Source organism: Gossypium hirsutum, chromosome A10 (assembly GCF_007990345.1).
Source record: "Gossypium hirsutum isolate 1008001.06 chromosome A10, Gossypium_hirsutum_v2.1, whole genome shotgun sequence".
NCBI classification, from domain to species: Eukaryota; Viridiplantae; Streptophyta; class Magnoliopsida; order Malvales; family Malvaceae; genus Gossypium; species Gossypium hirsutum.
The window spans coordinates 13747504-13808451 of record NC_053433.1 but is presented as its reverse complement, the minus strand read 5'-3'; the positions used below and the strand labels follow the sequence as shown (position 1 = coordinate 13808451).

Genomic DNA, 60948 nt, shown 5'->3' with positions numbered 1-60948 from the left:
ATATTTTATTTTTGCTTTGATTTTCGGCAAAACAAGATGAAAATGGTCTTATTTTATGTTTTGTTTTATTTAATTAACATTAATACATCAATTACCATTTTACCCATGGCTTAATAACTTATAAAACATTAATATTAAGGCCATATATGTCCACTTACCATGTAAATGGAGTATTAACAACATAAGGACCTCTCTTTTAAACAGACATAGTAAATTGACACTTTTAACATATGGAACCTCACTTTTGCATTTACGCGATTACGTCCTTTTTGCAAATTAAGCAGACAAATGATAAAATTTTCATACGAAAATTTCATAGACAACAATTCACATATAATAAGCATGGACAATAATATTAAAATATTTTTCTAACTCAAATTTGTGGTCCCAAAACCACTATTCCGGCTAGGGTCTAAATCGTGCTGTTACAGGATTTATCCAATAAGGCACTGGCTGTCAAACTGGTGTGTTGGTTGGATCCGTGTATCTGTCAGAGTCTAAGTCATGTTAATAGAGAAATAAATGGAAAATTCAAGATATATGACATTGAAATGGCAAATCATGAGAAATGGAATATGTTTGGGAATTAAGTTGGAACATTGATAGAAAATGTTAATTAAACTCATGTATTTGGAAAAATGGAAATGGAATGTGCCATTTATGAGTTGAAATATTAAAATGCCATAAGTAATAGAATTCCCCTATTTTATTTCTATTATGATGTGCTATATGTGAATAAGATTATGTGAGTTGGTATAAAATTCCTACTTAATGCAAATTATCATTCATGTTTAAATTATGCATCTAAATTTACCTACATTGTGATTTATAGTTTAGATTATAGAAATATCACTGAGTTATACTCAACGTAGGATTTTATTTTTTCATGCACAGATTAGGTACTATATGATTCGACCGTTGACTCAGCATCCAATAGAAAATCCTCGACTCAACCATCGGTGATATGTTTATTTTGGTCTTGGCATGTACCTAGAAAGTATTTTGGTTATAATGCTTATCTTGTATCCTGATGGCATTTAGTTATTATGCTTATAGGTGTCTGTATATATATATATTTATATATATATATATGAAGATAATAGTCTTGTTGTTGAAGCTTTTTTAGGTTGTTAGGTTATAGACCTAATGTTTTAATGTTTGAAAAATATCTTACTATGTGATGTGTTTGTGGTTGATGCTTGGATATGGAATGATGGATGGTATGCTTAGGTTATGTTTTGGAAATGATTTGGTAAGTTTGATGGTTATACTTGTGCTATGCTTGAAATGAATTGGTTGTTCCAGTACCTAAGTTATAAGACTAATATGAGACCAAATGTGCAATGGTTTGAATGATTGAACTCATACATGTTTGGTATAGTTGAATGATATATCTTGGATGATTTTGAATTGTTGAATTAAGGTGCCCATTGGTGGCATATTGGTTAGACACAAAGGATAATTTTATATGTGATATTTGTGGTATTGCTTTGGTTGATATTGTGATAAATTGAATTATAAGTGATTTGGGCATGCAATGAACAATTTAAAGATGAGATTTTACCATTTATGAACCTAGGTATCGATATTTTTGTATTTGGTATCGATACTTGACCATATGAATAGTTTTAAAATAAATAAATACTAAAATGGTATCGATTTTTATATGAGTATCGATACTTTTAATAAAGTATCGATACAAATAATAAATATCGATACTCTTGTTTTGCATAGTAAACAGAAGCATGGTTTGGTATCGATTTTTATTAAGGTATCAATACAGTATTGATACCCAACAACTAAATATCGATACCAACTTTAAAACTTTAAGATTTTGAATTCTTTACAATTAAACCGTATTTCATGCATGTATTTTATGATTTGGTCTTTATAGATTACCAATTTATTTTATTTCATTGTTTGTGATTTGATGATATTTAATTAAGATTTTGATTAATAAATTACATGTAAATTGTTGGTAGGTCTATAGCATCCTTTTACTTGAGTTCGGTGACTAGACCGGGTAAGGAGTATTACATTTATTGGTATCAGAATTATAAGTTTAGTCAATTCTCGAACTAAATTGAGCTCAGAATTGAGTCTAGATGTACATGCCAAAGTTTAGTCGAGTCTAAGTCGGGATTTGGATGCTGATTATATTGCTTTTATTTTATAGTTGAATAATGTCAGAAGAATCCAGAAATGAAGTAAATCAAAGTATTCGCAATAGTGGTCACTTCGCTGAAAATGAAATTAGGATCGAATTGGTGGCATAAAGCATTGATTCAGCTGGTGCCCAATAATTTAGGGTTGACATAGATAGAAATAAGGGGCAAGGTGATTCAACTATACTTCGAGCTATTGCTGATGCTCTCCAGTGAGTGGGGGAGCTACTTCTGTTGTAGTACCTATGCCTATTGTTCGACGGGCTATGATTAAAGAATTATGGAGATATGATGCTATTGATTTTTGTGGGTTTGAAAGGGGTTGATCCCTCAACTACCGAAGTTTGGTTAGAATCAACTAAACGTATTTTGCAACAACTCGAGTGTACCCTGCGTGAATGTGTAATTAATGCCGTTTCTCTACTACAAGGTGTACCATCGCATGATTGCATGCAAGTGTACACGGTCATACAAGTAATAAGTAGTAAGAAAAATAATTATCGTCTTCACAGGGACTGTGTGATAATTATTTGCAAAGTCAATGTTAATCAATTTAGTTAAACAAGATAAGGAAGAATATTGTTGTTGAAAGGTCACAATTTAAATTAAAGTATGAAATCAGTATTCAAATACCCACAAAACGAAACAACATACATTGTAAAAAAATGATCACAACAGGAAACAATCTTGGTAACTTGAATATGGGAAAAACTTTAATCATAAGGCATATTTAGATACTCTTGGTAACTTGAAAGAGTCGCTTACTTCTAAAAACAAGTGGAGGTGCAAATGAGGATCTTCAGCAGGCATCCCACTGAATTGTACCATTTTTTGCCACATATGGATCATCATTGGTTTTAATTCGAACTGAGGGGCCTCAATCTCGGGTCTTACAATCCCTAGATTGAGTTCACTAAACAAAGGCACAACATACTGCCTAATCGCTTGATCTCTGTCATTAGCAACAAGGATCGGATTTTGATTATTACAGGCTGCATTTTCACTTGGATTTTGATTTATCCCTTTGACTTGTCTTTGGGCTAATCGCTCTCTTCCTCTTTGCATAAAGGTACATTCAATTTTTGGGTCAGTTAGCAATAGATCGATAATTCAGTATATGTTCAGAAACCCTGAGAAATCATGAAAAATAAATAAGTTAAAATAAAAATAGTAGAAATAAAAACAAAAACAAACTAAACTTGTGACAACACATTTTTCAGTGGTGTCAAAAATAGTGGTTTCAGGGCCATCAAATTCGACGAGGAAGTTCATAGATATTATTATTTAAAATTTAAGACTCAAATATGGTTTTTAAAAGGTTTTTGGTTGATAATTTATGTTTTGTAAACGATTTATTAAGTTCAAGTGGTAAGACCTTAAAATTAAGTGGTTTTAGAAAATGAGATATCAGGACCTCATTTCTATAAACTGAGCAGTAAATATTTTTATAGATATTTACGGAGTGTCATTAATGTTGTATTAAATTTTCGTTAAGAAATTTTAACGTTTCAATAGTTAATTAATTAAAAAGAACTAAATAGTAAAAGATGTAAAATTTTATCACTATTTGATTTAAGTGATTAAATAGCTTATTGAATAAAGGAAAAGGGACTTAAATGGTAATTAAACCATTCAAGGAGTTAGTGGAAAATTATGGGCTTGAATTTGATGTTTATTTTAATTATTAACCAAGGTTAAAATGGTAATTTGATAAATTAAATTATATTAAAAACAAAACAATTAGGTTATCATTTTTTTTTCATGAGTTTTGCTGAAACTGAAGAATGAAGAAGCCATGGATGATAGCTTAAGCATTCGGCCAAAGTCTTCTTTTTCATCTAAGCTAAATTTAGGTTTATTTCTTTTAATTTTTATGTTTTAAGATCATTACAACTAGGTCCAGCTAGCCTGTACCTTCAATTTTGAAACTGTTAAAGATATTTAATGTTTCCATTGATGAATATATGTGATTTTAGTTATTAAATGATTAATTTGAAATTTTGGTTGATATTTAAAAGTATTTTGTTAAATAATTTTGATGAATTTTCCTATTAGGGACTAAATTGTTGAAATAATAAAAGTACAAGTAGTTGTTGTCAAATTATTTAAAAATGGGATATTTTTGATGCCATGAATATTTGGGTAGTGGGAAATTTCAATAAAAATGATTAGTTTGCATGTTTTAGGCTCAGGGACTAAATTAAATAAAAGTAAAAATTTTAAGGGCAATTTTGTAAAAATTTAAAAAATGACTAAATTGCATAAAATACATTGTTTTATTGTCTCAATTAATAGATCAAATGAAATTATTAATTTAGATCAAGATCGAGTAGAAAATTGATGAGAATAGAAAATTACCAAATAGCCCTTGTACTTTGACATTTCTGTGATTTGGCTAGGTAAGTTCGTACGGTTTAAAAATTTAATATCTATATGATTTGTTGAATTGTATAACATGATACAGAAAGTATTTATTCAATTGATGATAATGAATGATCATTTGAGAAATATTATTAAAAATTGAAGTTCGGATTGGATTGAAAGTGAGACAGAGTACAATTGTGATTTGGTGTGTTACGGGGGATTGGAGTGGAGATGGATATGGAGTGATGGATATTTATATTACCTGAGAAAATCGAGGTTTAAAATTTTTTTCGAACTTTCGTGTTATACTCTCTGTTTGGTGTGTTGGTTGGATTAGCTCTTATGAGCATTGATGTGTTGGAGGGATTGGCTCGTGTGAGCATCTTGTGTGTTTGGTTGGAACGGCGATGTACTCTTATCTGTAAGTCATTTTTCAAAAGAAAAATCTCACTAAGGTAATCTATATAATGAATTTTAAAGATTATTTATTTATTGAATATTGATCTGAACGTAAATGAATTCAACAGTTGAGACTGTGGATGGTGCTTAGGTTTATATTAAGCTTAAGGATACATTATATCATGTTTAATATTAATTATATACATTGAAATGGTAAATGTAAGAATATGCTTAGGTTCATGAGAAGATGGTATGATTCAAAAGGTGTATTTTTTTATAAAATGGTTTATCATGTGATTGACCTCAAATAAGTTGTATACGTAAATGCACTAACTTGTGTATTGATGATGGTGATTAGGCTTATGTTAAGCTTGAGATTATGATTGATATTTATGCTTATGTCTGGTATTATACAAATGAAACGGGCAAGAAAAGATAATGAAACAGTAAGTTCATTATTGAAATATGATATGAAGAAGGGATGTAGCACCCCAAACCCGACCTAGACGTTATGATCGGATCCGACATGCCACATCGAAACATTCAAAACATTTTATATTGTTGATCCAGAAAAAAAAACTTACTTAGTGTTTTAAAAGATAATTTCATTATAGGTTAAAATGAATGGAAGCTGTGCACCAGGTAGGAAACCGGAAAAGAGGTGGTGAGTTCATCGGACTGCTTAAGTACCAAGCTCCTTTCGGGTCCAATCCTAGACATGCATACCGCCATTGCCACACCTTAACGTCATGGATATTTCTAGGAAACCGATTTTGATTAAGTCATTTTTAGGAAAAGTGATTAATTTTGGAAAATACTTTCATTGCGGAAGCTTTGCTTGTTGTCGTATTATTTTGAAATCAATTGTTATTTTTGAAAACACGCCCTAAAGCTATACAATTTCAACAGTTAAAATAAGTAATACCTATCTTAGTAACACATATTAAAACCATCAAAAATAATTAAGCGGGCTTATTACATTTAAAAACCCAAACCTCAACGTAAATAATAGGATGTCCAGTTCACCAGAAGAAAACCAAACTTTCAGAACGGGTGGCCACTCCGAATTCCCTCACAGCTCCAAGCCCACTATGGTTGGGGATTTCCTGCGTGGATGAAAATAAAATGGGTGAGTTTGGGGAAACTCAGTGTGTAAGGAAAACCCATTCAAAGTCCAAGTCAGCTCAAGCCCATTGGGCCTAAGCCCATTCAGGTAATAGTGATACTGGGCCAGAGCCCTTTTCAGATGACAATAAACTGGGCTTTAGCCCCTTATTCAGATAACAATATGGCCCATAGGCCCATTTGGAAATACATGCAACATCAATAAACATATGCAAGCCCATTTGGGGAGACTACTCAACCCACCAACCACTACACTCCACCCGTACCAGTCATACACTCCATGTGAGGAATAGCTCAACCCACCCAGCCTAACACTCCACAATTGCAGCCTTGCTGCTCAGTTAACAGTAAATTGAGGCAAAGCCTCCAGTACGTGGACAAGCCACTTTCAGTACTTCCTCCGTCAATATCTCAATCCCATGCATCAGATAATAACAATATGGCATGCAGTAAATAACAACAGTCAAACATGCATTTAGGTCAATTTAACCCTAGGGGTTTTTCGGTAATTTATCTACTAGGGGTAAAGCTGTAAATTTTCCACTTTTAAAGGTATTTCAGTAATTTATCTATTTTAGGGTTTTTCATGCATATTCCTACTTTTCACGTACTAACAGAATCACATACCGAGGGTTCTTACCGAATTGGGCCCGTTGGCCCATCATTCCAATTTTGGCCCATCATTCCAATTTTGGCCCATTAAGCCCAAAAATATCGACGGCACAGAAATCATGCACTTTACAGTCCAAATTTTGCAGCTTACCAAAAACATTAATCGATTTACCTCACGAGCATTCACACACTCGCAAATCTACAAAATACTGGTTTTCAGCATTTCGGCTTTTCGACTTTTGCCGATCCAGACTAAGAAAGAGGGTGTTAGTTACACACCTGTTTGCGACGATATGCTGACGAGATCCACACACGAACCGCCTACAATTGGATTACTAACACGTTAATCTAACTATTCAAATACAAACTACGTATTAACCCCTTACAATATTCGGCCAACCAGACCTACAGATCATAGTAAGCTTATAAAAAATCAATAAGCAACTCATTAACAAATTTTTGTCAATGTTTACCACATAATCATAATCTCACTGCAAGTTGTCTTCCTAAACAACAGTCACTAAATCATTTATAACTGGAGCTACGAAATTCCAAATCAAGTGCCGTTAATTTTCCCTGAAAATAGACTCATATATCTTCTATCCATAAAATTTTCAGAATTTTTGGTTTGGCCAATCAATACCAGATTTTTCTTAAAGTTTCACATGTTTCACTGTTTGACTAATCTGACCACTCTTCCTTACGAATCAAATTTCTCATTGTAAAGAATTCAAAATATGTTCTCGTTTATTCCATTTGAAACTAGACTCATTAAGCTTTAATTATATAATTTATGCAGCTTCTAACTCATCTCCCACAATTTATGGTGATTTTCCAAAGTCACGTTACTGCTGCTGTCCCAAGCAGTTTTATTACCAAATCACTCTTTCACACATAACTTGCATGCATGTTTTTTTTAAACATGTATATCACCAATCAATCATCACATATCTATGATTTTACTTAAGTATAATCTCCATTTCATCATTTTAAAGCACAACATATTAGCCGATTTTTCCCCTTAACATCTAAGCACATACATGCTCATTTGTTTGGCTCAACTTCACATATCTTCCATTTTTCATCAAAAGAACATGAAACAACAACCATTTCCTTCATTTTAATTCATGACCAAATGCTCACAACACAACCAAAAACCAAAATATGCTTCAAGAGTTAAGGTAGAATCAAGAAAAACTCATGAACATCAAGATAGAAGCAAACTACCATGAACTTACCTTCAATTTTCTTCCCCAAGTGACCGAACATTCAAGAGCTTTCTCCTCTCCTTTCTCTTCTCTAACTTTAGGCTATAATGAACAAAGATGGACAAAACTTTGTTCTTTTCACCCCTTTTTCTTTTAATAAAATTTCATATTTCATCCATTTAATTCTTTAATACAAAAGACATGAAATTCCCATCATGAAACATTTACTTAAACCATTATCATGAAACATTTACCTAACCCATTATCATGAAATATTTACCTAATCCATTATAATGGAACATTTACCTAACCCATTATCAATTTGTATCAATTTGTACCATAAATTATGGATATCAAGTGCTTATATTGTCTACAACAACATGAAGGCTGGCCACTTCATGTAAAATGGGAGGTTTGTCATGCAAATCCTCCTATTTTGCACTCCTATTTATTTGGCCACCACTACAGTAAAACTGACTTTTAGCGGCGTGTTTTTAGACCTTTAGCGGCGCTTTTAAGTGCCACTAAAACTATTTGCGACGTTTTTCCAAGCGCCGCTAAAAACGCCTCTATTTCCGCCTTCGCTAAAGTTTGCGGCGTTTATTTGAAAAAAAACGTTGCTAAAGATCATGACCTTTAGCGGCGCTTTTTCCATAAATGCCGCTAAAAATCATGACCTTTAGCGGCGCTTTTCCCACAAACGCCGCTAAAGATCATGACCTTTAGCGGCGCTTTTCCTACAAACGCCGCTAAAGGCCATAAAATTCAAAAAAAATTATAAAATGTTATAAAAGTCGTGAAAAATATAAAAAATTTAAAATTCATTATCAAAATATTGAATGATATAAATATAAAAATTTTCTATTAAAATTTTAACTTTAAAACTAAATACAAAAATTAATGAATTTAAATTTAGAATTTAAAATTATAAATTAATAACACAATTAAAATCCAAAAGTTAGAACTCAAGTTATCTTAAATATTAAAATAAAAATAAAAACTTAGAATCAAAACTAAAATAAATAATAAAAACTAGATTAAATATAAAAATATCAATAAAATAAGACATTATAATGAAGTTACTTAAATGAAATAAGGAAATGCATTAGATTTGGCGACCTTTTCTCTCCATCCTTTCTGACGAGCTCTTATTTCCCAAATTACTGTTAATTTCATTTGAGCCGATAGTGCTTCTTCAGCTTTCTCCCTTACTTCTTCGCACGTGTCCATACCCGAATTGCATTTGTCTGCTTCCTTTTGATATTGTGATGCTAACTTCTTAGCCTCGAGTAAAAAAAAAACATTTATGTAAAAAATTATAACAATTAAGCATTAGTGACATACAATTAACGATTAAAATAAAATAAAACATATATGTAACAAATAAATTGTTGGTCAGAAAAAGTTGTAAAAAATGAAAAATGGCATTTGCAATCAATCTTAAAATTAGAGGTGATCTAAAAGGCATAGAAAATCAAATGTAAAATTTCTTTGTATTAAGTTACTTTGTCCCATTTTCCAATAAATACATCCATCCATGACAGAGAAACAGGAAACTGACCTGTAAAGGAAGCATTGCTCAGTCATGCATTAATTAAAGATAGAACCATAAAATTAGCTTAATTCTACTGGGCAAAATTGCCAAAGATCAGATAATTAGCATTTCCAAATACCCGATTGCCATCTTTAATAAAAATGGAAACTTGGAACTTTGCAGGGCAAGTAGCATAGAGAATGCTAATACAAAGCAACAAACATAATAGAAAGAAAGGCTAACAACAGCTTGCCATGCATGTAAGCATTCATAAAACAAGCATGAGTTTCAGCTTTCAATAAATAGCTGCATAACTACCAAGCAAAACCCCATAGCCAAGGAAATGCATAAAAAAACATGACAATTGGGACAAGTGGCTTTGGCAAAAAAAGAAAATGCAAAACAAAGGAACTAATAGCATAACAAGGGACAAAGAATTGATTGACACTACTATCATCTAAAAATTCAAAATGAAAGACATAAATGTAGAAATTCGACATTAAAGGACATAAATGCCAATGTTAAAGAAACTGGACCACAGGTTAAACCAGTTGGTTTGATTGTTTCTTATTTTATTTTTTATGTAAAATAAATAGTTAATATAATTAAGAGTTAACAATAATATGCATTTACCTTAATGGCATGGTCTTTAATTTAAGAAAAAGGGAAAAAAAATAATTGGTTTTTTACCTGTTCAATAAATAATGGCAGGTCTGTTTCATATTTTGTATATACTATATGGTATTACAGTGTTCTAGCCTCTAAAACCCTCCACTATATAAACATAATAAGGAAAAAAAAGAAAACGCAAGAAAAAGATAAAAACCTTTTGTAATGTAATTCCAGCAGCTTCTCTTCTCTTTCCCGTTGCTTTTCAGCTCAACCTCTGCCCATTTTTGCTACTGCTTCAGCAGCTAAGATTTGAGCTTCAATCTTTGCCTTTTCTGTGAAGGTTCAATCATCATCTATAAGATCTCATAGCAGTAGACATATTTAAATTAAACTAATAAAAACGACGAATTAAAACATTATAATTAAATATTATAAATATTTACACTGTGTTTGGTTCGCCGTATTACCCAATCCATTACGCCCCGATTACGTGTGTATTACATTACGCCCCTATTCCGGCGTTTGGTTCGCTGTAATAGGTATTACGCGCGTAATCGGTTACGCCCCTAATCCCCAAATTCCCGTGTTTTCCAATCCCTTCCCTTTTCGCTGTATTAGCTATTACTTCCGGCCTCCCTCCCCATCTCCCTGTTTTACCCTCCCTCCCTACCCGACCCTCTCCTCTTCCGTGCATGAACCTCTTCCCTCACCGTTAAATTCCTTTTATATTTTAGAGCCCCCCACAAAGTAGAGTCGCCGTCCTTTCTGTTCATCTGGATTGAACAGCTACGAAAGATCTACCACTAATTTCCCTTCTTTGATCCTCTCAATCAAGTAATTCTCAAATTATTTTCCTACTATTTTTGGGTTTTTTTAACCCTCTGTTTCATTCAGTCTTTTGTTAATTCCTTAATTTTCCATATATGATTATCAGGTGATGATAAACACTGTGAATTTAAAATTTGGGGAGATGTGAGTGTGTTGAGTGGCTGGAGAAATTATTTTGCATAGCTGCGATCGAATTGCTGAGTCAGGGGCTACCGAGTTACTGAGTTCTTCATGGCTGATTTTCATACATCGACTCATAGAGCTAACTGGATCTTCTCGCCTCAAGAACTGGTAAATAATATGAAAGAAAAAAAAGAGAAATTTCATTGTTTCTTAAATGTGAGGAAAAAACCAATTGTTTTTCTTTGCAATGTTTTTCCGTTTCCACTGTTTATATTGATTACAAGCTGCTGGTGTTAATGTTTTTTGCTTAATTTTCTTCATGGATGCTTTATTGATGTAAGAAGAGATTGAAAAGATAGGAAAGTAGGAATTGCAATTAATTGAGAACTTTCTCAAGTTTAAATTAGGTTCTTTTGTGTTTTGTTTTTTTTTTTTTTTGCTGATATAGGTTGAGAAATACAAGGCTGCAAATCAAAGAGCAATACAAGCACTGGAGAAGGTATGACAGAGTCCTTTCTTTTCAGTTTTGTATGTATGTCTATATGCGCGAGCTTGAGTGTGTGTTTGCATAGTGTACCTTCGGATTATCGTTTTAGTAGATTAGATGAAATTGGTGTTGAACTCCCTTCTTTACTTCCCATTAGAAGCATTTAAATGTTGTCAGTTGGAAACCACCATTATTGAAACCATTCCTAGTGGAAATTTTCTTTCTGGTGTTCATTTTATTGAAGCTGACTTGCTGATTTATTCTGAAGTATGGGACAACACAAATGGAAGTAGACGCTGATGGTTCACTATCATACCCTGAACCTATTGCAAGAGATAATGGTAAATGAAATTTTCTTTTACTTTTTAGTTCTATTGTGAGGTGCTAGGTCATCGAGCGTACCATGTAATATTTTGATTGTTCATGTCAGCTGACAAGCATTCTCGTCCAAAACCTCTTAACATTGAAGAAGAACAGTTCATGCGAGTGTTTTATGAGAACAAACTTCGAGAAGTTTGTAGTGCATTCTACTTTCCTAATAAAATTCAGGTACTTACTACCTTTTTTTTTTTTGGATAATGGTCATACTATAAATAAATATGAGGCCATGATCAATGTGATTCTGTTTGTGGTTCATGTTTTGCAGGCAACTGCTCTAATTTATTTCAAAAGGTTTTACCTGCAATGGTCGGTCATGGAACATCATCCAAAACATATAATGTACGAGTCTTCTACATCTCTTTCAGATACAAGCTCCAATGCCCTTTATCTCTGCATGTAATATGCTGGATGAGTCATTCTGATTTGCGCTTAAGAGTATGTTAGAAAAATGCATCATGTGCTATTTTAAAAATGTATGAAAATATCAGGTAAGCAACATACTGTTTGGAATTTGTATATTGTCCCTGACTTTGTCATTTCGTATGTGGTGGTGGAAGAAATGTTACTTTGACTGATAATCACCATTGAATACTAAACTTTCTTTAGAGAATAATGTAATTGTTAAATTGGAAAAGTTTCTTTATAACTCTAGGTTAACCTGTGTGTATGCGGCCTGTAAGATAGAAGAAAATCATGTGTCAGCAGAGGAGATTGGTAAGGGGATTTCACAGGATCATCAAATGATTCTCAATTACGAGATGATAGTGTCTCAGGTATGGCTACTGTTCTCCTTCCTTTTTCTTTTAGTCTTGCTTTTTTCTTTTGCTTGTGCTTCTCAAAAGTACATAACTGGATTTGCAGAGTCTGGAATTTGATCTCATTGTTTATGCACCCTATCGTTCAGTTGAAGGTTTTGTCAATGACATGGAGGTGGGTTTGGTTACTGATTATCCTTTTGTTCTTCCTTCTATAGTTGTTATTTGGGGTAATCATTTGTTTTCCCTTGTCGTGTTATTATTATTTTTCTATGTCGTATTGCATTTAAGGTGTTATATAGTTTGTAACACGATAAATCCATGATAGATTTTGGCATGTTCGTGCATACATGTTGTGTTCCAGTAGTTGAACTTCAGTCCGTAACATAGGCTGCCTCTTGGTTTATTCTGTTTCTCAAACATTTTGCATTGCATGAATTAATAACTTGTGTGTGAAATTATGATTTACAGAAGCTTCACCTGTAGTACATGAAGAGACAGGTCCATCAGAGGCAAATCTCTTCTCAGGCAAATATATACTAGATCCAAATCAAGCTCCGAGAAAGCAAGTAAAACCGGTCGCTCGACTTCAGAAGATTCTCAAGTTCAGATTGTTACTCGACGAGGATGTTCAAGTCGAAACAAATTCCCAAAATAATTCAATTTTGTAAACTAGCAAACTCAAAATTTGTAGTTAAATGTTGATCCTTAACTTTGAAAGTAATTTAATGAAATTTTGAAAGTAATTTAATGAAATTCAAGCTTAGTTATGCTCTGAGGAAGAGTCCATATTTTTAAGCGGTGGATCTTGTATATAAACTATTTCAGCAGATTGCAAATTATAATGCAGCAAATGTAACTTTTTAGTAATGAAGGTGTGATTGATCCGAATTATTTTAAATTGTATAAATTCATATAAGAAAATTTATTATTAAGAATTTTATGAAATTATATATTATTATTAAATTATATGTAATAATAATTATTTTAAATTATACAAATTCATATAAGATAATTTATTAGTTATAATTATTTTAAATTTTATTAAATCATATATTTTAATTAAAATATATTTAATATTAATTATTTCAAATTATCTTTTATAATATCATATATTATGATTTGAGTAAATTCATATAAGATAATCAATTATTAAGAATTTTATTAAAATATATATTTTAATTAAAATATATTAAATAATAATTATGTTTAAATATGATTAAATTATTTATTTTTGATAATAAATAATCTTATTAAAATTTAAATAACAATAACAATAATCATTTACCAAAACAAATTTATGCTAAGGGTATTCTGGTCATTTTAGTTTTCTCCATTATACTATTACACCTCTATTACATTCAACCAAACACAGTTTTACTATTACGCCTCTATTCCATTACATTCAACCAAACAGTTGCTCTTATACTGAATCAATTTTTATTAAGTAAATATACCATAATTTCTGTAGCCTCACATTCCTATAAACTCTACATCAAGCAAGTATGAATATAATAGAAATTTGTGATAACAAAAAGAAAAAGATAACATTTATATCTCACTTGCAGATGAGGGACCGCCAATTCCAGTATAGATGAGTCCTAATGATCTCCAGTCAGGCAAACTAAAAAGAATGAGAATTAATGACATAATGATAGGCCTAATAATTATCTTAAAAGTATGACAATTAATGGCTACTATGCTATACATCTAACTGAAATTAATAACTTTTCACTCAATCTTTTTGCTTTTAATTCATCGGTAAGCTTAAACCTGGCTTTATTCCACTTTCGTATCTCTTTATCAGCCTGATCAAGTTTGGCTTTTATAGCCGGATCTTCGTAGAAGCGATACCTAATAAAATGAAAAGAGTGGATCTGCTTAGGTGCAGGCCACTCATTGACCACATCCTTCGGAAAGTGGGGATCAAATGCACCATTCTCTTCTTCCTTATCTGGTTCCTCACTATGTGAATCAACTTCAATGGGGTTATTATAAACTGGATCCTTATCCAGTTTCCCATTTTCATGAAGAAATGATTTGTCTACTTCAATCACTTTGTCAATAGACAATTGTGCCAGGTCTGAGTCAACAACCTCAACACCTATTAAACACAAAATTGAGCTACCTGAAAACATCCAAAAGCAAAGATTATGATACCATGTCATATAACAACAAATATAAATATAAAAATTATTTCATTCATAAAATAAAAATTTTAAAACCAGACACCTGATAGACCTGTATAAAACAATATATATTAAAAATAAATAATTTTTAAAGAACAGTGTAGCCAATACAATTTGAAATGGTGCAATCTAAAGCCATTCCTTTAGCTAGTATTCTCATTAATCAGATCAAAAGAGTGAACAAACAGTAGAATTGCAAAAATAGATGTAAATATTCTAAATAAATGATCAACTACAACGGAAAAAACCAATAATCAGATAAAATCCAGATCAAAAACTAAATTACAAGTACATTAGCTCATGCTACAACAAAAGATCAAGCCTTTATCCATCAAGATAATTAACATGAAAAATCATATGAAACTAATAGAAAAGAAAAAAAAACCCAGAAATTTACAAACATGAGATAAAATGAAAAACAAAAAACCCTGAAACAAAAACATGAGAAATGAAAGAAAATCTATATGATTAACCTTTTAGAGAGATTATTAAGAGGTGAAAAACCCTTTTTGTGGAGTAAAAGGGTGTAAAGAAAATATAGAAGAGAGTTTGGAAATAAAGGAGAAATGGGGTCAAATCTCAGTTTTGTTTCTCTCCAATTTCAGTTCTTCTCAAAAGACACTGGAAAATACAGGGAAGATAGACCCCATCTCAAGCCTTAAACAGAATAATCGATAGACTAGCACACCTTTCCACTGCCTGCAAGACCAATAACCAGTTGTGCATATCCCATTACAGCGTTCCACACCAGTCAAATTGCTTTACTGACTCAGAATGAACAGATTGAATTGAAGATGCGCAAAGACGCCACAACCGCGACAGTAATATATGCAGCACACCACACACCGACAGCAAACAACAAATTCAAGAAACTAGAGTGGCCCATATACAATGGCAATAAAGATACTCAAACATCAACTAACCTGATTTGTCAATATCAAAGAACAAAAAAAACAGAATTAAATGTTATTTACATTATGCATAAAACAGGGAAAAATGCCATCCTCAGCTTTCAGTATCGATAGCAATGTTGATAAAACAACTTAAACATAAACTCAATAGAGGAAATAAGCAGATGAGAATGCTGTAGTGAGTACTTAAACACTGATCGATACAAATGAAACCAGCTTTATCCAGTTTTATTGTATGAATACTAAGCCAACAAATAATTATTTTAAAAAACCCAAAAAAATGAAGTGTAAATTAACTTCATATTTGACAACCCATTATTAAGAAAGAAAAACAGAAACAAATTTGGACTAAATTTCTTCAGATAGGAATTTTGATCATCCAAAGAATAGTAACATAATCGAAAGAAGCAAACATGCAAATAGTTTCTCATAAAAAGAACCCCAAATTAAAAAAAAAACGAAAAGGAGCTATTATTAGGATCAAAATCATTAGATTACATGACTATTCCAAATTCTCAATGCAACCAGAAAGAAGTTAACCAAGCAGCAAAGGAGACCCACCTATTCTGGCTGCCTTTCTACTACTACCTTCGACCTTTTTAGTCCCTTCATCTTCACTCTCTTCTTCTTCCTCCTCCCCCGTCTTCTCTTCCTCTTCTTCTTCTTCTTCTTCCTCGTTCTCCTTCTCTTCAATATCTATTTGTTTCTCCAAAACCCTAACAGATCGACAGAAAAGGAGTAGCTATGGTGGGTGAATTCAAATTTTGAGAGTAAAAGGAGTATTTGGGGATTTGGTTAATGAGCGGGTAAACAAATTGGATGAGCGGGATTTTGCTTTTTTTTTATAAAAAATAATGGCCTTTTGTGGCGTTTCTTAAAAAAAACGCCAGTAATTCTTTAATTTTTACTATTGTTCAATTTTAATTTTTTTATTTTTAACATATTGTTTTCTATTTTTTTCTTTCAAAATTTTTTTGTTGAGATTATCATTTTTTAGATTTTTTTAAATTTTTGAATATTAAACTTTTTAACTGAAATATGGACTAAAATTTTAAATTTTAAATATTAAATTTTTAAGTTTTTTATTCTTGATTTAATCATAGAGATTTTAAAAAATAAATACATTAATATATTTTTATATTGAATAAATATAAATATTTATGTATGCAATATATAAATATAAAATGATGTTATATCAATAATTGTGTTAATAATTTATAAGAACTAGATTAAATTAAAGTTCATATATACAATTGCACCATGATCCCCATATTTATCCCTAAACACTAAAAACTAAACCCTAAATCATAAGTCTTAAACCATAAACTCTAAACTATAAATATAATTAACTCAATATTTTAAAATTAATACTCTTTTTTACAATTATATAATAAAATATTTATCATATAAATTAAAAAATACTAATTAATTTAAACCTTAAATTCCTAATCCCTAAACCGTAAATCCTAAAACATAAACCCTGAATCATGAACACTTAACCCTTAACCTCTAACCTCTAACCCCTAACTCCTAACCCCTAACCCCTAACACCTAAACCTTAAACCCCAACCCTTAAACCATAATCCCTAAACCTTAAAATAGTAACTCAAAAACATTAAATCATTAACCATATACCGTAAACCCTAAACTATAATGCTAATCAATTCAATATTTTAAAATTAATACAATCTCTTTTACAATTATATAAGAAAATATTTAACATATAAATTAAAAAATAATTTGTCATATACCAAAAATAATTACGGGGTATTAACTGGAAGGCCGGTGGGAGGGGTGAATCTTGGGGATTTCAAATCGGGGAAAAATCGTTAGGGATTTGGGATGTCGAATTCAGGAATGGGTGATAATACTTTAGGGATTTAGGATGAGGAAAAAGGGGGAAATAGAAATGGGAAAAAATGGGGAAAATGATAGATGGGATTACAGGATATTGACAGGAAGGCTGGTGAGAGGGGTGAATCTTGGCGGTGGGAGGGTTTAGGGTTTTAGGGGATATAATTTAGTGTTTAGGGTTTTTAAGGTTTAAGGGTTTACTCTTTTAAGGGTTATAGATTAGTGTTTATGATATTTTTTGGGGTTTAAGATTTTAGAGGTTATATGACTTTTAGTGGCGTTTTACAAATAGCGCCGCTAATACTCTGGTTTATAGCGGCGTTTTACCAAAAGCGCCGCTAATGCTCTGGTTTTTAGCGGCGTTATATCAAAAACGTCGCTAATGCTCTGGTTTTTAGCGGCGTTTTACCAAAAGTGCCGCTAATACTCTGGTTTTTAGCGGCGTTTTACCAAAAGCGCCGCTATTTCTCTGTTTTTAGCGGCGTTTTAACAAAAAATGCCGGTATTGCTCCGTTTTTAGCGGCGTTTTACTATTGCTCTGTGTTTTACAATTTTTGTGGCGTTTTTTGATTAAACGCCGCTAAAAATGCCGCTAAAACCCTATTTTCCTGTAGTGCACTTCAATTTAGCCTATAGCATTTTCAAACATTTTCACATAGGTCCTATTTCATAATTTCACCCCCTTTTTCTTATGGAACAAAAATTAACTAAAATTTCCAGGTTCTATCTTAAGCTTGGGCCTTCTAGAGGCCCACTAACATAATTAAACATGTGCCAACATTCACAGAATTCCCGAAAATTGGGGCGTTACAACTCTACCCTCCTTAAAGAAATTTCATCCTCGAAATTTACCTGTTCCAACTAGTTGAGGGTATTGTTGACGTATAGTCTCTTCTGATTCCCAAGTAGCTTCTTCTCTTCCATGATTACACCAAAGTACTTTCACTAACGGGACAGATTTCCTTCTAAGAACCTTAACATCTCGAGCCAATATTTGCAAAGGCTCCTCCTCAAAGGTCAAATCAGTCTGAACTTCAATTTCTGCAACTGGCAGGACATGAGCAGGGTCAGAACGATAACGCCTTAACATGGAGACGTGAAAAACATCGTGAATCCTGTCTAACTCTAGAGGCAATTCCAACTGATAAGCCACTGGGCCTACTCGCTTCAAAACCCGATAAGGCCCAATGAACCGCGGACTCAACTTGCCCTTCTTACCGAACCTTAATATCTTCTCCCAAGGAGAAACCTTTAAGAAAACCATATCACCTACTGAGTACTCAATCTCCTTACGCTTCAAATCTGCATACGACTTTTACCTATCAGATGCTTCTTTTAACCGGTCCCTAATTATTCTGACCTTATCCTCAGTATCATCTACCAACTCTGGTCCAAGAATTTGTCGCTCTCCTAGTTCAGTCCAACAACTAGGTGTACAACACCTTCGTCCATACAGTGCTTCATACAGTGCCATTCGAATACTCGCCTGGTAACTGTTATTGTACGCAAATTCTGCCAACGACAAGTAATTCTCCCAACTACCTCGAAAGTCAATCACGCATCCCTTCAACATGTCCTCCAGAATCTGAATAACCCTCTCTGACTGACCATCAGTTCAATCTCGTCCCTAACGCCTCATGCAATTTTTGCCAAAACCAAGATGTGAATCTGGGATCCCGGTCAGAGACAATCGAAACTGGGACTCCATGAAGTCATACAATCTCCGCCACATACAGCTTGGCTAGCTTTTGAAGCGAAAAGTCAGTACGTACAGGTATGAAATGGGCTGATTTGGTCAACCTATCCACAATCACCCACACTGAGTCTTTCTTTGATGGTGTCAAAGGCAGCCCACTCACAAAGTCCATGGTTAGCCTCTCCCACTTCCAAAGTGGTATCTTCACTGGCTGTAACAATCCAGAAGGTAATTGATGCTCAGCTTTCACTTGCTGACATGTCAGACATTTCCCTACAAACTTCGTTACTTCTTGTTTAAGTCCAGGCCACCAATACAATTCTCGCAAGTCGTGATACAACTTATTCCCTCCAGGATGCATGGCACATAGTCCTCCATGAGCTTCCTTCAATATTGTCTGCCTCAAATCAGAGTCCTTCGAAACATAAATTCTTCCCTGGAAACACAGAACTCCTTCGCCATCTAACCCAAACTCAGAAGTTTCCCCTTCCTTAACTTGTTGGAAACGAGCGACCAAAGACTCATTGTTCAACTGCTTTTCCCTAATCTGATCCACCCAGGTTGGCCTCACTTGCAACTCAGCCAATAGACTTCCATCATCATACAGACTCAAACGAGCAAACATTGCTCTCAGATCAGATACAGCTCTACGACTTAAAGCATCGGCTACAACATTAGCCTTGCCTGGGTGATACTCGATCGAACAGTCATAATCCTTAAGCAACTCGATCCATCTCCATTGCCTAAGGTTCAACTCCTTCTGAGTCAACAAATACTTAAGACTCCTGTGGTCTGTGTATATAATACACCTCTCCCCATACAAGTAATGTCTCCAAATCTTAAGTGCAAATATCACTGCCGCCAACTCCAAATCATGAGTAGGATAGTTCCCTTCGTGAGGTTTAAGTTGTCGTGATGCATATGCAACCACCTTACCCTCTTGCATTAACACGCAGCCCAAGCCTACATGTGATGCGTCACTGTACACAGTAAAATCCTTCCCAGACTCTGGCTGAATTAACACAGGTGCTTCAGTCAAAACTTTCTTCAACTTCTCAAAAGCCTCCTGCTGGGTCTCAGTCCATACAAACGGTACCCCTTTCCTTATGAGTTTTGTCAGAGGTGCTGCCATCACAGAAAAACCTTCCACAAACCTTCTGCAGTATCCTACCAACCCTAGGAAGCTTCGAAATTTTGACACCGTCCTAGGTGGCTTCCACACCAAAATTGCTTCAATCTTTTAAGGGTCCACCTTAATCCCTTCGGCAGAGACCACATGTCCGAAGAAGGTTACCTCCCTCAACCAAAATTCACAGATGCTCATCATGTTTCGCTTCAGTTTTAGAATATACCAAGATATCGTCAATAAAGACGACTATGAACTGATCTAAAAATGGTTGGAACACACGATTCATCAGATCCATAAACGCTGCAAGAGCGTTCGTCAGTCCAAATGGCATAACCAAAAACTCGTAATGACCATACCGAGTCCTGAATGCCGTCTTATGGATATTTACCTCCTTGACCCTCAACTGATGATATCCAGATCGAAGGTCGATCTTGAAGAATACAGAAGCTCCTCTAAGTTGGTCGAACAGATCGTCAATCCTTGGCAGTGGATACTTATTCTTAATCGTCAGTTTGTTCAACTGGCGATAATCAATGCACATCCGCATTACCATCCTTCTTTTTCACGAATAGCACCTGTGCTCCCCATGGAGACACGCTTGGCCTAATAAAGTCCCTATCCAACAACTCTTGAATTTGAGCCTTTAACTCCACTAACTCCTTCGGTGCCATCCTATACGGTGTGATGGACACAGGTGCCGTTCCAGACAACAAATCTATTCCAAACTCAACTTCTCGGTTCGGAGGCAATCTTGGAAGCTCCTCCGGAAAAACATCTTGGAACTCCTTTACAGTCTTAACCTTATCTACTGTCAGTCCCTCATCTTCTGACTGACTTACAAATGCCAAATAGGCCTCACAACCTTTTCGAATCCACTTTTCGGCTCTTAAAGACGACACCACATTGGATAAAAATCCCTTCGCCCACCTATCACCATAACCTCCTCATCCTTTGTGGTCCTTAACACCATTCATTTAGCAGCACAATCCAGAGTCGCCTTATGCTTAACAAGCCAGTCCATTCCTAAAATGATATCAAACTCTCCGAACGGTAACTCCATCAGATCTCCAGGGAAAATCCTACCTTGAGTTTCTAAGGGTACATCCCTATACAGTTTGTTTACCCTAACTGAGTGACCCAAAGGACTTACTACAGATACCTCACTCACAATCTCCTCAGAGCAGTCCAAGTTGTCCATAATCCGTTCTGTGGCCTCCAACCAATATTCCGCCACATTCGAGGCTATACCAGACACGCCCCTAAAGATCTCCGCTCCGTTAGCCCGAAGTCATTCAGAAATCGATCCTCAAATTCCGTTGCCCGAACTTGTCCCGGCAACCCTTTCTAGAACACGAAGCATTACCTGTGACAGGGCATCATCCCCGGCACCGCGGTCATGAGACTCTACCTCTGTTGTCGGTAGTACCGGTGCATCCACCGCCGGTATATGTCTCGAAGACGAAAATCTCGCTCGAGCACTTCCTCGGCTCCGTCCACGGCCTCTTCCACGAACGGCTCTTGTACTCATATCGTATTATCTTGATTACGAATTTTTATGCATTAATTCAATATTCCAGTGTTTATTACAAATGTTTTATGAATCAGACAGTAGTTCAGAGTTTGTTTTCGCAGAATTGAAGTCTAGCTACAGTTTCAGTCTCTTATCAGATTTTCCTATGGTTTCAGTATCATCCTATCTAAAGTATCCTAGCAGGATTTTAGTACAGACAGATAAGTCAGAAAAATATTCAGAAGAGTTCAGAGTAATACTTACAGGCTTGAGCCGGAGATTCGGAATTCCACCTTCTAAAGATCTAAATTTTGAAAATCGAGTTTTTCGCATTCTTTATAAAATTTTCGTTTTTGAAAATCTTTGTTTTTGTAAACCCATTCCACAGCCGAGTTGTTGCAACCTAGGCTCTGATACCACTAAATGTAGCACCACAAACCCGGCCCAGACGTTATGACCGAATCCGACATGCTACATCGAAGAGTTCAAAACATTTTATATTGTTGATCCATAAAAAAAACTTACTTAGTGTTTTAAAATATAATTTCATTATATTTTAAAGTGAATGGAAGCTGTGCACCAGGTAAGAAACCGGAAAAGAGGTGGTGAGTCCATCGGACTGCTTAAGTACCAAGCTCCCTTCGGATCCAATCCTAGACATGCATACCGCCATTGCCACACCTTAACGTCATGGATATTTTTAGGAAACTGATTTTGATTAAGTCATTTTTAGGAAAAGTGATTAATTTTGGAAAATACTTTCATTGCGGAAGCTTTGCTTATTGTCGTATTATTTTGAAATCAATTGTTGCTTTTGAAAACGCGCCCTAAAGCTATCCAATTTCAACAGTTAAAATAAGTAATACCTATCTTAGTAACACATATTAAAACCATCAAAAATAATTAAGCGGGCTTATTACATTTAAAAACCCAAACCTCAACGTAAATAATAGGATGTCCAGTTCACCAGAAGAAAACCAAACTTTCAGAACGGGTGGCCACTCCGAATTCCCTCACAGCTCCAAGCCCACTATGGTTGGGGATTTCCTACGTGGATGAAAATAAAATGGGTGAGTTTGGGGAACTCAGTGTGTAAGGAAAACCCATTCAAAGCCCAAGTCAGCTCAAGCCCATTGGGCCTAAGCCCATCAGGTAACAGTGATACTGGGCCAGAGCCCTTTTCAGATTACAATAAACTGGGCCTTAGCCCCTTATTCAGATAACAGTATGGCCCATAGGCCCATTTGGAAATAGATGCAACATCAATAAACATATGCAAGCCCATTTGGGGAGACTACTCAACCCACCAACCACTACACTCCACCCGTACCAGCCATACACTCCATGTGGGGAATAGCTCAACCCACCCTACCTAACACTCTACAGTTGCAGCCTTGCTGCTCAGTTAACAGTAAATTGAGGCAAAGCCTCCAGTACGTGGACAAGCCACTTTCAGTACTTCCTCCGTCAATATCCCAATCCCATGCATCAGATAATAACAACATGGCATGCAGTAAATAACAACAGTCAAACATGCATTTAGGTCAATTTAACCCTAGGGGTATTTCGGTAATTTATCTACTAGGGGTAAAACTGTAAATTTTCCACTTTTAAAGGTATTTCAGTAATTTATCTATTTTAGGATTTTTCATGCATATTCCTACTTTTCACGTACTAACAGAATCACGTACCGAGGGTTCTTACCGAATTGGGCCCGTTGGCCCATCATTCCAATTTTGGCCCATTAAGCCCAAAAATATCGACGGCACAGAAATCATGCACTTTATAGTCCAAATTTTGCAGCTTACCAAAAACATTAATCGATTTACCTCACGAGCATTCGCACACTCGCAAATCTACAAAATACTGGTTTTTAGCATTTCGGCTTTTTGACTTTTACCGATGCAGACTAAGAAAGCGGGTGTTAGTTACACACCTATTTACGACGATATGCTGACGAGATCCACACACGAACCGCCTACAATTGGATTACTAACACGTTAATCTAACTATTCAAATACAAACTACGTATTAACCCCTTACAATATTCGGCCAACCACACCTACAGATCATAGTAAGCTTATAAGAAATCAATAAGCAACTCATTAACAAATTTTTGTCAATGTTTACCACATAATCATAATCTCACTGCAAGCTATCTTCCTGAACAACAGTCACTAAATCATTTATAACTGGAGCTACGAAACTCCAAATCAAGTGTCATTAATTTTCCCTGAAAATAGACTCATATATCTTCTATCCATAAAATTTTTAGAATTTTTGGTTTGGCCAATCAATACCAGATTTTTCTTAAAGTTTCGCATGTTTCACTGTTTGACTAATCTGACCACTCTTCATTACGAATCAAATTTCTCATTGTACAGAATTCAAAATATGTTCTCGTTTATTCCATTTGAAACTAGACTCATTAAGATTTAATTACATAATTTATGCAGCTTCTAACTCATCTCCCACAATTTATGGTAATTTTCCAAAGTCACGTTACTGCTGCTGTCTCAAGTAGATTTATTACCAAATCACTCTTTCACACATAACTTGCATGCATGTTTTTTTAAAAAAATGTATATCACTAATCAATCATCACATATCTATGATTTTACTTAAGTATAATCTCCATTTCATCATTTTAAAGCACAACATATTAGCCGATTTTTCCCCTTAGCATCTAAGCACATGCATGCTCATTTGTTTGGCTCAACTTCACATATCTTCCATTTTTCATCAAAAGAACATGAAACAACAACCATTTCCTTCATTTTAATTCATGACCAAATGCTCACAACACAACCAAAAACCAAAATATGCTTCAAGAGTTAAGGTAGAATCAAGAAGAACTCATGAACATCAAGATAGAAGCAAACTACCATGAACTTACCTTCAATTTTCTTCCCCAAGTGACCGAACATTCAAGAGCTTTCTCCTCTCATTTCTTTTCTCTAACTTTAGGCTATGATGAACAAAGATGGACAAAACTTTGTTCTTTTCACCCCTTTTTCTTTTAATAAAATTTCATATTTCATCCATTTAATTCTTTAATACAAAAGACATTAAATGCCCATCATGGAACATTTACCTAAACCATTATCATGGAACATTTACCTAACCCATTATCATGGAATATTTACCTAATCCATTATCATGGAACATTTACCTAATCCATTATCAATTTGTACCATGAATTATGGATATCAAGTGCTCATATTGTCTACAACAACATGATGGCTGGCCACTTCATGTAAAATGGGAGGTTTGTCATGCAAATCCTCCTATTTTGCACTCCTATTTATTTGGCCACTTCAATTTAGCCTATAGCATTTTCAAACATTTTCACATAGGTCCTATTTCATAATTTCACCCTCTTTTTCTTATGGAACAAAAATTAACTAAAATTTCCAGGTTCCATCTTAAGCTTGGGCCTTCTAGAGGCCCACTAACATAATTAAACCTATGCCAACATTCACAGAATTCCCGAAAATTGGGGCGTTACAAGGGATTGATGAATTGAAAGATGGACTTATATATGAGAAATTGCGTATGATATGGATGAAATTACCTCTGATGTGAATAAATATATAATTAGTGAATTGATGTTGTTATTTAAGTTTATGCTTAGTAAATGGAATGGAAATTAAGTAAAGGAAATAATTCACAGTTTTATGAAACGATTAATGATGGTGTATATTATTTTATAAAATCCTATTTAGGAATTAAAAATATATATGATGTTCGTAGACTTATTCATTTATAAGTTGATGGTTATGTAGTTGATAAATCTTGAGGCATTGGTATAGGTTTATATTTAATCTACAAAGTTCATTGTTGAAATGGAATGTTTGTTTAAAGTTTATACGAGCTTACTAAGCATTCATTGCTTACGTAGTTATTTTCCTTTACTCTACAAATTATTGGAAGTTCGATCAGGTTGGAAGCTCATCGGAGATCTATCTCACTATCCAATGATTATATCGGTAGATTTTATATCTTGATCAAGGTTATAATGGCATGTATAGGTGAATTGTGTTTGATGAGATGTTGTTATGTTTGACTTGTAAATATGGTATATAAATGTCGATTGTTTGGTACCAATTGTAAATGGTTGGTTTGTGTCATTTAGGTGGTTATGATGCATTGAGGAATGATCCAAATGGTAAGGTTATTTAGATATGGCATGGATGTAATATGGTATGGTTGATTTGTATAAATTATGATATGTTTTGGCTTGGAAACAAATTAGTTGATAAATGGTAAATGTGCACATGTTTAGGTTGATTTGATGATTTATGTTTGAGGTGCCTTTTGGCATATTGGTTGTATGGATAAATGACCTATTGAATTGGTCTTAATATGCATGTTTTGGTATGTTTGAAAGCTTGATTGTATGTGCAAATGTCTTGTAGGTGTGAGCTTGAAATGGGTGAAAGGAATGGCTTGAAATTGGCCTATTTCTTATATCCACAAGGCCTAAAACATATTAGCACAACCTAAAGCCTGTGTCGGCCTATTGGGTCCCAACACCTAAAAAATGTGCTAAAAACACTTATTTGTGTTAAAATTTGTTTCTAAAGCTTAATTACCAGAAGCGTAAATTAAAATCTAAATTTCTTAGAAATACAAACTCCTTAAGTGCGGATTTAATCCGAATTGACTACTACATTTGATGGCAGGTCACATATATATGAATATGTTTACCCAGGTTTATTTAATGCATATACAATAACATCAAAGAGAGAATATGTACCAGCAATGATGTCAGATGTTGTGGCTTCCTTCCTAGCTTGTACCGTCTAAGCTTTGGCTGATGCACGACCTTCATATCTCACAGCCACATCTTGTGTTCCACTGCGACTAACTCCAACATTGTTTCTGGGTCTAGATTTCCTACCCCTTTGTAAAGTTGTTACTGGTTTGGTAACCCATTCTGAACCTATCTCAGCTTTATTCAGGCAATCTCTCAAAAAATGCTCCATCGAGCCATATAAAAAATATGATCCCTTCTTCAGTCTAAATTCTCCAAAATTATTCTTGCCACAATGCTCGGAACTAGGTTTATTCATATTCCAAACACTGTCAACACTAGCTATTGATGTAGCCTATGACTTTAGATAATTATGCCTGGAAACATCTTTCTCAAATTCCCTACAATTGCAAAAGAACGGCTTCTGAAATCTCTTCTTTTATTCTTGGCATGTTTCTTTTCATTTTATATTGTTTCCATTTTGTGGGAATGTTCTAATAGTACTAGAAACTCTTTTATTTCTAGGGAACCTACCAACATCCGAATATATTCATTTAAACCCCACTTGAATCAAGTACAGAATTTGGCTTCAGATGATACAAGTTCTCGAGCATGCTTACTCAAACAAATAAATTTATGCTCATATTCTACTATTGTCATATTTCCTTGTCTCAAATCTATAACCTCATGTTTCTCTCTTTCCAGGTACAACCAATTGACATATTTCTTTTTAAATTCAATCTGGAAGAAATCCCAACTTACTTTGTCTCTTGAAATAATTGGTGTCAAAGTAAGCCACCACTAATAAGCTTCCTCTTTTATGGGCTAGCTAAATCAATCTCTCATGATCATAAATTTATAAAAGTCAAAGAAAAATAGCTTAAGGACTTACATGAATAGATGGTCGAATGTTTGAATGAAAACTAAAGTTTTTTTCTTTCTTTCTTCAATGGTGGACGATGAAGGCTTGAAGACGATGGCAATTTGGTTGTCATCCTACTCACTTTAATATTTATACTTAGATTAACATTGTTTTAATTTAGTTAATCATTAACTAATTAATTAAAACATTATTAAGTATAATTTAATCATAAAATAATCTTAATGGAATTAATCATCATCATTTAGTAGTTCATGTTGAATAATGGTTAATTAATCATTTTGGTCCTTTAGATAATTGCTATCTAGGTCCTTAAGCCTTTTCTAATTCAAAACTCAATTGCGATTGAACTTTTACAATTTAGTCCCTAAACTTTAATTATTTAATTTCAAGATTAAGTTACTTACTAGAAGTTCAATATATTTTTCATACTAACTTCATTAATCTTTATATTTCATCCTTACAGACTCAATTTATGGAAATTAGGTTCCGAAATAGTATATTTCGACATTACTAAAAATCGGGCTGTTACATGATGAATTTTGGGTCCACAAAAAATAAATTTCTACACCTAAACAATATATAAATAGCAATATCATTCGATTTAACCACGTTGCGCACTAGGCAACTATTGTGCCCACGATGCTTGACGTTTTGTGCAAAGATAAATAAAAGGGTTTAAATCAAATTAAAAAATTAAAGATAACAAAAAATATAAAAATTATAATTGCTTTAAAATAAACTAAATATAAAACTAAATAAATCAATGTGACGATGCTCTAGCTTCAGGCTTGATTTAGGCTCAGATTTTGAATTGATCCGGATAATGAATTTTTTTCCTCTAATAAATAAAACAATTATAATGATCAAGGATGCCTCAGACCACCAAACCTTCCATGTGTAAATTAATTACGAGAACAACCAACAACTAACCTTTACTGAATGAATAACCACGAAATGTGCATCTACGATTTAGCTCTTCGATAGCTTTGCAAAAGGCCCAACTCGAACCAACGACCCCAACCGTGCTGGTCATTTAAATCCAATTGTTGTTTCCCTTAACGGATTCAACCAACCACTTAATTGGACACGCCAATGTATTCTTTGGTAGAACGAATACGACAGAAGATCGTATCAATTGTTCAAACTGTATGCCTATCAACACTGAACAAAACGAGTTCTTTTTTACTTGATGCCAATACAACCTTATAAGACGATAGTGTCTATCTCTTAAACTAGAGAAATATCAAATACCAAAATAAGGGTTTTACATACGATTTTGAATCTTATGGCTCCAAAAAACAACCTAAAGCTAGATCAAACTAGATCATAAAATTAATTAAAAAAGAAAGGAAAAATAATAAACTGTGAAATTTATTAAAAAAATAAAAGGAACAAACTATATGTTTGCACTCAAATGCACCTCATCCCCTTCAAGCCTAAAACTATTTATATAAGACAATAATTATATTAATATTAATTAATTAATCCCTAAAAATTAATAAGAGGGTGGTTGTACATGTGTCACTCCCTTTTCTAAGCCTAATTATATATATTATAATAATTATTATAATAATAAAATTGTAACCTAAAATTCATGAAAGATTGAGGTTCCTTTTTTTAATTCTAATTGAAATATTTAATAAAATAAAATCTTTCTATTGTGGATTCACCTGTATATGCAGTGAGAAAATAAAAGTAAAAATAGAAAAAATCAAACACACAAATCTTTACGTGAAAAAATTCCTCCAACGAAAAGGACAAAAACCATAGGCAAATGAGACTTCAGTAAATGAGCAAAAATGGAAATAGAATAAGATGGAGATAACTTCAATAAATAACCCTAAATCCTAAAAGAATAAAGTACTCTTTTGTTTTTTGCTCATTTAGTGAAGACACCTTTGTCTGCAATTTTTGTCCTTTTTGGACGAAATTTTTCACATAAATATTTATGTGTTTGAACTTCTTTACTTTTACTTTTATTTTATCATTGAATATACGGGTCGATCCTTAACAAATTGGTATCAGAGCAAGATTGGGTTCAAAGGGCTACAGCCAAGTGGAGGGAGTTGATTTCCATGATGTTTTCCCTTTTATTGTAAAATATATGTCCATTTAGGCATTTTTGGCTCTTGTTGCATCAAACAATCTTGAGTTAGAGTAGTTAGATGTAAAAATTGTTTTCTTTCATAGTAACCTTGAGGGAGATATATACATGCAAAAACTGAAGGCTTCAGAATTAAAAGTAAGAAAGATTATATTTACCTTCTTAGAAAATCATTGTATGGTCTGAAGTAGTCTCCTCAGTAGCGGTACAAAAAGTTCGACTTTTTCATGATAAATATTGGTTTTTAATGAAGTAAGTATGACAATTTTGTATATTACAAAGTCTTAATGATGGTTCATTTATATATTTACTACTTTATGTTGATGATATGTTGATTGCAACTAAGGATCCATTTGATATTAAAAGATTTAAAACTATGCTTAACTCTAGGTTTGAGATGAAGGATTTAGGTGTAATAAATAAAATTTTGGGATGGAAATTTCAAGGGATAATCATTCTAAAAAATTATTTTTATCGCAACAAAGGTATATCAAGAAGATCCTTGAGTGATTTGAGATGTAAGACTCAATCGGTAAGTACTCCTTTAGCTACACACTTTAAATTATAAATTTCAGATTCTCCCCAAAACGACGAAGAAGAGAGGTACATGTCAAAAGTACCTTATTCAAGTGCAGTTGGAAGTTGATGTATGTCATGGTATGTACTCATCTTGATATTTCATATGCTTTTAGTGTTGTTAGTAGATACATAGCCAAACCAGTTATGTTACACTGGCATGTAGTTAAATGGATATTTAGATATTTACGAGGTACTTCTAACATATGCTTAGAGTTCGGAAGAAGCAAAGAAGAGTTTATTTAGATATGTTGATTCAGATTATGCATGAGACTTAGATAGAATGAGGTCTGATGGTCGCTAAACTAACTAAAAATTCTACTAAGGCAAGCGCACCTATCGAACAGTAGTATAGTTATGGTGAGACCGAAAATATCGTATCCATAAAGACTAAAAGTACTAGTAATTACTATCTTTTTATTATCTAGCCTAAGAAATAAAGGGATGTTTTTAAACTAAGATTAACTATCTAATTAACTAAGAACACGACAAAGATTAAAGTTGGAAAATACTTTTGGAAAACCGATGGAGAAGACAATACCCAAGGAAGAATCCGCCTAGACTTCACTTACTACTTTTGAATTAGACGATTTATTTACTTGATTTAATCCGTAGGAATCCCTAGCTTATATTAATATCTCTCTCGAGACTAAAAACAACTGACTCTAGGTTGATTAATCGAAATCTCTTTCTAATTAAAACCCCTATTGTCGCATTAACTCGATCTATGGGATATTAGATTTGACTCTAATCCGGCAGATTTATGTCGTCCTATCTCTAAGATTGCATGCAACTCCGCTTAATTATGGAAGGTCTACTCTTAAACAGGGACTTTTGCTCCACTGAATAAGTACATCAAAACCTAAATTAATATCTTGAAATATTAAAGTAAGGATTAAAACTCATAATTAAGAATAAGAACATGTATTTATAATATGACTCAAATAGTAATAAGATCTGTCTTAGGTTTCATCTCCCTTAGGTATTTAGGGAGTTTAGTTCATAACAATTAGAAAAAACATCTCAAAATTGGGAAAACAGAAAAACATAAAGAAACCCAAAGAACTTCTAAGGAAATTGAATGGAGATCTTCAGGTTGAAGTAGATCCTACTTTCGAGTTGATTCCGTTGGCTGTCTTCAAGTATTCTCTGCCTCCTACTCTCCGTTTCCCCTTTGATCGTCTTCTCTTGTGTTTAAATAGACTTTGGAATGCCCAAAATAGCCCAAAATTAGCCTTTTTCGAGTAGAATTAAAATAGGTCTCGACAGGGACACGGCCGTGCCACACGGCCGTGTAATGGTGCTCAAGCCGTGTGCAATTTTGATATGGTCTTAAGTTAACACGGCCATTACACACGGCCATGTGGTCTGACCGTGTGCCTAACACGGGCGTGTGGATTACCCGTGTGGTGTGTCTGGGCTGTGTACAGCACTGAAATAAACCTATTTTGTCCGTTTTTGGCCTTTTTCCTGTACTTTTCGCTTTTCTATGCTCATCTGGATATAAAACATGAAATTAAAGGATTAGGAGCATCAAATTCACTAAATCATATGATAAATCATCCGAAAATATGCCAAGTATGGGATTAAAAATATGTTACTTTTAAGGTTTATCAAGGTCTCTCATAGGTTATCTATTCATTTTTGGAGATTGTGCCATTAATTGGAAAGCTACACTTCAAGCTACTGTAGCCTTGTATACTACTGAAGCAGAATATATAACAATTACGGAAACTGTAAAAGAAGTGATTTGGTTAAAAGACATGTTTAGTGAACTGCTAAATGAAAAGGAGACAACTGTCGTATATTGTGATAGTCAAAGTGTCATACATCTCACTAAAGATCAGATATATCATGAGAGGACAAAGCACATGACATTCATTATCACTTTATTTAAAAGGTGGTCATTCAAAGAGATGTTCAAATTCACAAAATTGGCACAGAACACAATCCAACCGACATGTTGACAAGAGTCTTCTAATTTCAAAGTTCGAGCATGCTTGGACTTGGTGAGTATCCGACGAAGATCCAATTTGGCTAATAATAGGGCTTGGCAAGGGAGTTAAGTCAAATACGAGTCAACGTGAAGATTTGCTTACATTTTCAGACCAAACAATGTGTGACGTCGTGACGAGGAAGTGTTCTTCGCTTCGAAGAACAATTGTTGTCACAACAAGAAGAGAGCCTTCATCCTGACAAAGTGATGCCCTCATCGTCTTGACATCGCGGATGCCACTTCAAATACGCTACAAATTTCAGCCTATAAATAGACCTCAGTTACTCTAGGTTTTATACAACAGAAATATTTAGATTGAGAGACTTATGTACTTTTTTTTAAGGTTTTTTCTTTTGAGGCTTCAGGTTTTCTTTTAATTCTCTTCATCTTTTGTAATATTCTTTATTATAGTGAAATCTCCTTTTGCCTGTGGTTTTTTATCCACTTTTAAGAAGTTTTTCCATGTTAAACATTTGCGTATTTGATCTTTTCGATTTTACTTTATTTACTTGTTCATTGCATAGCACGAATTAATTCCTTACACTTTCAAATAAAATTTAATAAAATAAAATAATTCTAAATTTTAAAAGCTTATATGTCAAATCAAGCTCTCAAGCAATCTAAATATATATGCTTGTTTCCCTACGCATTGAACATTAACTATTCCTACATAGAAAATTATCAATAAAATTGTCAAATTAAATAAAATTCATGTCTAAAATTAGTTAAAATGAATAATAAGTGAAAACCTTTTCACTATCCTTAATTATAATTACAAATTTTTTATTCGAAAATAAAAACAATTTGTGTAAATGTTACGCCCCAAATTTCTATAGTTTCGACTTTTGTGATGGTTGGGCATGGAAGTATCTAAACTCTTGTTTTGTGATATTTTGGCTTAAAAGATTTGTTGGTTTAGGAGGTTATGTGCTCTGAGATGTGTTTGGGGGGGTCCCAAGTTCAAGCTTTAACTTGGGCTAAATTTTGGTTTTTATTTGAACAAAGTCTGACTTTAGGTCAGTGGGCTTTTAAGGAATTGTTGGTAAAAATTTAACAGAAGAGCCTGCTGGTCTAATGGTTAAGAGGAGTGTCAGGCTGCTCAAGGTCCTGAGTTCGAATCCTTGTAGTGGCTTTAGAATTATTTTGCTGCAAGTTTTGGCTAAGAGTTGGGTTTTATTAGAATTCTGAGTTGGGGGTTTTTAGGGGAAATTAGGGCTTATTTCCTTCTTTTAACAAAAGCTTTTCTCGGTCGTCTTCTCTTTTTTCCCAAAATCCCCCTTGTTGCCAAAAATTCTCTTTTTTTTCCCCCTCACCTTCGGTTTTTTTCTTTTTCGATAAGCTTAGGCGTATTGCTAGCGATTCTGTCGATTCGGTAAGTATCGCTTTATTAAGTTGCATGATTTTCTTTGGAGATTGTTTAAGAGGGTTTTTGTTTGCTGTTTAGGGGATATTCAAGGTTCTGTGGGTCATTAATCGGGATTCTAAACAACGAGGAATCACCGTATTCATTGAAGGTAAGTAGATCTCTCTTTCGGGATTTGGCAGTTCTTAACGAAGTCGATTTAAGTGATTGGTATTGGGCTTGGTATTGTCGATTTTAGGCTTTGGAGTGCTCATGGTTGGATTAGTAGCGAAAACGAACCAGATGTACTCCAATCGATTCGAAATTATGTTTCGGCGAAAGCCGAAAATACTGCTGTTGACTCCACACGGGCGTGTAGACTGGCTATGTGGAGGCTGTGTGGCGATACACGACCGTGTATGACGAGCCAGACCGTGCGAATGCCACACGAGCACAATAGACACGGGCGTGTGATGGCTCGTAGGCCATGTGAGAGGCACGGGCTCAGGTAAATGAGCCGTGTGGGCCACACAGGCATGTGGGCTCATACGGGTGAACCACACGAGCATGTGGGAATCTGGGCCAGGCCGTGTGAACTATACGGGCAAGGCCAATTTAGGCCGAGTGATCCACACGGACGTGTGGGCCCACACGGGCAAGTCACACTGGCGTGTGAGCCCCTTTAATCTGAAATGTTCTGTGTGGTTGTATGGGTTGCCCAAGTCGATTGTGACTTGTAGTAGTGTCGGTAAGCCTTATCTAGACTCTTAATTCTGTGATATATGTGTTCGCATGATATACTTAGCATGATTATCTGATCTGTTCTGTAAATAAATGTATGATCTGTTTGTCTGCATTACAGCATGCCATATTTGTATAAAGCATTACATCGGGGTGGGTCTGACGAAGTGAAGGGAGTATCTGAAGGGCTTCATAAACCTCTTATCTGGTAGCTAAGCTGCATACTTATGATATGTGCTGCGATGCGGTACCTTATGGTGTGTAGGGTTGGATGGGTCAATTATATCCCCATATATGGTGTGCAGGGATGGATGGGTCGATTTTATCCCCACATGGTGTGTTGGGTTGGTCGGAGTTGTGTGCAGGGCTGGTGGGTTTTACTCTATTATTCTGATCTGTTATGCATGCAATATCTGTATGGCTAAGGCTGAATAACTGTATTCCGTTATCTGGTTGCATGCATGCTGGTTGTGGAAATGTACACACTGAGTTTGTGAAAACTCACCCCTTTGTTTAATTTTTTTGTCAGGTAAACCTCAGCAGTAGATGGATTGGTTTGACGGAGGGCACGATTGTAACGCCCCAATTTTCGGGATTTCTGTGAATGTTGGCATAGGTTTAATTATGTTAGTGGGCCTTTAGAAGGCCCAAGCTTAAGATAAAACCCGGCAATTTTAGTTAATTTTTGTTCCATAAGAAAAAGGGGGTGAAATTATGAAATAGAACCTATGTGAAAATGTTTGAAAATGCTATAGGCTAAATTGAAGTGGCCAAATAAATAGGAGTGCAAAATAGGAGGATTTGCATGACAAACCTCCCATTTTACATGAAGTGGCGAGCCATCATGTTGTTGTAGACAATATGAGCACTTGATATCCATAATTCATGGTACAAATTGATAATGGGTTAGGTAAATGTTCCATGATAATGGATTAGGTAAATGTTCCATGATAATGGGTTAGGTAAATGTTCCATGATAATGGTTTAGGTAAATGTTCCATGATGGGCATTTCATGTCTTTTGTATTAAAGAATTAAATGGATGAAATATGAAATTTTATTAAAAGAAAAAGAGGTGAAAAGAACAAAGTTTTGTCCATCTTTGTTCATCATAGCTGAAAGTTAGAGAAGAGAAAGGAGAGGAGAAAGCTCTTGAGTATTCGGTCACTAGGAGGAGGAAAATTGAAGGTAAGTTCTTGGTACCTTGCTTCTATTTTGAGGTTCATGAGTTCTTCTTGACTCTACCTTAACTCTTGAAGCATATTTTGGTTTTTAGTTGTGTTGTGAGCATTTAGTCATGAATTAAAATGAAGGAAATCGTTGTTGTTTCATGTTCTTTTGATGAAAAATGGAAGATAGGTGAAGTTGAGCCAAACAAATAAGCATGCATGTGCCTTAGATGCTAAAGGGAAAAATCGGCTAACATGTTGTGCTTTAAAATGATGAAAGGGAGATTATACTTAAGTAAAATCATAGATATGTGATGATTGATTGGTGATATACATGTTTAAATAAGATGCATGCAAGGTATGTGTGAAAGAGTGATTTTGTAATAAATCTGCTTGGGACAGCAGCAGTAACGTGACTTTGAAAAATCACCATAAATTGTGGGAGATGAATTAGAAGTTGAATAAATTATGTAATTAAAGCTTATTGAGTCTAGTTTCAAATGAAATAAACGAGAACATATTTTGAATTCTGTACAATAATAAATTTGATTCGTAATGAAGAGTGGTCAGATTAGTCAAACAGTGAAACATGGGAAACTTTGAAAAAAATCTGGTATTGATTGGCTAAACCAAAAATTCTGAAAATTTTATGGATAGAATATATATGAGTCTATTTTCAGGGAAAATTAATGGCACTTGATTTGGAGTTTCTTAGCTCCAGTTATAAATGATTTAGTGACTGTTGCTCAGGAAGACAACTTGCAGTGAAATTATGATTATGTGGTAAACATTGACAAAAATTTGTTAATGAGTTGCTTATTGATTTCTTATAAGCTTACTATGATCTGTAGGTGTGGTTGGCCGAATATTGTAAGGGGTTACTACGTAGTTCGTATTTGAATAGTTAGATTAACGTGTTAGTAATCCAATTGCAGGTAGTTCGTGTGTGGATCTCGTCAGCATATCGTTGCAAACAGGTGTGTAACTAACACCCTCTTTCTTAGTCTGGATCGGCAAAAGTCGAAAAGCTGAAATGCCGAAAATCGGTATTTTGTAGATTTGTGAGTGTGCGAATGCTCGTGAGGTAAATCGATTAATGTTTTTGGTAAGCTGCAAAATTTAGACTGCAAAGTGCATGATTTCTGTGCCCTTGATATTTTTGGGCTTAATGGGCCAAAATTGGAATGATGGGCCAACGGACCCAATTCGGTATGAACCCTCGGTATGTGATTCTATTAGTACGTGAAAAGTAAGAATATGCATGAAAAATCCTAAAATAGATAAATTACTGAAATACCTTTAAAAGTAGAAAATTTACAGTTTTACCCCTAGTAGATAAATTACCGAAATACCCCTAGGGTTAAATTGACCTAAATGCATGTTTGACTGTTGTTATTTACTGCATGCCATGTTGTTATTATCTGATGCATGGGATTGGGATATTGACGGAGGAAATATTGAAAGTGGCTTGTCCACGTACTGGAGGCTTTGCCTCAATTTACTGTTAACTGAGCAGCAAGGCTGCAACTGCGGAGTGTTGGGCTGGGTGGGTTGAGCTATTCCCCACATGGAGTGTAGGGCTGGTACGGGTGGAGTGTAGTGGTTGGTGGGTTGAGTAGTCTCCTCAAATGGGCTTGCATATGTTATTGATGTTGCATGTATTTTGAAATGGGCCTATGGGCCATACTGTTATCTGAATAAAGGGCTAAGGCCCAGTTTCTTGTAATCTGAAAAGGGCTCCAGTCCAGTACCACTGTTACCTGAATGGGCTTAGGCCCAATGGGCTTGAGCTGACTTGGGCTTTGAATGAGTTTTCCTTACACACTGAGTTTCCCCAAACTCACCCATTTTATTTTCATCCATGCAGGAAATCCCCAACCATAGTGGGCTTAGAGCTATGAGGGAATTCGGAGTGGTCACCCGTTCTGAAATTTTGGTTTTCTTCTGGTGAACTGGACATCCTATTATTTACGTTGAGGTTTGGGTTTTTAAATGTAATAAGGCCGCTTAATTATTTTTGATGGTTTTAATATGTATTACTAAGATAGGTATTACTTATTTTCACCGTTAAAATTGGATAGCTTTAGGGCGCGTTTTAAAAAAAAAACAATTGATTTCAAAATAACACGACAACAAGGAAAGCTTCCGCAATGAAAGTATTTTCCAAAATTAATCACTTTTCCTAAAAATGACTTAATCAAATCGGTTTCCTAGAAATATACACGACGTTAAGGTGTGGCAATGGCGGTGTGCATGTCTAAGATTGGATCCGAAGGGAGCTTGGTACTTAAGTAGTCCGATAAACTCACCTCCTCTTTTCCAGTTTCCTACCTGGTGCACAGCTTGCATTCACTTTAACCTCTAATGAAATTATCTTTTAAAACACTAAGTAGGTTTTTCTGGATCAACAATATAAAATATTTTGAACGCTTCGATGTGGCATGTCGGATCTGGCCATAACGTCTGGGCCGGGTTTAGGGTGCTACATTTAGTGGTATAAGAGCTTAGGTTGCAACAACTCGGCTGTGGAATGGGTTTACAAAAAAATAAAGATTTTCAAAAACAATTTTTTTTTGCGAAAAGCACGATTTTCAAAATTTAGATCTTTAGAATGTGGCATTCCGAATCTTTGGCCCAAGCCTGTAAGTATTACTCTGAACTTTTCTGAATATTTTCCTGAATTATCTGTCTGTACTGAAACCCTATTAGGATACTCTAGATAGGATGATACTGAAACCATAGGAAAATCTGATAAGAGACTGAAACTGTAGCTAGACTTCGATTCTGCGAAAACAAACTCTGAACTACTGTCTGATTCATAAAACATCTGTAATAAACACTGGAATATTGAATTAATGCATAAAAATTCGTAATCAAGATAATACGATATGAGTACAAGAGCCGTTCGTGGAAGAGGCCGTGGACGGGGCCGAGGAAGTGCTCGAGCGAGATTTTCGTCTTCGAGACATATGCCAGCGGTGGATGCACCGGTACCACCGGCAACAGAGGTAGAGTCTCATGACCGCGGTACCGGGGATGATGCCCTGTCACAAGCAATGCTTCATGTTCTGAAAAGGGTTACCGGGGCAAGTACGGGCAATGGAATTCGGGGATCTATTTCTGAACAACTTCGGGCTAACGAAGCGGAGATCTTTAGGGGTGTATCTGGTATAGCCCCGAATGTGGCGGAATATTGGTTGGAGGCCACAGAACGGATTATAGACAACTTGGACTACTCTGAGGAGATTGTGAGTGGGGTATCTGTACTATGTCCTTTGGGTCACTCGGTTAGGGTAGACAAACTGTATAGGGATGTACCGTTAGAAACTCAAGGTAGGATTGTCCCTGGAGATCTGATGGAGTTACCGTTCGAAGAGTTTGATCTCATTTTGGGAATGGACTCGCTTGTTAAGCATAAGGAGACCCTGGATTGTGCTGCTAAATGAATGGTGTTAAGGACCACAAAGGATGAGGAGGTTATAATGATAGGTGAGCGAAGGGATTATTTGTCCAATGTGGTGTCGACTTTAAGAGCCGAAAAGTGGATTCGGAAAGGTTGTGAGGCCTATTTGGCATTTGTAAGTCAGTTAGAAGATGAGGGACTGAAAGTGGATAAGGTTAGGACCGTAAAGGAGTTCTAAGATGTTTTTCCGAAGGAGCTTCCAGGATTGCCTCCGAACCGAGAAGTTGAGTTTGGAATAGATTTGTTGCCTGAAACGGCGCCCGTGTCCATCGCACCGTATAGGATGGCATCGAAGGAGTTAGTGGAGTTAAAGGCTCAAATTTAAGAGTTGTTAGATAAGGGCTTCATTAGGCCAAGCGTGTCTCTATGGGGAGCACCGGTGCTATTCGTGAAAAAGAAGGATGGTACGATGCGGATGTGCATTGATTATCGCCAGTTGAACAAACTGACGATTAAGAATAAGTATCCACTGCCAAGGATTGATGATCTGTTCGACCAACTTAGAGGAGCTTCTGTATTTTCTAAGATCGACCTTCGATCTGGATATCATCAGTTAAGGGTCAATGAGGCAGATATCCATAAGATAACATTCAGGACTCGGTATGGTCATTACGAGTTTCTGGTTATGCCATTTGGACTGACGAACGCTCCTGCAGCATTTATGAATTTGATGAATCGTGTGTTCCAACCATTTTTTGATCAGTTCGTAGTCGTCTTTATTAACGATATCCTGGAATATTCTGGAACTGAAGCGAAACATGATGAGCATCTCCGTATAGGGCTGCAAGTGGTAAGGGAGAATGAACTCTTTGTGAAGTTCAGCAAGTCTGAACTTTGGTTGAGGGAGGTAACCTTCTTAGGACATGCGGTCTCTGCTGAGGGGATTAAGGTGGACCCTCGGAAAATTGAAGCGATTTTGGAGTGGAAGCCGCCTAGGTCAGTGTCGGAAATATGGAGTTTCCTAGGACTAGCAGGATACTACAGAAGGTTTGTGGAAGGTTTTTCTGTAATGGCAGCACCTTTGACAAAACTCATAAGGAAAGGAGTACCGTTTGTATGGACTAAGAAGCAGCGGAAGCTTTTGAGAAGTTGAAGAAAGTTCTGACTGAAGCACCTGTGTTAATTCAGCCGGAGTCTGGGAAGGATTTTAGTATGTACAGTGATGCATCACACGTGGGTTTGGGCTGCGTGTTAATGCAGGAGGGTAAGGTGGTTGCATATACATCACGGCAGCTTAAACCTCACGAAGGGAACTATCTTACTCATGATTTGGAGTTGGCGGCAGTGATATTTGCACTTAAGATTTGGAGACATCACTTGTACGGGGGGAGGTGTATTATATACACAGACCACAGGGGTCTTAAGTATTTGTTGACTTAGAAGGAGCTAAACCTTAGGCAAAGGAGATGGATTGAGTTGCTTAAGGATTATGACTATTCGATCGAGTATCACTAGGCAAGGCTAATGTGGTAGCCGATGCTCTAAGTCGTAGAACTGTATCTGATCTGAGAGCAATGTTTACTCGTCTGAGTCTGTATGATGATAGAAGTCTGTTGGCTGAGTTGCAAGTGAGGCCAACCTGGGTGGATCAGATTAAGGAAAAGCAGTTGAACGATAAGTCTTTGGTCGCTCGTTTCCAACAAGTTAAGGAATGGGAAACTTCTGAGTTCGATTTAAATGGTAATGGAGTTCTGTGTTTCCGAGGAAGAATTTGTGTTCCGAGGGACTCTGATTTAAGGCAGACAATATTGAAGGAAGCTCATGGGGGACTATGTGCCATGCATCTTGGAGGGAATAAGTTGTATCACGACTTGCGAGAATTGTACTGGTGGCCTGGGCTTAAACGAGAAGTAACGGAGTTTGTAGGGAAACGTCTGACATGCCAGCAAGTGAAAGCTGAGCATCAATTACCCTCTGGACTGTTACAGTCAGTGAAGATACCACTTTGGAAGTGGGAGAAGGTAACCATGGACTTTGTGAGTGGGCTGCCCTTGACACTATCAAAGAATGACTCGGTGTGGGTGATTGTTGATAGGTTGACCAAATCGGCCCATTTTATACCTGTTCGTACTGACTTTTCACTTCAAAAGTTAGCCAAGTTGTATGTGGAAAAGGTTGTACGACTTCATGGAGTCCCAGTTTCAATTATTTCTGATCGGGATCCCAGATTTACATCTCAGTTTTGGTAAAGGTTGCATGAGGCGTTGGGGACGCGATTGAATTTTAGTACGGCTTTCCATCCCCAGACTGATGGTCAATCGGAAAGGGTTATTCAGATTCTGGAGGACATGTTGAGGGGATGCGTGATTGACTTTTGAGGTAGTTGGGAGGATTACTTGCCGTTGGCAGAATTTGCGTATAATAACAGTTACCAGGCGAGTATTCGAATGGCACCGTATGAAGCACTGTATGGACGAAGGTGTCGTACACCTAGTTGTTGGACCGAACTAGGAGAGCGACAAGTTCTTGGACCAGAGTTGGTAGCTGATACTGAGGATAAGGTCAGAATAATTAGGGACCGGTTAAAAGAAGCATCTGATAGGCAAAAGTCGTATGCAGATTTGAAGCGTAAAGAGATTGAGTACTCAGTAGGTGATATGGTCTTCTTAAAGGTTTCTCCTTGGAAGAAGATATTAAGGTTTGGTAAGAAGGGCAAGTTGAGTCCGCAGTTCATTGGGCCTTATCGGGTTTTGAAGCCAGTAGGCCCAGTGGCTTATCAGTTGGAATTGCCTCCAGAGTTAGACAGGATTCACGATGTTTTTCACGTCTCCATGTTAAGGCGTTATCGTTCTGACCCATGTCCTGCCAGTTGCAGAAATTGAAGTTCAGACTGATTTGACCTTTGAGGAGGAGCTTGTGCAAATATTGGCTCGAGATGTTAAGGTTCTCAGAAGGAAATCTATCCCGTTAGTAAAAGTACTTTGGCGTAATCATGGAAGGGAAGAAGCTACTTGGGAATCAGAAGAGACTATGCGTCAACAATACCCTCAACTAGTTGGATCAGGTAAATTTCGAGGACGAAATTTCTTTAAGGAGGGTAGAGTTGTAACGCCCCAAATTTCGGGATTTCTGTGAATGTTGGCATAGGTTTAATTATGTTAGTGGGCCTTTAGAAGGCCCAAGCTTAAGATAAAACCCAGCAATTTTAGTTAATTCTTGTTCCATAAGAAAAAAGGGGGTGAAATTATGAAATAGAACCTATGTGAAAATGTTTGAAAATGCTATAGGCTAAATTGAAGTGGCCAAATAAATAGGAGTGCAAAATAGGAGGATTTGCATGACAAACCTCCCATTTTACATGAAGTGGTCAGCCATCATGTTGTTGTAGACAATATGAGCGCTTGATATCCATAATTCATGGTACAAATTGATAATGGGTTAGGTAAATGTTCCATGATAATGGATTAGGTAAATATTCCATGATAATGGGTTAGGTAAATGTTCCATGATAACGGTTTAGGTAAATGTTCCATGATGGGCATTTCATGTCTTTTGTATTAAAGAATTAAATGGATGAAATATGAAATTTTATTAAAAGAAAAAGAGGTGAAAAGAACAAAGTTTTGTCCATCTTTGTTCATCATAGCCGAAAGTTAGAGAAGAGAAAGGAGAGGAGAAAGCTCTTGAATGTTCGGTCATTTGGGGAAGAAAATTGAAGGTAAGTTCATGGTAGTTTGCTTCTATCTTGATGTTCATGAGTTCTTCTTGATTCTACCTTAACTCTTGAAGCATATTTTGGTTTTTAGTTGTGTTGTGAACATTTAGTCATGAATTAAAATGAAGGAAATGGTTGTTGTTTCATGTTCTTTTGATGAAAAATGGAAGATAGGTGAAGTTGAGCCAAACAAATGAGCATGCATGTGCCTTAGATGCTAAGGGGAAAAATCGGCTAACATGTTGTGCTTTAAAATGATGAAATGGAGATTATACTTAAGTAAAATCATAGATATGTGATGATTGATTGGTGATATACATGTTTAAATAACAAGCATGCAAGTTAGGTGTGAAAGAGTGATTTGGTAATAAATCTGCTTGGTACAGCAGCAGTAACGTGACTTTGGAAAATCACCATAAATTGTGAGAGATGAGTTAGAAGGTGCATAAATTATGTAATTAAAGCTTAACGAGTCTAGTTTTAAATGAAATAAACGAGAACATATTTTGAATTCTGTACAATGAGAAATTTGATTCGTAATGAAGAGTGGTCAGATTAGTCAAGCAGTGAAACATGAGAAACTTTAAGAAAACTCTGGTATTGATTGGCCATACCAAAAATTTTGAAAATTTTATGGATAGAAGATATATGAGTCTATTTTCAGGGAAAATTAACGGCACTTTATTTGGAGTTTCGTAGCTCTAGTTATAAATAATTTAGTGACTGTTGCTCAGGAAGACAGCTTGCAGTGAAATTATGATTATGTGGTAAACATTCACAAAAATTTGTTAATGAGTTGCTTATTGATTTCTTATAAGCTTACTATGATCTGTAGGTGTGGTTGGCCGAATATTGTAAGGGGTTAATACGTATTTCGTATTTGAATAGTTAGATTAACGTGTTAGTAATCCAATTGTAGGCAGTTCGTGTGTGGATCTCGTCAGCATATCGTTGCAAACAGGTGTGTAACGAACACCCTCTTTCTTAGTCTGGATCGGCAAAAGTCGAAAAGCCAAAATGCCGAAAATCGGTATTTTGTAGATTTGCAAGTGTGCGAATGCTCGTGAGGTAAATCGATTAATGTTTTTGGTAAGCTGCAAAATTTGTACTGCAAAGTGCATGATTTCTGTGCCCTTGATATTTTTGGGCTTAATGGGCTAAAATTGGAATGATGGGCCAACGGACCCAATTCGGTAAGAACCCTCGGTACGTGATTCTGTTAGTACGTGAAAAGTAGGAATATACATGAAAAACCCTAAAATAGATAAATTACTGAAATACCTTTAAAAGTGGAAAATTTACAGTTTTACCCCTAGTAGATAAATTACCGAAATACCCCTAGGGTTAAATTGACCTAAATGTATGTTTGACTGTTGTTATTTACTGCATGTCATGTTGTTATTATCTGATGCATGGGATTGGGATATTGACGGAGGAAGTACTGAAAGTGGCTTGTCCACGTTCTGGAGGCTTTGCCTCAATTTACTGTTAACTGAGCAGCAAGGCTGCAACTGTGGAGTGTTGGGCTGGGTGGGTTGAGCTATTCTTCACATGGAGTGTAGGGCTAGTACGGGTGGAGTGTAGTGGTTGGTGGGTTGAGTAGTCTCCCCAAATGAGCTTGCATATGTTATTGATGTTGCATGTATTTTGAAATGGGTCTATGGGCCATACTGTTATCTGAATAAAAGGCTAAGGCCCAGTTTATTGTAATCTGAAAAGGGCTCCAGTCCAGTACCACTGTTACCTGAATGGGCTTAGGCCCAATGGGCTTGAGCTGACTTGGGCTTTGAATGGGTTTTCCTTACACACTGAGTTTCCCCAAACTCACCCATTTTATTTTCATCCATGCAGGAAATCCCCAACCATAATGGGCTTGGAGCTATGAGGGAATTCGGAGTGGCCACCCATTCTGAAATTTTGGTTTTCTTCTGGTGAACTGGACATCCTATTATTTACGTTGAGGTTTGGGTTTTTAAATGTAATAAGGCCGCTTAATTATTTTTGATGGTTTTAATATGTATTACTAAGATAGGTATTACTTATTTTAACTGTTGAAATTGGATAGCTTTAGGGCGTGTTTTCAAAAAAAAAAACAACAATTGATTTCAAAATAACACGACAACAAGGAAAGCTTCCGCAATGAAAGTATTTTCCAAAATTAATCACTTTTCCTAAAAATGACTTAATCAAATCGGTTTCCTAGAAATATACATGACGTTAAGGTGTGACAATGGCGGTGTGCATGTCTAGGATTGGATCCAAAGGGAGCTTGGTACTTAAGTAGTCCGATAGACTCACCTCCTCTTTTCCGGTTTCCTACCTGGTGCATAGCTTCCATTCACTTTAACCTATAATGAAATTATCTTTTAAAACACTAAGTAGGTTTTTCTGGATCAACAATATAAAATATTTTGAACGCTTCGATGTGGCATGTCAGATCCGGCCATAACGTTTGGGCCGGGTTTGGGGTGCTACAACGATGGTGACCACTAGTAGACATTTACGAAATTTTGAGTAACACTTTATTTTGTCTACTTTATTTAATATTATGTTTTGGGATTAATATATGATTGGACTCGAACTATTCTTGGGTTTATTTTGGGATTTTAAATTGTTAAACTATTTGATTTATGAATTAATGATTTTTTAGCTTCCGCGTTTAATGAAATGTTTTCACTTAATATTTGGAATAGAGATTCCATGACTTAAGTAAAGATAACAAATTGGACAACTTTTGACTTGCTAAGTTTTTTTAAAACGCACTCACATATGACGCCGCCAGATTCGGCCATAGCGTCTAGGACGGGTTTGGGGGTGTTACAGTAAAAGTATTTCATGGTTAATAAAAGAAAATATTAAATAAAAATTTCTTAAAGTTTGTTTAAAAAGCAAAGTAAAATAGTGTATACATTTTAATATAAAACATTCTATTTTTGTGCATATTATCAAACAAAACTAAAAATAGAAAAGCATTCAAGCTACCAACGACATCTATGTAGGTGTTTGTATGACAACTTCCAACTAAAAATCACCAAGAAATGCTAGACTTTCTCTGATTTCTCATACAACCAAGAGCTCTGCACCAATTACTTCATTTTTTTTTATTCAACAAGATTTAAAGCTGTATAATCGATATCAATTCGTAAGTTTCAATTGATATTCATACAACCAAAATTTTAATATAAGTAACCAAACCTAAAAACTTCAATATGAATTTCAAACATCAATATATATAATTCAAATATCAAATCAAAATATCAAACCAATGAAAATTTATAAACCAATCATTCTAAAATAATAGAAATTTAATTAATTCCCAATTATTTGACATGATGAGGCTCAAATGTAACTTGTTAGAACGGTAAACACAAGATCTAATATAAAACTTTATTAACTAGGATATGTCATGTAAGATCATCAAGAATAAACCAAGAACAAGACTAAATGCGGAAGCATATTTGAAATATTTGAATTTTATGGTTTTAATAATCTTCGAGATTAGCATACAAGTAATTTAAAAAATGTGACTCTCTCTTTTCTAAAAATGGTATATTAGAAAAGTTACGTATATGTAATTGGAGGATCATGACCTCAATATATAACTTTTGCACATTAACCTAATTTCTAATCAGCTCATTATGAATTAGAAATTAGTTACTAGAGTATGTATACATATTTGCCCATACTTTATTTAATAACTAAAGCCTAATAAACTTTAACCAAATTAGATCACTTGTAATTTGGACTAACATTTTATGATAGTAAATTATATGTAATTACTCTTATTATATATATAATGTCTATAATTTTCCAATAGTGTATACATAAAAAAATAAAATATGTTTTCCATGATTAATTTTGTACCGTACAGTTGATAGATTTATTGATAAAAATTTTAATATAAAACATTTTATTTTTGTGCATATCATCAAAACAAAACTAAAAATAGAAAAGAATTCAAGCTACCAACGGCATCTACGTAGTTGTTTGTATGACAACTTCCAACTAAAAATAACCAGGAAATGCTAGTCTCTTCTCTGATTTTCCGTACAGCCAAGAACTCTGCACCAATTACCTCTATGTAATAACTCTTATTAGTCTCAAGTTTTTCCATTTCCCAATGAGTTAAAGACATTTTAAAGAAATAAAAAAAGAAAAGAAAAGAAAACCCATAGTTTTACTTCTTGCATAAAAAAAAGAAAAACATAGTTTTGCTTCTTCTAACTTAACTAGTTGAACCCTTCTTTGAGCCAGCTCCCACAATGCTTCAAGCTCAGGTCTTCTTATGGGCATATATATTGTTATTTTTCCCTACAAGTATTGTAGCGCAAGGCCTTGGTGTCAACTGGGGTGTCATAGCATCACATCCTTTAGACCCTAAGATTGTCGTTAATATATTAAAAGATAATGGCATAAAAAAGGTTAAGCTTTTCCATGCTGAGCATGACATTCTAACTGCCCTGTCTGGAACCGATATTGAGGTCATGGTGGGGATCCCCAATCATTCTTTGGAAAGTCTTTCTGAGAAATATAGTGTAGCACAAGCTTGGGTGAAAGCAAATATCACTGCATATCAACTTCAAGTAAGTTTTTGTTGTTACAAATAAAAAAAAAATTTAAACCATGATCTTATTGCAATATTTTATGTCCATTTACGATATTAAAATATTATGTTTATAGTTTCCAAGTTTTCAAATGATTTTATCTTCCTCCTACTTAGTTAAAAGTAGAAGAGTTAACTAAAATATTCGTATTAACTCAATTAATAGAATAAAATAAGATGAATGGGTAAAACTTTTTAAAAGTATAAACTAAATTATTATGAAGAAGAACCTAACTGAAAGTTTATGAATTAAACATTAATTCCTTTAGGATGGTGAAAGTAGTATTAATGAATCGAAGAGAAATTAGTTAAAGCAATAAAAATGTCTTCAACTATTTTGCAGATACGTGGCCGTAGGAAATGAACCATTTTTGGCAGCCTACAATGGTACGTACAATAACATTACACTCCCAGCTATGAAAAACATATTGGAAGCACTAAATGAAGCGTGTGTTGGAAAAGATATCAAAGTATCAACACCGCTCAATGGTGATGTTTACATCACACCTACTTACAAACCATCGGATGGAATATTTCGACATGACTTGGCGGATATCATGAATGGAATATGTGAATTTCTCCATAAAAATAATGCTGCTTTTATCGTCAATATCTATCCTTTCCTAAATCTTTACCAAAATCCTGGATTCCCTGAAACTTATGCCTTTTTCGATAACGATGACTCAAACTCCATGGATGATCACGGTGTTAAATATCGTAGTGTTTTAGATGCTAATATTGACACTCTGGTCGCAGCACTTAAAGTATCTAATTTCTCGGATATACCAATCATCGTGGGGGAAGTTGGATGGCCAACTGATGGTAATATTTACGCCACAACAAAAAATGCTAAAAAATTTTATAATGGGTTGCTAAAGAGAATTGTAAAAAATGAAGGAACTCCACTTCGCGCGAAGCAATATCCTGATGTGTATATGTTCTCTTTGTTGGATGAAGATCTTAAGAGTATTGATCCAGGAATGTTTGAGAGGCATTGGGGAATTTTCAGCTTTGACGGACAACCTAAGTTTCCAATGGACTTGTCAGGGAAAGGACAGAACAAGCCGCTTGTTGGTGGAAAAAATGTCACATACATGGAAAAGAAGTGGTGTGTGTATAACAAAGACGCTTCTAACCAAAAGGATTTGCCTGTAAAGGTTGCATGGGCTTGTAATAATACTGATTGCACAACCTTGGTACCTGGAGCTTCATGTTCCGGTATGGGTATTGACATGAATGCCTCGGTTGCCTTCAACATGTACTACCAAATGGCAAATCAAACTAAAGGTGCATGTGATTTTGAAGGTTTAGCCAAAATTGTCAAGCGAGATCCATCTAATGGGACATGTCGACTCCCAATTATGATTAAAACTATCCAAACTACATCCAATTCTAGTGCGTCTGCTACTAAATCATCAAGGTCTTCCACCTTTAGCTCTTCAACATCTCATTCTCCCTTTGAAACTCACTCTCCTTCTCCCTCTTCTTCTCCCCTTCATTCTCCCCTACTTATCTTTCAAATTTTTGTGGGTATTTTCACTATTTGGTTTGTGTAGATATGACCTTTTATTGAAATAATGAAAATAATTTAAAATTTTGAAGTTGCTGAGTTGTTACTCATACAATTTTAACTAACAATAGAAAGTAGCAAAAACATAATGCAAATGAACGCAAGCAAATGTTGTAACAATCCAAAAGTCAGTGGCGTCCAAAACTGTAGTTTTGAGACCTTTTTTTTTATAAATCGAGTCTGTAAATATTAAATAGAGATATTTATGGAGTTAAAATATAGATGAATTGAAATCTGGCTAATTTAGTCAAAATCATGGTTGATTAAGGACTAGTAACTAAATTGTAAAAGTTTCAGCGCTATAGATTTTTAATTGGGATAAAGCTTAGGGACTTAAATAGCAACTATCCAAAGGAATAAAATGGTTAATAAACCAATTCTATATAGTAGATAGTGGATGGTGATGATGTTGCCCATTAAAGTTAGAATAATTATAACTAAGATACTTAAATAAGATTAATTAAAGAATAACCATGATTAATAAAACTAAACATCACTTAAACTAATTATAAATAGCAAAGTTAGTAGATGATGACAAAATGTCATCATCTTCCTAAAAACATATCGTCCATTGAAGAAAAGAAAGAATCACCATTGATAGCTAGCTTTCGTCCATTATTTGTAAGTAAGTCTCGAAGCCATTTTCTTTTGATTTTTATATATTTTTTGTCATGGGATCTTGATTTTTCTAACCCATGTATCAATTTTTTCAATTGTTCAAGTTTTGATAGGCTACCATTATTGAGAATTGGATGTATTAGGTGTGAAATTGATAGAAATTAAGCTTAGTTCAACAAAATGACTAAATTGTAAAGCTTAATTGTTGGTTTTGTATGTTAGGGACCAAATTGAATAAAATGAAAAATTGTCATGAAATTTTGAAAGGAATAGGAAGTAGAGGGTCCCTAATAAATATACGTGAAATCGGATTTCAATCTTAAGGTCTAAATAAAAAATTATGCTTGTCTCGGGTTTAAGGACTAAATTGAATAAATTAAAAAATAGGTATTACTTTGAATTTGAATGTGATTTGATATGGAATTTGATAATGTGTTATTTTTGAGTTATTATCTTTAGCTAAAGACGACACATGACCGTCGATAGGGAAATAAGAGGTGAGAGCCAACGATAAGTAATGTGAGCTTTCAGTTTGTATTTCTACGATCCAAGATCAAACTAAACATTGCATATTCATGTTAAATTGCATGATTTAGTAATGAGATGAGTATATAATGTTTGTATGAGTTAAATTATGGTGATTGATATGGTATATCGAGATTAGAAGACTAAATTAAATAAAATAGAAAATAGCATGATTTAATTAATTTGTGGGACCTAATATGAAATTTAGTTAAAATGTGTTATATGTTGTATTGTAATGGTGAATTGATGATGAATTGAGAATGATGGAATTTGAATTAAACTATGTGATGAAATTGGAAATTGGTTACCCTATTAACTGTACGGGTTTATACTTCGATTTATTTGATGATACACTTATGTACTAATATGATTGCTTAGGTTTATCCGGTGATGCTTGCACTATTGTGCCAATATGATTGCTTCAGTTTATCTGATGGCGCACTTATGTGCCAATATGATTGCTTTGATTTATTCGATGATGCTCTATGTGTACGGGAATGAAGAGAATGACTCAAATGAAGATTTGTTTAAGGTGAGTTTCAAAGAAATCACTACAAAATTATCAATTAGTGACAAATTATTTGGTGACGCTTAAAATAATGACATATATAAAATACTACAAACATGAAGAAAACAATAAATGGTCACATTTAATGTTTGATAGTAAGTCTTATATGAAAATTTAAAAAAAAATCATAAATTTATGTCATTATATATTTGGCACCTTTTATTTTAAAAAGGTTTTTATCTATATGTTATTAATTATTAATAAACATTATTCGTGACAATTAATTCGTCGTATTTTACAATATATAAAAGGTGGCGAGTTTTTTTTTTCATAAAAAAATAGGTTTAACGTTATGAACACAATAATTTATCACTATTTTTTATTTCTCTTGTATTTTATATGATGATTTTAATAAATATTATGTAATTGTATCACTTAATGTTTGGAGTCAATAATTATAATAAAAATTAGTGAGAAACATCTTTAATGATTTTTTGCTTTCTATATGAAATTTTTCTGGTGTTACTAATTTCATGTCATTATCATAAATAAATTTTATAAGTCACACTTTTGATTTGTTATTACAACGAAGTAAAGATAGTGGCAGCGATAATTTGTTAATACTTAATATACACTGTTAATTAATTCAAATGCAATAATTTTAAATTTATGATATATAATATAAAATAACTTAAAATATAATATAAACTACAATTTGGCGTATAAAGTAACAAAAAATTAATAGTCATGTTATTTGACTAGTAGAAAGACATGATAATAAAGTTATACTAGAATTTCTCACGGCCACTTTGTGGTGAAAGTTCTTTTATAAAATAATTATATTTAAAAAATGATTTAAACTATTTAAAAAATAGTTTTAATTAAATAATTATTTTTATACATATTTGTTATTAAAATTGAAAATTCTAACTACCCTTAATTATATTTTATTTTTCCAATTTTAATTTGATTTAATATCACTTTAAAAAAATTCATAAAATGAAATATGAAATTTATTTAAAGAAATTAAAACTATTGAAAAAACTGTAGAGTCTTAAAAAGGGGAATATTCAAAAATTTTAAATTTTTTATTTAAAAAAATCACGTGAATAAATATAAAATTAAAAGACTATTGAGTCATGAAGTTTAGACTCAATTACAATATTATGTAATCTATACTATTTTTGTTCTAAATATGAAAAAAAAAACTATTGAACACTATGTGTTGGGAGTGACACCAAAAGCTAGCATAGATATATGCAACAAAATGTGGGTGAAAAACAAATTTGAAATTAAAAGTTTAAATAAAACACTAATGAAAGCTTGGTTGAAATGGCAAATTTCAAATTTTAAAATTTAAAATTTAAATTTTTTAGTGGTTAAAAATTTAAATCTTATTAATTTTAATTTTTCTAAGTTCAATTTCTTTCTAAAAAAATATGATTTTTGTTTTTAAATTTATGTAAATATATAAAAATACGATAAAAAATCTATAATAATATTTATTAAATATTTAAAATTTTATTTTTAATATTTTTCTTAATTGAATTGATGTCATGACGCAAGCTTGATTCTACACTATTCATATAAAACTAAAATATTCCATTGCATGTTATTCTAAGGCATGTATTTTTTTTTCTTGCTTCAATTTAAACATGCTTAATTACCCATACATATTTTATTCAAAAGTTGTTACATTTTATTTGACATTTTTTATTTTATAATTAAATAAAGTTTAATATTTAAGAGTCAAAGCACGTTTTAAATTGTGACTATACATTGACATGACATTTCCCACATTCCTTTCACGACACCTTTTCTTATTACCAGAGGAACATCATCAATTTAAACAATCAGACCACCATATTATAATATTACAGCCAGCTATATCGTTCTTCAAAATAGAAGTAATACTATTCGGCCTAGTCTCAAAGCAATAGAATCCAAGCTCATTATTTAATGCCATCTTGGCCTTGTGGTCTGCTTCAAAGTTGTCCTGCCTGTAAATGTGAGTAAATCGAACAATCCATGGCTTTGTACATAAGTTCCTTATTTGGCTTAGTCTCACCGCACTTATTTTATCATATATTAGTATTAACGTTACTCGTCAAAACCAAATACAAACTTAAAATTGAAGGCAAAACTCAATCCTAAATCTAGGACGGAAATAATAAAAATCATTAACCGATTCCTATCAAAACTCAATGTCCCATTTCTAAAAAATCAAATAAAGCAATAAAAGAAGCAACCAAGCCTGCAAGTAGCATATCATACTTGCAACAAAACAAAAGAGCATACTTGCAACAAAACAAAAGAGCAACAGAGAATATGGTTTGGTCTACTTGACCCAACCCACTGAAAGATGCAAAATATGTATCAAAGAAAGCATTTTCAAAAAAAGTAAATAAGGTAGTTGTCCCACAATAATTCTTCAAAATGCAAACTTTGGATTTGAAGAATGCATCATTTTTTTTAAAAATAATCATTAAATTTCTCAAGGATCTTTCGATAACATGACAACATAGTTCTCCCACATAAGCATAAGCTGCAATTGGATTTTGTTAGGATTGACCCGATTAAACAACAAGTAAAAAAAATAGCAGAATAAATTGAGAAATTGAACACACAAATTTAACGTGCAAAAACCCCTCCAAAGAGGATAAAAAACCACGGGTAAAGATAATTTTACTATAATGGAAAAAGGACGAAGAATACAAAAGATGGAGATAAAAATTAAACTCCGAAAACCCAAAAACAAAGAACCCTCAAAACGTAAACACAAAATTCTCTAAATGTTTTATGAGTTCTAATATCGAATGGGTGTATTTTCTAAGGTTGTAAAAGAGCCTATTTATGGGCTAAATTTATAGGTAAAATAATAATAAAATAATCTAAACAAATCAGTGTTTGATTGAAACAAGTAAACAGAGTCTAACTGAAAGATTATTTCTCAAATTTGACTTGAAATAGGAGTCATACTCAACAAATCTCCACCTTGACTCATATTTCCACAATGTCATCTTTGCCAAAGCCCGCCACGGGCCTATCTTGAACTATGCAGGGAATTAATTAAGTCGAATCTATGCTTAGAAACTAGAAGACTTCTAGCCTTCGACTTGTACACTGCTAAATTAAAATTAATCTGGGTCTGATTGTCACGAACACAGTGCCCTAACTTTTCAAAACCTGCATCCAAAAGAGAATTTCTCTTCAACGAAACAGTCATACATTTTTCCCTCCTATGACCAAGTTGCCTCTGCTCCAAACGAGTTGACTTCGACTCCATAACAGATGAGGGACGTCTGATTTCACCAGTCACTGTAGAACCTTCCAGAATATAAAGATTGCCGGTTCTTTTACCTTTTAACAAAACGAGAGCTCCACGAGATACTTTAATGCCGCTTGACTTGATGTTGATTCTACATCATTTCAAGTCTAAAATACTCAATGAGATGAGATTCTTTCGTAAATCAGGTACATACCTGGCATTTGAGAGTGTCCTAATCGTCCCATCGTGTACCCTAATTTTAACAGTACCAATACTAATTACCTTACTAGATGAATCATTTCTTATGCGCACAACTCTACCTTCAACTGAACTGTATGTACAGAACTATTCTCTATTGGGATACTTATGGAAAGAACATCCCAAATCTAGGATCCACCCGGACGTGAGCTTGGAGTTATTGCTCGTTGACACTAACAAAAAATCATCACCGCTTTCATTGACCAAATTAGCACCAGTTACATGCAACTCTTTTATTTTGCAGTTTATAACAATCTGCTTTGACGTGACCTAACTTTTTACAATACCGACACATTTTGTCTCGTTTCTTTGATGCTACCAAAACGAAAGCTTGCTTATCTACCTTACCATCCAAATGAAGCTCATTTTCAAGTTTTTCTCTACTCAACAAATGACCCTTCACATCTTCGAACGAGAGTTTGTCTCTGCCATAAATCAAGGTCTCATTGAAGGACTTGTATGAAGGGGGTAAAGAGCATAGTAATAGCATAGCCTGATCTTCATCATCAATATGAACCTCAACATTCTTTAAATCATTTAAAAGAGTAATGAATTGACTGATATGATCTCTAAGAAGCTCATCTTCGTTCATACAAAACATAAATAGATGTTGTTTTAACACTAAACGGTTAGCCAAAGACTTACTCGCATAAAGAGTTTCTAACCTTTTCCACAAGGCAGATGAGGTCTTCTTCATCAATACCTCCTGCAATACTGTATTCTCGAGACATAACTAGATTGCAGACAAAGCCTTTTCATCAAGCTCTTCCCATTCTGTTTTATTTAGATTCTTAAGCTTTTTCCTGGTAACAACCTTTTTCAAGTCGGATTGAACTAAAATTGCCATCATCCTAACTTGCCACAGATTGAAATTTGTCTCACCATCGAACTTCTCAATTTCAAATCTTGTTGCTACCATCTCTAAACGAGCTGATCTATTCCAACAAAAAAATTTGTACCATAGTTTATATAATCGTTTTACAAACCGACTTAAAACAAACGTATAAAACTTATATAATTTTACTTAGACCAAAATAAACCATATCTTTCTGAGACCTCTGATACGCCGAGTTCAGCTACAAAACACAAGAGTACCTGAAAGTGAGAAACTAAGGGGTGAGCTACAAGAGCTCAGTGTGAGTCCGAAATAGACAAAAGGCAAAAGACGGAGTAACTTAACTTATAATCCAATAAAACATATGTTTACAAATCACATACAAATATCTCAAACGAAAATCTGATAAACGGAAGGTTATCATTAACAAATCGCACACATTTATATTATCATTTGAAACACTCATGTTGTAACACCCCAAACCCGGCCCAGACGTTATGGCCGGATCCGACATGCCATATCGAAGCATTCAAAACATTTCCGATCCAGAAAGAAAACTTACTGAGTGTTTTAAAAGATGATTTCATTATAGGTTAAAGTGAATGGAAGCTACGCACCAGGTAGGAAATCGGAAAAGAGGAGGTGAGTCCATCGGACTGCTTAAGTGCCAAACTCCTGTACTCGTTCTTTACCCAAAAATTAGAAAATCAAAGCTTTTACACCACTAAATGTAACACCCCTGTACCCGATTTGACCCAAGGAACCTGATATAGGAATATTACATTTGCTGTCAAAATGATTTTGGCTAATCACTAATATATTTGAACATTAAAAAAATAAATTTTTATAATTTATATTTTAGTCCCTACTACTTGGAACACACTTGATCTTCCTAAGTACATGCCATTCTATTCAAAATTTTGAAACATACGCTCTTGGCACTTGGAGATGTGATGAGATAGATGTTCACAACCTCAATTACAACTCTTCAAAATCACTGTACCTAATCTGTGCACGGAAAACAAAATTTTACGCTGAGTAAAAACTCAGTAGTATTTCTATAATCCGAATATTTAAAAACAATATAATATAATATAATAGGCACAATTAAATTATAATGACATATTAATGTCTAGTATCATAACTATCATTTTTCATTTATTAAACAATATCCTAATTCACATAATTGCTATATAAATGATTATTCACATATCAACCAAATTTATTCGTACAATGGCATCAGTCATGCAATACTCAATTCATGAATACATCATTTCATACCATACTCAATTCATGAGTTTATAACTCATATATTTCATGTATTGCCAACATATTTCACATTCTATTTTCAATTCACTAAATCACTTCCATTTCTCATACCATGCCATTTCAACATCAATTATAGAACTTTAATATTTATTTACCCCTATTAACACGACTCAGACTCGGACGGATGCGTGGATCCAACCAAACACACCAGTTTGGCACCCAATGCCTCATCGAATAATTCAAAGTAATAAATTGACACTCAGTGTCTCATCGGCTAAACCGAAGTAAATTGGCACCCAGTGCCTCATTGAATTAATCTGAAGTAGTAAATTGACACCCAATGTCTCATCGACTCGAAGTCGACGAAATCTCTGAACTCTTCTAATCCTATGGCATGTCATCTATATCTGACTTAGCCCGATACAATTAATAGGGTTTAATTTCACATTTCAGATATAATCAATATCCAATACTGATTTTTCATATAATCACATAATTACACATATAATCATTTCAATTCAAAAATCAATCCATTCAATGTATATATCTATCAATTTAATTCATTCAATCAATTACCAAAATATCAATTATGTACCTCAACATGTACCATAAACATTAAATAAAAATTACAACAATAAATAACTAGTTTCAGATTATAGAAATACAAACCGAAAATTCCGAGCTATTCCTCATCGACTTTATCTTTTCCCTTTTTAGTCGAGGATTTCAGTACGACATTAGCTACGGAATTAAAACAATTAAAATTCATCAATACAACACAATTCCATCTCATATTTAATATTTCAATTTTTACTCAATATTTACCTAAATTTCAATTTAGTCCTTAAACCAAGACTAACTTTATTCCTTCACAATTAATCTTATATTCATACAAATTCTACTTTAAACTAAATTTAACTCCCTATTTTCCCTTAAATCCCTCAATTTTGAATTTTCACTATTTAGTCCTTAATATTCAAAATTTATAATTTATTTTACAATTCAATCCTTTTTTCATTTCTAACTTAAAAATCTATCAATTTAGTCCCTAATACTAAAATTATTTAACATAGACAGTACTTAAAAACTCAATAATTTTTAAAATTTCGGCATAGGTCGGGTGGTATTTAACACCGAGATTCTAAAAATATAAAAATTACAAGAAAATAGACTAAATTAATTAACCAATTAAGCATAAAACTTTGAAACCCTAATTTTTCCTTCCTTTCTTTTTTTTCCCTGTTTTGTTTGGCTTTCTCTGTTTCTAATCTTTTATTTATTTATTTATTTATTTATTTCATTTACTTATTTATTTTATTATATTTACTTTATTATTATATTATATATATTTACTTAAATATGTAATATATATTTTATTAATATATACATATGTATATTATTTTTAGCATGTAATCACTATCACCATCCACTTGTTAGAATAAGGCTTAATTGCTTCTTTAGTCCTTTTAATTTTTTTAATTTATAATTTAACTTTCACTTTTTATACAATTTAGTTTTTTTACTTAATTACTCCTAATTAAGCAAGTTCAATCAGCCAAAACCTAATTAACTACACAACCAACTTCATAAATATTTACGATAACAGAATTTCAAAAATGCACTTTCTAATACCCGTAACTATAGAGTTGTTACACGCACAACATCAATAGAAGACACGTGTATGAGTATGTGGCATAGATATAACAAATAATATTATAAATAGACACAACCCAAATCTCATGGGACTCAACTGTCAACGCCTTTACTTGAATAATAACTATTCATACAGTCATTTCATTTCTTAGGTAATTCTAGGTGACGTGAAGACCAACTTTTTAACAACTCGCTGACAAACGACAACATCTAGTAACCTTTTATAATATTATCCCTCAATTTATTTCAAAATTTTAGTTAACATGTAATGTGTTAAATATTCAAATTTTGTTTTAATATTTAAAGTTATATATAAATTTTAATTTTATGTAATTTAGATATAAATTTTTAATTTAATTAACTTTTATAAATTATTAATAATTTGATTAAAGTAATATTATTTTACGTTTGAAGTTGCATATATAATCACAAATAAAAATTTAATATGAAAATAAATAGATGTATTTTTTAATTGTGTATAATTGAATCAAAATTAATGCTTATGTATCAAATTTCACATTAAACTAAAATTTGTGTATAATTTTAATATTTATCGCTAAAAATATAAAAAATTATATTTTTCATATCCATTTTATGGTCTATGTTTGTAATTCGTAATTGTCCCTCCTAACAGTATCGTCTCCAAAGTTTAAACTTGCATATTTTCTTTGAAAGTATAATACGTCTTACCATTACACTCAACCACTTATTGATTAAAAATATAAATATTTACTTCTTCTTATAATAATAATAATAATAATAATAATAATAATAATAATAATAATAATAATAATAATATATGTTGAGTTAATATCATAATATTACAAGCAATCCATTTAACATCTGTATTGTCAAATCTAGCCTATTAATGAGAGATATATTGGCTCTTGATCCGGTGAGATATATTGGTTAATTTGTTCTTGTAGCAGAAACTCTCAATTTAATCAAAGGCTACTAATATATAATCAAATCAATCAGAAATAATCAATTAAAATAATTTAATTAATTTAATTTTTAAATGAAAATTCAAATAAAAATAAAATTTATTTATTAGATGGCACATGATGAAATTTTAAAAGTGTAGACATGTCATAAGTAAGATTCAAATATAAGAAATCAATTATTTGGGCCAATGCATCATTTATGTATAAATTTTCTACATACTTCTTCACGTTAAATATATATTTTATGAAATTATATTTAATATAACTTTTTAGTATAATGATTTATTTGGTTCTTTAATTTTAGAAAAAATTTATTTTAATATTTTATTATTTTAGTCATTATATTTATATTATTTATCAAATTACTTAAAAATAAATGAAAAAATTAATATCTATTAACTTTGTTGATATGACATTCACATAGTAATTCACATTAGTAATTGCTTAACTTTTTAAAATTTAAAAATAATTAATTAATTATTGATATGATATTCACGTGACATTCTATGTGCAATCACATTAATAAAGTTAATAAATATTAATTTTTATAGGAAATTTTAAATTAAAAAATTAAATGAAAAGTTAAAATAATATTTTAAATATTATGAGATAAAAATTTAGGATGGTAATATGAATGCATCACAATTTTATGTTATAATATTACCCAACAAACCCGTTAACCGCTGTAAAAGGAGACAAAATTAGAGATAGAAGCAGGAAAAAAAAGAGACATATACTTAATGTTTACGTTCACATTCACATTCACATTCATTCAGAATCATAGATAGAAAACCACTAATAGCACTCCCTGTTTTAATTCCCTTTTCTCCACTTCCCTAAATTTCCCCCAAAAACTAAAATCTACCAATCAATGGTTTGCTGACAGTGAAGAACAAGTAAATGGATTGGCCGCACACCTTCTTCTTCCTCCCTTTCCATGGGGGAAAATTCCAAAATCAAACATGCCCCCCGTGACTCTTTCTTCTCGTGAATTCACCAAAACCCCTCCCCCATCTCTTGGATTTATAAATACCCCCATTCCCACCCACTATTAAACCATGCCCTCATCTCCACCACAACCAACTCATAATATACCTTCCAAAAACCAGCTCCGGAAACCCACTTGTCGCCTTCTGCTAATCTCAATGTCTGCTTTTCTTCTCCTTTCTCTTCTTTCTCTCGCTCTTTTCTTCACCCTCTCTTCTTCCCATCGCCACCATCTCCAACAAGACCCACTTCAAAATACTTCTCAAATCCGCCTCGCCTGCCACTCCACTCGTTTTCCTCAACCTTGTGAATCCTCTCTAACACTCCCTCCCAACCCCACTTCCCTCCAAATCATCCTCTCCGCCATTTCTGTCTCTTCTCACAACCTCAAAACCGGACAATCCATGGTGAAATCCATCCTCGAAACCTCCAAAGGCAACCTTAACCGCACCAACGCCGCTTCCATCTGTGATGAAATCCTTTCCAACTCTGATTACCGCATCAACTCGACCGTCGACGCTTTATCACGTGGCAAGATCAAGGACGCACGTGCATGGATGAGCGCCGCCCTTTGCTACCAATACGATTGCTGGGGTGCCCTCAAGTACGCAAATGACACCCAATTGGTCAACCAAACCATGGCGTTCTTGGACTCTTTGACGCAGCACACCAGCAACGCGTTAAGCATGATGGCCGCTTACGATAATTACGGTAACAACATCAACTCGTGGGCCCCACCCAAAACGGAACGGGACGGGTTCTACGAGAAAGGGTTGGGAGGAACGGAACTGGTGTTCGACGGCGGTTTCCCGACGGGATTAAAGCCGGATGTAACGGTGTGCAAAGACGGGAGCGGAGGGTGTTACAAGATGGTGCAAGAGGCGGTGAACGCTGCGCCGGATAATGCAGAAGCGGGGCGACGGTTCGTGATAGAGATAAAGGAAGGGGTGTACGAGGAAACTGTGAGGGTTCCGTTGGCGAAGAAAAATGTGGTGTTCTTGGGGGAGGGGATGGGTAAAACCGTTATTACAGGTTCTCTAAATGTGGGGCAGCCTGGAATGACCACTTACGAGTCTGCGACAGTCGGTGAGTGACCCCACCCTCTTATTTTAACTTTTTTCGATAAAACATCAGAGTTCGGTGATTCGTCTGTGCGGACAAAGTGAATGCTGAATTCTGAATTTGGGGTTTGCTAGATATTATTTTTTATATATGTTTTAGGATCTTTATTAGACTCGAGAGATGACTTCAACTATTTGTAATTTACTTGGAAATGTCTCTTAAATTCAACGTAGACTTTGAAAGATCAGTCAAATTGTCCAAATCCATAGCTTTTATTTGTTT

At 34.1% G+C, this 60948-nt stretch overlaps 4 protein-coding genes and 1 long non-coding RNA gene across 5 annotated transcripts in view; 3 read left to right on the top strand and 2 right to left on the bottom strand.

Annotated features, from left to right (window-relative positions):
* Positions 1-8887: 8887 nt before the first annotated feature.
* LOC107914477 (uncharacterized) lies at positions 8888-10227 on the bottom strand. The gene is made up of 2 exons (XR_001688884.2): positions 9435-10227; positions 8888-9157 (listed from the first exon to the last, which is right to left on the bottom strand). It is a non-coding gene; the product is annotated as an uncharacterized lncRNA (long non-coding RNA).
* Positions 10228-10464: 237 nt separating this feature from the next.
* LOC107914476 (cyclin-H1-1) lies at positions 10465-13349 on the top strand. Its single transcript, XM_041078772.1, has 9 exons — positions 10465-10853; positions 10954-11138; positions 11419-11469; positions 11726-11798; positions 11888-12006; positions 12104-12177; positions 12491-12611; positions 12700-12768; positions 13065-13349. Exons 2-9 carry the CDS (start codon positions 11079-11081, stop codon positions 13077-13079), a joined length of 582 nt encoding a protein of 193 aa, XP_040934706.1. The 5' UTR covers positions 10465-10853; positions 10954-11078; the 3' UTR covers positions 13080-13349.
* Positions 13350-14099: 750 nt separating this feature from the next.
* On the bottom strand, positions 14100-46680 carry LOC121207938 (uncharacterized). The gene is made up of 3 exons (XM_041078487.1): positions 46537-46680; positions 16255-16435; positions 14100-14721 (listed from the first exon to the last, which is right to left on the bottom strand). The coding sequence occupies exons 1-3, from the start codon at positions 46678-46680 to the stop codon at positions 14291-14293; spliced, it is 756 nt and encodes a 251-aa protein (XP_040934421.1). The 3' UTR covers positions 14100-14290.
* Positions 46681-47585: 905 nt separating this feature from the next.
* LOC107895672 (glucan endo-1,3-beta-glucosidase 8) lies at positions 47586-48725 on the top strand. The gene has a single exon (XM_016820914.2). It carries the CDS (start codon positions 47586-47588, stop codon positions 48723-48725), a length of 1140 nt encoding a protein of 379 aa, XP_016676403.2.
* Positions 48726-59382: 10657 nt separating this feature from the next.
* Positions 59383-60948, top strand: part of LOC107897171 (probable pectinesterase/pectinesterase inhibitor 51) — a 2464-nt gene continuing 898 nt past the window's right edge. The window contains exon 1 of the mRNA XM_016822526.2: positions 59383-60690. Coding sequence (XP_016678015.1) covers positions 59676-60690 — 1015 coding nt within the window. The 5' untranslated portion in view covers positions 59383-59675. The remainder of the gene's footprint in view (positions 60691-60948) is intronic.

Coding starts and splice junctions, on each gene's coding strand:
- LOC107914476 (XM_041078772.1), top strand. CDS start 11,079: ATGGCTGATTTTCATACATCGACTCATAGAGCTAACTGGATCTTCTCG. Junction 12,007..12,103: donor ACTTTCCTAATAAAATTCAG/GTACTTACTACC, acceptor CATGTTTTGCAG/GCAACTGCTCTAATTTATTT. Junction 12,178..12,490: donor CATCATCCAAAACATATAAT/GTACGAGTCTTC, acceptor TTATAACTCTAG/GTTAACCTGTGTGTATGCGG.
- LOC121207938 (XM_041078487.1), bottom strand. CDS start 46,680: ATGGAAAAACTTGAGACTAATAAGAGTTATTACATAGAGGTAATTGGT. Junction 16,436..46,536: donor CAAACAACTACGTAGATGCC/GTTGGTAGCTTG, acceptor CACCCACCATAG/CTACTCCTTTTCTGTCGATC. Junction 14,722..16,254: donor TAGAAAGGCAGCCAGAATAG/GTGGGTCTCCTT, acceptor GGATGTTTTCAG/GTAGCTCAATTTTGTGTTTA.
- LOC107895672 (XM_016820914.2), top strand. CDS start 47,586: ATGAAAAACATATTGGAAGCACTAAATGAAGCGTGTGTTGGAAAAGAT.